Here is a 72,089-nt window from a genome sequence, read left to right on the forward strand (position 1 = left end):
CTCTGGGTAACCTCAGGGCAGAGACTGTCAAGGAGTAGAGTGTGTGTTGGGAAATGATCTAGAAATGGACTTGCGTAAGCTTCCTACTTGTCTGTATAATCTGCCTGAATAACCTTTTATCTGCTGCGTTTTATCATACTCAGGCATGATCTTCATTAAACCCAGAACCCCCTTAAGTGCTAAAGCCTTTTCCGTTTTAGTATATTGATAGCTTTCAGGCTCCTCATTGCCACACTCACTGCCACTGTGTAATAATATATTAGGTTGATTCTTAAACATGGAGTGCATCAGAAGACCCGTTCACAAATTGGTCCATGCATGAGAAAATGAAAACAAGCATGCCTGAAGTGCTTAGTAGAGCCAATGCATAATAGATGTCCAATAGTGGAAGCAACAGCAAATAGTCACGGTAATGTGTTAGAAAACTTCTTCTTTATTAAGAAAATTTTCAGGTCTGGGAATGTAGCTCAGTGGAAAAGTATAGAACTGTTACTGTGAGATCGTGGTTTCAATCCTTTGCCTGGGGAACAAATTCACATTTGTCAATTGTATTACTATATATTGATTTTTAATATCATATATTAAAAATTCTAAATAAAACTACTAAAATCATATTTTCTGCTAAACAAACCATATGAGGGTAATAAACACTCCTATATCAGCAAAACCAATAATCCTGAAATACTTGTTTGATATGACATATTTAAATGGAAAAATATTAGCTTAGATTCTAAGCATGGAAAGAACCCTCAGTGAAAATCAGAACCCAGATAGGGCAAAAGAAGAGCCATAAATTTCATATTCAGAAAGAGAAAGGCTTAAGTTTTCTTGTTCTGGTGCAAGTTACAATTTCTCTGCTTCCCTTTGTGGATGTTCAGAAATAGTTGCCAGCAATTCTGAAAATTAATGGCTTGTTTCAGTTCCCCTTGGACATATTATATCTGCACATTTCCAAAAGCTCCTACAGATTTACTTTGTCTGGGTGATAGCCTTTCTCCATATTCCTGACTTATAATTCTGTCAATAATGTAGAGAACTCTCAGTGCTGGTCAGTACCATAAGCAGGAATGGTATGCTTTTCCCCCATAGGGAAGGTCAGTCTATATTTTGAATGGAAATGCTCTGAAAGTGATTAGGTTTGCTTTCAAAATTCCATGGTGCTTTGAGTTGTGCACAGAAGACTTACCAGGGAAAATAGTGCTTAGGAATGATAAAATTCTAAATTGTTATACTTTTCTTGACCCATGTCTTGTTCTTGGACGTCTACTTTTGTGTAGATGATTGTGTCCTGAGAATACAGTCCCCATAATATATATTATTTTCCTATGAACTATCCTCATATTTTGGAGTCAATCAAATGTTCCTCACCACCAGTGTTAAGGGAGAAAACTTTAATTCAGGGACAAGACATCCTGTTTTCCCAGTTTCTCACTATGTGAAGCAGTGTGTACTTGTCTCCAAAGAGTAGAGAACTGAACATGACTGGTGATAGAATAGCCTGACAAAGAGAGAGCAAAGGACATTTAGAATCTAGAAATCTCCATCCAGCCTGCATGTTATGTGCATGTTGTGGTGTGGAGGATTATAATTATAGTCAATCTTTTTGTTGAATTTAAGTCTCAGAGACAAGGTGACTGAAATCCTCTGATCTGCTAGCAATAGTGACCAGAACTTGTTACTGGACTTTCTACCCTGCTTATTCTACTAGACTGGTTTTCTATCAATGCCATTTCATCCCACCAGGTGAATCCCAGAGAATCATAATTCATTATGATCTTTGCCTCCTCTGATTTCTTTCAAACATAAAAATTATTACAGTGTTTCTTCTCCTTGGTGATTTCAGATTATACTAGAAAGCTTAGGCTTATCAAGGTTTTAGGTTTCAACTATCTTTCTTAACTTGATAGATATTTTGTTCTTTCAATAGAAGTGCACTTCCCTCTGATCCATTTGCAGAAGTCTCCTTTGATTTTCTTTGTCCCACTTTCTTTGAGTCAATTTGTGTTGCTATTTGCACCACTGACAAAAATATAGTGAGCTATTTATATATATGTATGTCTGAAGAGTATATGTCATCTGCCTGCAGTAAGGCCAGAAGTGGACATGGTGTCTTTGGTAAGTCTGTCCTTGTACATGACTACATGTTATTCTCTGCCTAATACCAACTTGGACCTCTTTTCCATCAGACATCTCTATGCTCATGTTCATAGGGTGGAAGCAGAAACAGCAATAAGGAATTACTGGGCTGTAGACCCACAAAATTAGCCCCACTACTTATCAAAAGTACTAAATTAATGCTTTTGAAGCATTCTTTTGAAGAAATGGATAGGTACATAGTTCCCTTTGGATTTTTACAATAATCCTAAGAGTCATGAGATTCATAGGTTACCAAGTCTGGAAGATTTCAGAATTAGATTTTTATTTGTTTTTGTTTGTAATTTTTATATGTTAGTTACAAGCATAAGTCTTATTTATGCTTTCTTCCCTGAAATATACACCTTTACTGAACTTCTTAATGTCTGCAATGTTTAAAGAAAAAGCAGACTAATTGAATAAATAATCACTAATATTTGGTCAAGCACTCTGTAATAATGGGACTATGATACAGATGATATAAAGTTTCCCATATAGAACACCCACTTCAAAATAGCTGTCTGTGAGTATTTTATGGGAAAAAGTTTTCCAGTGGTGCTCAGGAATCACTCAACAATGCTTGGAGGACCATATTCAGTTCCAAAATTTATATTTTTATTTATTTCTTCATGTTTTGGGCATACCCAAAGTTGCTCATAGCTTACTCTGGCTGTAAGCTCAGGGATCACTCCTATTGGGTTTAGGGGACCATATGGAGTGCTGAAGATTGAACCTGGGCTGGCATTATGCAAAGCAAATACCCTACCAGATGGACTATCACTTCTGCCCCATGGTTCCAGGATTTAAACTTGGCCAGTTGTTAGCAAGACAAGTGCCTTAGTCCTTTGTAGTATCTCTCCAGTCCCAGAGTATGTTTTATCTTAAATGCAAATTACCTAAATTCATTCTATTTCTTGAACAACAATGAATGTACCATTTATCTATATTTTTGCAGCACTCCAGATGACCTACATAGTAGAATTTAAAAACTCAAAACTGTAGACATCATTAGGAAGAGATGGAGAGGTTTCTAAATTTCAGAACAGATAATCTCAGTCTTGAGAAGCCTGAGTTCTGTCATAGAGATAAACTTATTTTCCAGATGTAATACAATAGAGTTACTAATAACTAATAATAATGGCTCTGATTAAACAATAACTACCTGAAACCAGGTGTACTTGACTTTAAGATGGAGAAGAGAGAAGTCTCCTAAAGAACTTGGAATTAAGAAAACAACAGGAATTAAGAAATTAAGAAGGAGGAAGGAGAATAAAAGTAACCTATCTTCTTGATAAATATCGTGGAAGAAATTTTTACCCTTGTGATTTCTACCTTTACAGCCCTAGTTCCAGGAAAGTTACTTTTACTTAAGTAAGTACTTTTCAGGCAGTATATCATGTCCTCAGGGCCCCTCCTACACACAAAGTGACCGAAGAATTCCTGGGTTAGAAGGAGACTATTTTGAGAGTAAAACAGGGGCATTAGTAACAAATGCACTAGACCAGAATCATTATTTGGGGCTGTCCTCAGCTAATTAGGACAACATAGCCTGTTTAACTATAACTCTTGTTTCAAAAATGCAAATTTGTTCCAACATGATTGATAAATTAGGGAACAATTTGAGCATAACATGAATTTCATGTTTGCCTAGGCATGACTTCATCTGCACAAATACTAAGCAATTCTAAAACTGTGCCTTAAATTGAATCATGTGAGGACCAAATAACAAGGACCCAATAACCAGATTGCTACACCCCACCCCAATCTGACTAGATGTTAAACATCTTTCAATTCATTTCATGCAACGTCCCTGATGCTAATAACCCCAATAAGTAGTCCTTCAATGTTTCTTCTCATTTTTTTTCTCACCCTCCCCTCCACTCTATTTCTTTTCTTTTTCTCTGTGTACTCTGGGACCAAGAGTAGGCAATCTTTTCTTTAAAGCCATTTCATTTCATCAACCATTGTTCTGGATCCTTCTTGTTCTGGATTATTTCATTTAATATGAATGATATCTTTCAGGAGCTAGAGTAATAGCAGAGTGAGTAGGGAATTTTCCTTGAATATGGCATATCTGGCTTCAATACCTAGCATTCCATATCAGACCCATTTATCAGACAGCCACTCCTACAACTCACCTTTTTATGGTAAACTATTCATTCTAGGTTTCTGCTTCTCCACAATTTATCAGGCATAGTGCCTTGTTTCCGATTTTACTTAGTTGCTTGCTTTTTGTTCTAAAGGTATCACTAAAAAGGTTTGGAAGTGTTGCATTTCATAAACCTTGGTTTACATTGTGATTTTACTCATAATTGTGATTTTTCACAATAAATATCTCTTGTTGTACACATTTTTCCCGAATAGAACTTCCTTTTTTATCTTTTTAGTTTTGGGGTCAAACCTGATGACAACACTCAGGGATTACTCCTGGCTATGCACTCAGAAATCTCTCCTGGCTTGGGGACGCCAGGGAATCGAACAGCTGGCCATCCTAGGTCAGCCACATGCAAGGCTGTGCCACCACTCCTGCTCCCTCAAATAGTACTTCTATCTCTTGTTCACAGTCTGAAAAATCTAGAGAACAGAGATTATAGGAAAGAGGCTCCAGGTAAGCAGGTCACTCACGATGTCCATGGATTCACACAGAGAGCCCAGTTTCCTCAGGGCCCAAATGACCCTGTAAAAGAGTGACATGCACATGATTTATGTTCCTTTCTTCCCTGAAGCACATGATGAGAATAATTTCAACTGTATTGAAAATGGGACTGCGAACAGCAGATCTCACTGCTGGACCATTTTAGGTTTGGATGTGGCCCCCCAGGAAATGTTTTGCAGTGTTACTCTCAAGAAAGGGACTTGTAGTGGCAACTCTATACAAGCACATGTTTCCTAAATGGATGGTGAAGATTTGTCAAATTGATGACACCTCATCTGCAGTAGTTGTGAATAGCTTACAGACCCAGCTCACCCCTTATTTTAAGCAGAAACTCAATCTGTATATATTGCTACAGCGTGCAATGAAATTGTTCTAAAGTTGTCAAACCTTTGCAGGGGTTCAGAGAAGCAGAGAAGCTCTAGGTCTCTCCCCCAGGAAGTTGCCTTAAGTGCAGGTTGTTGACTAGAGATATGCATACATGATGCAGTTCTGATACCTCCAGAAAAATTATCAGGGAAGCAAGTTCCTGTTCCTGGAAGCTGTAGTAAGAGAACAAAGCAACTGAACTTTCCTACTTACATTCAGACCTCTCTTTCACTCTGGCACTTTTTAGATGCATTTGTTTTCTTTTATTTTCCTTTACTTTCTTTTTTTTTTTTTATTTTTTAATATTTTACTAAATTACTATTGTAGAATTTTAAAAAATTACGACAGTTTTCCACAGGCGGGTTACTGAGATAATCTACAACAGGGGTCTCAAACTCAATTTACCTGGGAGCCGCAGGAGGCAATGTCGAGGTGAGGCAGGGCCGCATAAGGGACTTCACAAAAAAAGTCCTCAAACGTCATTATTAACAGTTTTAATTATTTCTTCTGAACATGATAGAACATTGAGTGAATATCATGAACAGTACTTCTGAACATGGCATCTTTTGCCTATTCCTTGCTGCCAGAGACTTGACAGTGCTTCTTCTCACAAATTTGAACCACATTTGGCTTTAGAGAGGAAGCAGTTGAGACCCTCAGTATGGCTTGAAGATAATCATCATTAAGTCTAGACCTGTACTTTGACTTATGGAAGTTTAATGTGGAGAATAACTTTTCACACAAATATGTACTCCCAAAAAGGCACATGGTGCGCTTAAACATTTGGAAAAGCTCAGGGAAGCTGGGGCGCAATTCTCTCAAAAATTGTCCATGCATGTCTGCTTTTCACTAATCTCCCTGAAGTTGGCTTTGAGATCAGAGTTGCATTACAGGTCAATGAGCTCCATTTGAAGCATAGGTGGGGCATCTTGTACATCAAAGGAAAAGGGGTCTACAAAAATTTGGAAAGTGGCTCTGTGCTTTTTGATGTCTGCAAATTTGTGATCAAATTCCTTCTCTAGTTTAAAAATAGTATCAACATATTTCTCACCACTGAATGGTATGCCTGCATCCACAAGTTCCTTGCATGCTGAGAAATGGCAAAGGTTTGTCTGAGAGAACTGGAATTTCCATAACATAAGTTTTGTGGGAAATGCTCTCACGTTCTCATGAGCAGCACTGATAAGCTGCCCCAGGCCTTGTAACATCTTGTTTAGTACATTCAGCTTATGTGTGATGTCAACAAGAAAAGCTAAGTCCACGAGCCATTTGTGATCACTCAACTCAGAAACAGCATTCCCATCCTCCATGAAGGCTTTCACTTCTTCTCTCAACTCAAAAAATCTTTTCAGGACATTTCCCCTGCTGAACCAATGTACCTCGGTGGAATAGAGCACATCTCCATATTCTGACTCCATTTCCTCTAAAAAAGCATGGAACCTCCTGCACTTTAAGCCCCTGGATCTGATTTGGTTGATGCATTTCACAACAACAGACATCACATTGTCACATGGCAGGCACTTACTGCAAAGGGCCTGCTGATGGATAATGCAATGAAGAGCAATGGCCTTCTCTTCACCCTCTTCTTCAAGTTTTTTTGAACAAGTATCACCAGTCCATTTTTCCTCCCTGTCATCGAAGGCGCTCCCTCAGTTATTATTCCAACAAACCTCTTCCATGGCAAACCTGCATTCTCAATGGCATCCCACAGATGCCAAAATATCTCATTAGCAGTGGTCTGGCCATGCACTGAATTATTGTGAGCAGCTCCTCTGTCAATTCAAAATTGCAATCAACACCACGGACATAAATTGTGAGCTGTGCAGTGTCTGTTATATCTGTGCCCTCGTCAAGAGCAATTGAGTATGCATCAACACATTTGGCTTTCTCACACAGTTGATGATAAATGTTACTTGACATGTCAGAAATGCGCAATGCCACAGTGTTGGCAGAAAGGATGATTTTGCTAAACTGACCTTTTTTTTCCAGACAGATAATACTTGCAGCCTGTAACATGCATTTTTTAACAAACTCTCCTGTGAATGGTTTCCCTGCCTTAGCAATCATCTCACTAACCATATAACTAGCTTCAACTGATGCAACATTCTCTTTGGTTGCTTTCTTAAAGAAATCTTGTTGCCTCATGAGACATGCTTTAAGACTGGCAACCTGCTTGGCTCTCTCATTTCCTTGATATTTTGCACATTCCTCAGCATGTTTAGTTGAATAATGGCATTTCAAGTTGTATTCCTTGTGCACTGCAACTTGAGCAAATAAGACATGTGGGGATCCCACTGTGCTCAACAAAGAAATACTGTGTCTCCCATTTTCCTGAAATTATCTGTTCTTGTCATCAATCTTTCTCTTCACTGCAGGCTTTGATAAAGTCATGATGAAGGTATGACAAAATCTCATTCTGTAATAAACCTCTCTCCCTTCTCTCCCTTATGCCTCCAATAATGCAAGGGAAAGCGGGCAGCAGAAATGACGTCTGCACTAGGTGCAAAGTATTCGCGATTATTCACTTACCGAATATTTGCAATAAAAAATTGCATTAGTAAGAAAAAAATCGCAAAAATTGCATTAAACATTTGCATACCCCGAACTGCTCAGGGTATGCAAATGTTTAATGCGATTTTTTTCTTACTAATGCGATTTTTATTGCGATCATTTGGTACTGCGATATTTGAAGGCCGGCCGCCGGCCACAAAATGTTGTACCGAGGGCCCCAAACGGCCCGCAGGCCTCGAGTTTGAGTTACTGAAATAATCTACAAGTTTTCCAGATTTCCTTCTGCAGATTATTACAATAAGCTGCAAGTCACCTGCTGTTTGGCTGCTGCTCAGCTACAAAAGCCTGGGACTGCAAGGCTTCCAGGGGCCTGTAGGGCCTAGGTACAACATAGATCCAAGAGCCCACCCAGTGACACCAACTTTTAGAGAATGCCCACCCAGTACTGACAGAGAAGTGGGGTATAGAAGCCGAAAGAGAGGCGGGGGGAGAGAGAGAGAGAGAGAGAGAGAGAGAGAGAGAGAGAGAGAGAGAGAGAGAGAGAGAGAGAGAGAGAGAGAGAGAGAGACCAAGTATCCTTTTTATTCCTTTCAGAGTCTGAGAACTTCACCAGCCAGAGTTGGCAGAGAAAGGCCCTGGTTCAAGAAAGAGAGATAGAGGGATAGATACAAAGCAAAGCAGATAGCATCTCATCTCGCTGATGCTTTATCTCCAGTCCCCATAAGCCTGCAGGCTCTGCTCTGGTCTCAGTGTCCTGAGCCTAAGTGCAAGTTTTATTTTTTATACCTGGCATGACAGGGAGTTTGCCAAGTGGAGTGTCAGGTTCAGCTGTCATTTCAGTGTGGATATCGAAGAGGGCATGTCCAAGTCAATGGGGGTATCCACGTGGCGTGTCCAAGTCTTAGCTGCCATTTATGATCCACAAAGTTATTCAGAGTTAAATTTTAGATTACTCTATTCCAATCCCCACCCAGTGTCAACTTCCCTCCATCAATGTTCCCAAGTTTTCTCCCATACTTCCTTTCGCCCAGCCTGCCATTTTGATAGGTACCTTTTTAAGGTCCATTGTTAGAGTTGGAGTCTCATGATTTCAGTGTTGTTGACTCTGTGGTTTGGATTTTTATCTCTATTATTCCTTAATAGCACTTAAGTCCCTTTGATCCAGTTTCCCTGTTTTTTTCTCATTTTTTCCTTCTCACCTTCCCTTCCACTCTATTTCTTTCTTTTTTCTCCCTGTACTCTGGGACCAAGAGTAGGCATCTTCTCTTTAAAACATTTCATTTCATCATCCAGTTGTTCTAAATATTACAACTAAGTGCTCTTTTTTCTTGTTCTAATTACTTTATTTAAAATTAATGATATATTTCAGGGGCTAGAGTGATAGTAGAGTGAGTAGGGCATTTGTCTTGTATATGGCAGATCTGGGTTCAATGCCTAGCATCCTATATCAGACCCGTTTATTTTTCTCTTTCTCTCCTCACTCTGGCTAAATTTGCTAGCATTTTTACAGTGGCATCAAGAAGAATATCACTCCATTTATCTACAAGAATTTCTAGTGAATTTTTAATGGCTTCCTTACTGAGAAGCTTCCTGCATAATCAGAGGAAAGGAAGGGAAGCTTGGTATAGAGAGAGAGAAAAGGGAGAAGGAAGCAATGTCAGAGTCTAGAGGAAGCAAAGGGTCAAACACCTTGCTGATCACTTTCCATCATTATCAGAACTATGTGGGTTCTTACTACCATCACCTTGTTCCAGTTTAGAATAGTTCACAGAGAAGGAGAGCAGAGCAGCAGAAGGGAGAGACCAATAGGCAGACTTTCAAATTGTCATGATGGCATCCCTTCTCAGAGGCCTGCTGGGAAGAAGATATAGTTTGGGTGGGGTAGAGCTGGGTGATCAGTGGATTCTCTCTGTCCCCCAGGGCCCACAAGGCTCACACTCAGGGTCCAGGAGAATATCTGAGTCATTCATCTGAGACATCATCCTTCATCTTCCTGTCATTAGGGGAACGTGTTATCGCTCTTTCTATGCCATTTGATAGAAAAGTCAGCATTCTAATGACAGAAAGAGGCACAAGTTCATCTCTCCCTGGAAGAAGTAGGGAGTCCAGGCCTGACTGGTTATCCTGGGGGTCAGAAAGACATTCTTCTGTCTCCCTGCTTGCCAAGGCACGTGATGTGGAGGCCCAAAGGACAGCAGCTTGAATCCACCTTTTATCATTTCATTTGTGTTCTGGGTGGCAGGATGAAGCAGGAAGGAGAAGTAGGGTCTTTATCCCTGAGACAAGGACCTTTACAAAACTCTTCTGTTAATATCTCATTAACCCAAATCCCATCACCTGGACATGCCTCAACGCACAGATGCTGAGTAAAGAGGCCTTTTTACTTAGAGGAAAAATCTGTTTCTTCGCTGAGAAGCTGGATTTCTTTTTATCACTAGAGGGAAAGTGAAAATTGCAGTAGGGAAGCACCAATGTGCTGCTCTGCTATAAAGGTGCTGAAGTGGCTCTACAGATGAGCAAATATACATTGAGGAAAAGACAATTTTTTAATATCTTTATTTAAACACCAGGATTACAAACATGACTGTAGTTGGGTTTCAGTCATAAAAAGAACACCCTCCTCACTAGTGCAACACTTCTACCAGGCCCCCCATTTCCCTCCTCCCCCATCCTCTACCTGTATTCCAGAAAGGCTTTTTACTTCTCTCACTCAATAACATTGTCCTGGTAGATGTTAGTGTATTATTTCTCTAACTGAACTCACCCTCTCTTTGTGGTGAGCTCATATTGTGATCCGGTCCTTCCAGCCCACATCTCTGGGCATTAGTACAATAATGTCTTTTATTTTTCTTAAAGTCCATAGATAAGTAAGACTATTCTGTGCGTGTCTCTTTCCCTCTGACTTATTTCACTCAGCATAATAGTTTCCACGTCCATCCATGTATCAGAAAATTTCATGACTTTATCTCTCCTGATGGCTGCATACTATTTCATTGTGTATATGTACCACAATTTCTTTAGTCATTCATATATTGAAGGGCATCTTGGTTGTTTTCAGAGTCTGACTATTATAAATAGTGCTGTGATAAATATAGGAGTGAGGAAGGGATTTTTGTATTGCTTTTTGTGTTCCTAGGGTATATCTCAAGGAGTGGTATAGCTGGATCATATAGGAGCTCAATTTCCAGTTTTTTGAGGGATATCCATATTGTTTTCCATAAGGGTTGGACTAGACAGCTTTCCCACCAGCAGTGAATGAGACTTGACTATTCAGAGAATGTTCCCCAGACATACAATCAATTAATCTTTGATAAAGGGGCAAGAAATGAAGGCTGGAGTGATAGCACAGTGGTAGGACATTTGCCTTGCACACAGCTGACCCAGGATGGACCGTGGTTAGATCTCCTGCATCTCATATGATCTCCCAAGCCAGGACCGATTTCTGAGCTCATAGCCAGTAGTAACCCCTGGGAGTTACTGGGTGTGGCCCAAAATCCCCCCAAAAAAGGGAGGGCAAGAAATGCAAAATGGAGCAAGAAAAGCCTTTTCAACATGTGGTGTTGTGACAACTGGACAGCCACTTGCAAAATAAAAAGGGGGGCGGGGACCTCAAACCTCCATCTAACACCATGCACAAAGATCAGATGCAAATGGATTAAAGTTTTGGATATCAGATCCCAAACCATAAGGTATATAGAACAACATGTAGGTAATATTCTCCAGGAAATTGAGACTAAAGGCATCTTCAAGGAGGAAACAGCACTCTCCATACAAGTGAAACAGGGATAAACACTTGGGACTATATTAAGCTGAGAAGCTTCTTCACCTCAAAGGAAATAGAGCCTAAGATACAAAAGCCACCCACAGAATGGGAGAAACTATTCACCCAATACCCATCAGACAAGTAGCTAACATCTAAGATATATAAGTTACTGATAGAACTTAACAAGAGGGGCCGTAGCAATGGCGCAAGTGGTAAGGCGCCTGTCTTGCCCCCATTAGCATAGGAAGGACCACGGTTCTATCCTCCAGCATCCCACTTGGTCCCCCAAGTCAGGAGTGAATTTTAGAGCATAGCCAGGAGTAACCCCTGAGTGTCACCAGGTGTGGCCGAAAAAAAAAAAAAACTTAATAAGAAAAAAAAAATCTAACTTTATCCAAAAAAAAATAGGTAAAAAAAAAACGAACAGACAATTTCTCAAAGAAAAAATACAAATGACCAAAAGGCACATTAAAAAAATGTTTCACTTCACTACTCATCAGGGAAATACAAATCTAAACAAGAATGAGGTACCATCTCATGCCACAGAGACTTCCACACCTCACAAAGAACAAGAACAATCAGCGCTGGTGGAGATGTGGGGAGAAAGGAATTCTCATTCACTGCTGGAGCTTTGTCAAGTGTCATTCTAAGTCAACTGCCTGTTTAGGATTCACTTTTGTACGAGAACAATGAGTCAAGAGATACTGATAATCCTATAAATAAATGTCCAGTAAGGTGCCCTTAATAAAACACAATGTTATATAGACAAGAGGTTCTAATGGTAGAAAGGGGTGTATTTTAATTCCATTCCTGCCTCTAGGCAGCTATGTGACCTTGACAAAGTCACTCTCTTTGGAAATCAACTCACAACTCTCAGTTCTGAAATAGGAATACTAAAAGCTACCTAAAGAGTTTTTATGGGACTGAACTGGGATCACACAGGTCAAACATGACACAGTTTATTAGATATTAAAGACATAGTGTCATGTAGCTAAAAATGATAGTTCTTGTGAAATGACTGGTCACTCATATACTTACTGGCATTCATCCGAGTACTAGCTGAGCTACTCATGAGGGGGCCAGAGTGTCTCCGGGTACTTAGCTCCTCAGCAGGTATTCCTTTGGTTACAGGTTGATTGATGCTTTGCTAGTTTCACTCTCATCATCTCCTTAGATCTCACTTTAGCAGGAAGCAGCCAGTCTACTAGGTTCTGTGCTTACTTGCATTCTACTTTTAGTCATTATCTTGAAATCCTGTTTCATCATTAGGAATATCAACACAGATCACTGTGGCAGGGTAAATGCATTCCAGTCAGATTCCAGGCACCATGTAAGACTAAACCCATGAAGTCTCATTCCCATCATACTGCTGTGCCTGCCTGCCTTAAGCACACCTAACTCTATAACACTATCCAGAAACTACCTCTCTATTAGCCCTTCTTTACCACACTAACCTGAACACATCCCTGAGCATATCTACCTCGTCACACTGCCCAAACATAACCGTAACCACACTCAACTCCATCACTGTTCAGACACAACCTCTGTAAACCAACCTCCATCCAACTGACAGTCATATACTCCATGCATGCCTTTTTTTCACACCATCAATAATACCTGCCTGGAACAGCCACCTCTATCATACTGCCCAGACTCTATCTCCAGTGTTAACAAATTCCATCCCACTTGTAGTCAGATACTCACACATGTATCTTTCATAGTAAGAGACACATCTTCCTGCATACAACCACATCCACAGTAATGCCCAGCTCTGCTCTCCTGAGCAAGTCCACTGACAAAACACAAACTTCTCAACCTGCAGCCTAGAAGGTTTCCTCCCTTCACTAGCTCATTCCACATGCCTCTTGACAGCACCCAATATCTTCTAACCAGAGATACAATCTGATGGCGTGTTTTCCTCAAACACAACTTTCAGAGTACCTGCTTTGCTCTCACCTTACTCAGAAATTAAAGTTTCATACATGTTTTTATTGATCTCCAGCAGGAGGGCCTCTTGATTAGCAGGAAACCTTGCTTTGGCTTTTGTAACCATGTTTCAATTTCATTTTTTTATCTGCAGATTGAATACTTCATGCTTTCTTCTAGCACTTCCTGTTTCTCTAGGGTAGAGTCTTTCTACCTCCCACCTACCCAGCTCTAAGGCATATCTTCTAAGGGAGGAAAGTTCTTATCCGCTGAAAAAATTGGAGTGAAAGATGCTCTTATGTGTGTTATCTTTCTTGAGTGAAGATGGTACTGCCACTGGCCCACTGCATAACAAATCCACTTTGAAACCAGCTTGTAGACCTCCTTGGATATCATTTTCACTGAGGCAGCTCTGCAATATGGGAGGGTGTGAGTGTAGATCTCCCAGTTCTCCCAAGGGGACACTAACACAAGGAAGAATGTGAAACTCTGCTAGACAATTGAATTGAGCATCCATTGTATGCTTGTCTATCCCAGAGAATGCTACAGCCGGCCCCCAGCACAAAGACTACAAAGAAATACTCTACTAGCCATTCTAAAATCTCCCAGAAGACAACCCAGTACTTCAGAGAAGTAGAACATTTCTGAGAATGAAGGGTAGCAGCACTGCAATCAAGTTCTAAATCCTGGAATATACACATTGTGTATTTAATACTTCAAAATGCTTTGTCTAGCAAGGTCTCCATCTGGCCTCTCTGGGTAAAGGTCAGATACCTGCTCTGACCTTTCATTCTTAGGTGGTAGCTCTTGGTCAAAGTCAAACACCTTCCCTAGCTTTGATTCTACTTTGAAGTTCTAGGTCAAGGTCAGATGGCTGCCATGACTTTCTAATCTTACTGGAATTGCTCTACTTTAGTCATTTACCTGTCCTGAGTCTCTATTCTTTTCTAGACAGAATAGGGAACCTCATGGTTGGTAGAAGTTATCTGAACTTACTTACAGGTAAGAATTATCAGGCCTTATTAGTCAGATGATTTGGAAGACAATTAGCCAGCATAGTCTCCCTTTAATTTTTGAGACTTTTGAGACTATTTTATATCAAAAGCCTCCTCCTTTTCTACTTCATAGAAGAGACTATGGATACTGTTGACAGGACACAAAAATAAAATCTCAGGTTAAGGGGTCATAGGTATTTCAAGCCTTCTGCTTCTTGCAATTTGAAAATGAATGAACAATTACCATCTTTGCTAAGCAAAGATGCTTCTTCAAAGATGCTTCTCTTCTCCAAGAGATGAGAATACCTCCCAGAGTAACAGGCTTAAAAAGACAGCCATAGGGGCCTGGAGAGATAGCACAGTGGTGTTTGCCTTGCAAGCAGACGATCCAGGACCAAAGGTGGTTGGTTCGAATCCCAGTGTCCCATATGGTCCCCCGTGCCTGCCAGGAGCTATTTCTGAGTAGACAGCCAGCAATGCCGGGTGTGGCCCAAAAACCAAAAAAAAAAAAAAAGACAGCCATATATAATTAAAAAATGGACAACTACTTCAGTATTTACCCCCCAAAAAAGAATTCTATCAAAACTAGATAAAATAAAAAATAATAATAATAAAATGATTATTTAGTATTTTTTGCTACTTTTTCTTTCTTCTTTTCTCTTCTTCCTCCTTGCACCTTGTCATATTTCCTATTTCAAGACCATGGCAACTATGTGGTGCATACTTTTATGGCTGCAGTGCTCACTGAATATCTTATTTGATTCCTCTTTTCGAACTGCTGTGGTGTTTCACCTTCTTCTTTTCCCCATCGTCTCTCAAGCCAAGGACGAGAGCCTCTAGAATGACTCCGCTCATAGTCGGTTGTAGTGGATTTTTACCCCATTATATTACCTTTCTCTTCCTCAAACAAATCCACATAACTTGATCTTTCTAGCCCCACCTCCCAACTAGAGGGGGAAATAATGGAGGCACCAAGACCAAACAGGTATAAGCCCACTAAGTAATTAACTAGACACAGAGGGGACCACGCATTCTGGCAGCCCCTGGGGGGAAGAGTGGAGAATATGGGAGGCAGAATGGGAGCTGTTGTGGGAGGACAATTCGGTGGTGGGAATTCCCCTGATTCAATGTAAATATGTACCTGGAATATTACTGTGAACGATATGTAAACCACTACAATTAAAATAAAAATTATGTTAAAAAAAAAAAAGACAGCCATAAACCAAGAGACAAAGTAGATTCGGAACATTTGTCATGCATGCAGCTGACCTGGTTTTTACCCCTCACCTCATATCCCTAAACACTAAGCCAGAAGCCAGTAGTAAGCAACAAGCACTGCCAGAAATGGATTCAAAATAAAACAATTAAAAAAGCACATTGCCAAAATTTAAGAGAAACCTGTCCAAAACATGCAGTTAAAAATCAAGCTATTGCCTCAGTGGATTAAGATAATTGTATAGGCTATTCGGGTGCTCAGAATGCTTCCCTCTGCCTCTGCAATTATGAGAGGTATATGCTTCTGACTTTGCGCTGTATGTTTATAAATGCGGTGGGAAAGGCAGCGATAGCACTTCTCTAGGATTAAAAGAGTAAATATACAATTTACAGGTTAAGACAGTACTGCAGGGAGGAAGTACTTGCTAAGCCTTCGGAGTAGTTCTTATTCCCATAAAGGCATCCACAGTTAAGTCAGAGGCACTTCATTATTTCATGGGGCTTTTTTGGTTATTGGTACTACTCTGCACAGCCATGAAAATGGGTCAGGGTTTCTCCATATTCAGACAGTGCACTACACAGTCCAGATAGAGAAGCACAGTTTGGCAACACAATCAGACCAGAGTCATTATCCTATGGTTCAGGTTGCTGGAAGATGGATGTCTCGAACCTCAAAACCGAAGGCCCTTTGAAGAGGAAAATCTAAGGCCTTTTGGACTGAGAAATAGGCTGAACCCTATTGGGGAAGGATTCCCAGGCATTTTAGATGAGAACAGGGGATTTGTTTTTAGTGTTGTAAGGCCATAAGGACAAGAGGAAAGAGAATTGAAGATGTGTATGATTCAAAGGTACCAGAGATTTTCCTTTAAAGCCTTTACTACTTGTGCTAGTTGATTGTAAAAGAAAATTAATACCTATGAGGTGTTAAAACCATTTTTATTTGTGCCTCTTTCACATGCTCTGTGTAAAGTCTTAGCTCCCAGAGACCAATTCCCAAGGCACCTCACACACATCAGTCCCCAGAATCCTACTTACTGCTCTGCTTTAAAGGGACAACAGCACCTGCAGAAACAGAGGTCAGGCTTTTCCCCTTTCTGTGCTAAGAAGGTGCTGGCTCCCAATCTCTTCCCCATTAGCTGTCTATGCAATCATTGCAGCTGCAGCCCTCACCAGGGCAGGGGGTTGCTGTTGTCTCTCCAGAAAAAGAACATAGTTGCCACCCATAGCAAATTAAAATGAAGTGCAAAGCCATTTCCGGGTCAGTTAAGCACAGTGGGTCACAAGCTTTCCATTGCTCTCAGAGTGCAAGGAGACATTTCTCAGCTGGTATATTCTGGGCGTGTGAATTGCTCAGTGAGGATGAAACACCAGCATTTGTGTTTGCACTTTACAAGCACTTTATAATGTATTTCAGAACACAGATTGCAATAAGGGAGGTGTAGAGTAATCCCAGAAAAATCGTTTCAGAAAGAAGAAACATGAAGTGCATGACCTTTATCCTAGTTGTCATGAGTTAGTTGCCTGCTTCTCAGACCTTGATATGCACCAAAAAACTCCAGGGGATCTGGTTAAAATGCAAATTTTGACTGAGTAAGTAGAGGTATAGGCAGTGAGTCTGCATTTCTTATTACCTCCTAGGATTCCACTTCACCCAAGAACCAAATCCAATGTCCAAATTGAAAAAAACTAGAAAATAGCTGGATATTGGAAGGCATGATTGATCAAATTTAGGACCAGAGACCATGGCAGGACTGTGTCATTAAGCAGAACTGCCCATTTAGTGAGGATGCAATTTTCCATGATATGATATGTTACCCATTCTTGAATTAAAGGCAAACCTTTAATTCAAAGACAGTGGTGTGGGTAGAAAAACGGTGATTGACACACTAATAAAAGAACACTAAATTGCCTAAGGTGGCTCTGATATTGAGCATTGTATGGTGAATCTTTTATTGTTTGAAGTTCCTCCCAGATGTGCTCAAGTGTTATTCCTGGCTCTCAAATCAGGGATCACTCCTGGTGGGGTTTGGAGGACCTTATGAGATAAATTGAATGTGAGTTAAACAATTATAAGACTAATGCCATATAAGTTATACTATATTTCTGGCCCAAGGTATATGTCAAACTTAATTATTAACAAAATTTATTCATCATGATCCCTAAATAAAAATAAAAATTTAAAGTTAAATATAGTATTATAAATGGCTATGCTCTAATTCTATAACATCTATATGATTCATCATATGTCAAATATGGGGAGCAAAGCTAGGATAGAAGAGAAGAGGAAGCTATTCCTCCTTTCGAGAATTCTAGGTTCAAGCAAATCTCACTCTAGAGGTGAAGACATAATATCTAGATCTAGAACTAGACCAGACACATATTGTTATAAATAATTGAGATTAATTTTTCTAGGCTACTTAAACTGGGCTTCTGACTTGAATATTGGAAGGCTGTGTAATATCTAAGAGTTTCCAACAAAACCAGGCACTGCTTTGGCTGGGACATAAAATCTGAGATGTCGATACTAAATAATTTTCCAAGGATGGGGAAGATAAAAGATGAAGTTCATCCTGAATCTGTCCCTCAACCCATTCAATACTTCAACTCTATCCTGTAGCTCTACCAAAATTGACATGAAAGTAAAAGTTACATTAATGAAAAGAAAACAAAACTTACAAAAGTTGACTGCTTGCTCAGGATCTTTCTGCTTAGAGATACAGAATAATCTTTATGATGAGGGTTCTGAACTTGAACTCTGGTATACAGTTCTTCCACTAATTCCTGGGACTCTGTAAGTTTGCAGAGGAACACTGCAGAGACGATCTTATAGGAAGAGAGCCCCATTCGTTGATGAGGAATTCATATGGGGGACTTGTGGGAGGAATGTCAAGGGAGGTAGATAAAGTCACACTTTCATTAAAACAGAAATTCTTTTATTTGATTTCTTGAAATTATGATTATAAAATAAAGCAATTATAAGTATAGTGAAAATGAGGCATATTCCCAGTGTCAGAAAAGATTAGAGTTTAAAAGGTATTTTTTCACTTTATTTCCTGGCAGATTTAACTTTAATCTAATTCCTCTTGTGTTTTTGAAAAACACACAACTTCCTGAATTTGGCAATAGCTATCTGCCACAAAATGAATAAGTTCACACAGGAGACAACTAATTAGAATTCATGTCTCTGCTTGTTGAGGGTAACACCACTGCTGCCACCTCCTCTTTCATTCCCTCTCCTTTCCAAGATTGGAGATAATATACAGTTAATGAAACTTGAAAGAGCTGTAGAAGATGGAAGAGATATGTGTGACTGTGGTTCTTTACCGTGGTCATGTATGAAAATACCACAAACTAAATGCCTAGATGTCACTGAGTGTATTTTTTACAATATTGGTGACCACAGTTTTAAATGAAGTTGTGACAATCCATGATCCATTGATTCAAAGGATAATCTTATTATAGATGGATGGTCTTCTAAGTGTTCAGCAAAAGATGACTGGATAATGAAATTAAGGTATACATATAAAATGGAATGCTTTTGTATTATAAAAAAAAGTCAAAAAGTATGCAATTTGCTGCTGCATGGATGGATTAGAAGAGTATCATGAGCATGCTGTGTGAAGTAAGTCAGTATGAAAAGAATAGACATTTAATGGTCTTGTGGAATATTAAAAAATATAGTGACAGAATCATAAATGGCCAGTGAAGAATGTCTGAGAACTGGCTTACAAAACTGACCTTTCCAAATGGTGGGACAAGAAGGGATAAGCTGAGATTGGGGAAAAACTTTGGTGTGGGGTGTGATATTGGAATATTGTATGTATGAAACACTATCAGTAATAATATTATAAATCTTGTTGCCTAAATTTTGAGTCAAATGAAAAAATAAAAGCCACATATGTAAAAGTCATAAACTGAGATGAGTGATAGTACAGTGAGGCTGATCTTAATTCAACTCCTGCCACCCCATTTAAGATCCCCCTGCCATGGCCAAGAGTTATTCCTGAGAATAGATCAGGAGGAAGCCATGAGCACAACTGAGTGTGGCAAAAACAAAACCAAACAGAATGAAGTAATAATTTTCAAGGTATTTAAAAACATGACATTTAAGGAAGTAAGAAAGGACCAGGATTCTACCTGTGCAGTCAATATTTATATGACCACTTAGCAAAAGCCATTGTGCAAATTCAGGAGAAAGTCCCAAGATAATTCAATCCTATAGACATCTTGGACTTCAAAGCTCCAGAAGTAGCAAAGAAGCATTAACTAATGTTTAAAACATAACCCAAATCCTTGAAATTCGTAATGGCAGCCTGAGTTGACTAAGATATCTCTGCCAGCATTAGGTGGCCCCAGGTAGACTGAACTTTTGGCTGCAGCATTCCAATTTCTACCTCCATACTAATATAGAAACTTATTCTGCCTCTTATAAAAAAACTTATAAGAAAGCTTCTTATAAGAAAACTGTGTTTAGGACACAGCCATGGCTTTAAATGGCCTTATATGTCAATGCACTGACATTGATTTGTTCACTCTCCTTTGTGATTGGTGAAGTTAATGGAGAAGCTTCTCCTAGTCAACTATTAGCTACTAATTTCACTGTTATTTGCAAACTGTCCTGCTCAAGACTTTCTTCTGGTTACCTTCTTTTCCTGCACAATCACTTGGAGCAATATAAATTTGATTTATTGAATGAAAACAAACTTTGTTTGTGATCTAAACCACTGCAAAAAAGTTAAGTGTCTTTCATCTCTAACTTCTAGTTTGTTTACTGCATAGAAATAGGCAGGAACTATTTCCCATATAGATCAATTACTCTAAGATCCCTGACCTTACATGAGCATTATTTTCTTTAATTAATAAATTCAAAGTGTTTTGAGGGCAGGGTCATAATACCTCTTCTCAGGTTTTCTCATATACACATTAGTCTGCCCTATCTATATCACAATCAGGAGCCAGACCACAAATACACTTTTTGTGACCAAGCTCATGTACTTTCTCTGATTAACAGTCATTTCTACTAGCTATATTGCTCATCACTTGGCTTATGGCGCTGGCCTACTACAGTGTGCATTCTTATACTATCCTCTTTCCTACAACTTCTCTCATTCTCAAATACTTCCTGTAAGCAAAAACACTCTAAACTGTAGAAGGACAAAATCTACAAGCACAAGGGAAATTGTATTGCAGAGAAGATATCCTCTTGTTCATTAATGCCTTTTTAATACCAGCATTGTTTTTTTTTGTTTGTAGTGGGGTGAGGGTGTTGGGCCACAATTATGTATACTCAGGGACTTCTCCTACCTTTGTGCTCAGAGATCACTGACACCTGGTGGGACTCAAGACCTTATACGGTACCAGGGATTGAACCCAGGTTAACTATTCCCAGAAATTTTGTGAATGGTCCTTAGGTCCCATAGATATAGGGATACTGGTTATGGACCCTTAAAAATCATCTCCATATTGAGAGGTTTACATATTGATCTTGGTTCCAAGAGCTGGACTCTGAACCACTTTGTACCTGGAACTATTCAGCCTGCTTGATATCCTATCTGTGTTTCTATAATTAAGAAAGGTGTACTAAAGAGATAGCACAGAAAATAAGGCATCTGCCTTATGTGCAGCTGACTTAATTCAATCTTTAGAACCTCCTATAATTCCCCCGCCCCTCTTTAGTGAAGATCCAGGAGTAAGTCCTGAGAATAGCTGGGTGTGAATCAAAACAAAAATTAAAATAATAATAATAAATAAAAATAAATTAAAAAGCAAATATAATTAAAAAATGGTTTAGTATGGTCAGTTGAGAAGAACCTGAGCCCAGCTGGCTCTGTGAGTTGAGAAATCTTACATTAAGATTGCTGGATTTTGGACTGTGAAAAATTGTGAGTGCTGCCTGTGTGTGTCTGTCTACTATCCTGTTGCATGAACCTCTTGGGAGTGGGCCAAAAAGAGGCTCCAGAAAACTCGCTCTCCCAGAGGCCCCTTCTAGGGTGGAATGCCAAGGAACTACTCCATAACGTGAAAACTGGCTATAAACAGTACTTTGCAGAAGTCAGGTCCCCTGTTTGTGACATCAGGCTGGGAAAATCTACAAAACTACCCCTGCCCAGTGGGGCCAGATGTGAAAAATTGTGAGTGCTAGCTGTGTGTGTATGTCTACTGTCCTGTCGTGTGAACCTCTTGGGAGTGGAGTGAAAAGAGGCTCCAGAAGAGCACTTTGGCTCTGCTTTGCTACGCGGCCATGCGCTCTTTCTAAGGAAAGAACACCATCGCAACAAGAAGAAAAAATCACAATTCTGCCAGAAAAAAAAAAAAGAATCATTGGAGTCACAGAGACCCAGAAAGAAAATTTCCAGGAAGAATCAATGGTCAAGAACATCATTAAAGAGAAACTTCCAGAGCTAAAGAATATATGTGAACAAATCCTGCATACTCAAAGAGTATCAACCAAAAGAGACCCCAGAAAAAATACCTCAAGACACATCCTAGTCACAATGATGAATCCCACAGATAGAGACAGAATTCTGAAAAACAGGAAGATCAAAAAGGGAAATTACATTCAAGGGAGCATCCATGAGATTTACAGCAGACCTGTCACCAGAAACACTCAAGGCCAGAAAGCAGTGGTGGGATATTGTGAATGAAATGAATACTTTACATAGAATACTGTACCCAGCAAAACTCACTTTCTGGTTTAACGGAAGAATACATGGTTTCACAGACAAAAAAAAAAAAAAAAAAAAAAGCTCAGAAACTTTACAGACTCAAAACCAGTCTTAAGAGAAAAACTGAAAGACCTAATTTAAGACAAGACTAACCAAAAGACACACCAAATTTCGATATAAAGATGGCATTAAATCCCAGGACAATTCTTTCTCTCAACGTCAACAGACTAAATGCACCAGTTAAGAGACACAGAGTGGCTAAATGGATCAAAAAACTCAATCCAACATTCTGATGCCTACAAGAAACACACCTGAATAGTCAGAACAAACATAGACTCAAAATAAAAGGCTGGAGAAAAATTATCCAAGCAAACAACACCCATAGAAAAGCTCAGATAATCCAAACTTTATACTCAGGAAGGTTGTAAGGGAAAAAGATGGACATTTTATATTAATCAAGGGGTATGTAGAGCAGGAAGCAATCACTCTCCTAAACATATATGCACCAAATAAGGGTCCAGCAAAATATTTAAGACAATTGTTGACAAACCTGAAAAATAATATCAATAACAACACAATAATTGTGGGGGAACTCAACACAGCTTTGTCAACACTGGATAGGTCAACCAGACTGAAACCCAACAAGAATATACTAGACCTGAAAAGAGAAATGGAAGAAAGAGGCCTAGTGGATATATATAGGACAATCCATCCCCAGAAAACTGGATACACATTCTTCTCCAATGTCCATGGGACATTCTCCAGGATAGACTACATGCTGGCACATAAAACATACCTCCATAAGATCAAGAGGATAGAAATTTTGCAGGCTACCTTCGCTGACCACAAGGCTCTGAAATTATTTGTGAAGTCCAAAGGGACACCGAAGAAAAACTTTAACACCTGGAAGTTAAACAGCCTCATACTGAATAACCAGTGGGTCCGAGATGAAATCAAGGAGGAAATCAAAAGGTTCCTGGAAACAAATGACAATAAAGACACAAACTATCAGAACTTATGGGACACAGCATAAGCAGTACGGAGAGGAAAATTTATAGTTTTGCAAGCACACATCAGGAAGGAAGAAGGGGCTTACCTGAGTAGCTTAATGACACAGCTAATAGAACTAGAAAGTACTCAACAAAAGGACCCAAAAATAAGGAGACAGAAGGAAATAACAAAGTAGAGAGCAGAAATCAACAAAGTGGAAACCCAAAAAAAACAAACCAAATGATCAATGAAAGCAGAAGTTGATTCTTTGAAAAATAAACAAGATTGATAGACCATAAGCAAAACTAACAAAAAAAAAAGAGAGAGAAACTTGATAAGGAGAGATCACTACTGATATGGCAGAGATTCAAAGGGTAATCAGAAGCTACTTTGAGAAACTCTACGCCACTAAATATGAGAACCTGGAAGAAATGGATAAATTCTGGACTCATAATCTTCCACGGTTGAAGGAAGAGAATGTAGCATATCTAAACACACCCATCACTATTGATGAAATTAAAACGATAATCAAATGTCTGCCCAAAAACAAAAGCCCAGGCCCAGATGGATTCACTAATGAATTCTTTCAAACTTTCCAAGAAGAACTACTACCAATCCTGGCAAGAATCATGAAATTGAACAAACAAAAACACTTCCAGATAGCTTTTATGAAGCCAACATCACCTTGATACCTAAACCAGACAGAGATGCTACAAAAAAAGAAAATTACAGACCAATATCGCTGATGAATACAGATGCAAAGATCCTCAACAATATCTTGACAAATAGGATTCAATGCCTCATTAAGAAGATCATCCACTATGATCAAGTAGGTTTCACCCCGGAATGCAAGGATGGTTTAACATCCATAAATCTATCAACATCATAGACACCATCAACAACAAGAAAAATAAAAATCACATGATCATATCAATAGATGCAGAGAAAGCATTTGATAAGGTCCAACACCCATTCTTGATCAAAACTCTCAGCAAGATGGGAATGGAATGAACCTTTCTCAATATAGTTAAGGCCATTTACCACAAGCCAGTGGCATATATTGTCCTCAATGGAGAAAAACTAAAAGCCTTCCCTCTAAATTCTGGCACAAGACAAGGCAGTCCTCTCTCACCACTCCTATTCAACATAGCACTGGAAGTACTCGCTATAGCGATTAGGCAAGAAAAATATATCAAGGGAATCCAGATAGGAAAGGAAGAAATCAAGCTCTCACTGTTTGCAGATGACATGATACTCTACTTAGAAAACCCTAAAGATTCTACCAAAAAGCTTCTAGAAACAATAGACTCATATAGCAAGGTGGCAGGCTACAAAATTAACACAAAAAATCAATGTCCTTTCTATACACCAATAGTAATAAGGAAGAAATGGACATTAAGAAAACAACCCCATTCACAATAGTGCCACACAAACTCAAATATCTTGGAATCAATTTGACTAAAAATGTGATGGACCTATACAAAGAAACTATAAAACTCTGCTCCAAGAAATAAGAGAGGACACACGGAAATGGAAACACATACCCTGCTCATGGATTGGCAGGATTAACGTCATCAAAATAGCAATACTCCCCAAGGCATTATAAAGATTTAATGCAATCCCCCTAAAGATACCCATGACATTCTTCAAAGAAGTGGATCAGGCACTTTTGAAATTTATTTGGATCAATAAACACCCTAGAATAGCTAAAGCAATTATTGGGAAAAAGAATATGGGAGGAATTACTTTCCCCAACTTTAAACTTTACTACAAAGCAATAGTTATCAAAACCGCATGGTATTGGAATAAGGACAGGCCCTCAGATCTGTGGAATAGGCTTGAATACTCAGAAAATGTTCCCCAGACATAAAATCACCTAATTTTTGACAAAGGAGCAAGAAATTCTAAATGGAGCAAAGCAAGCCTCTTCAACAAGTGGTGTTGGCACAACTGGCTAGCCACTTGCAAAAAATCGAACATAGCCCCCCAGCTAACATCATGTACGAAGGTAAAATCCAAATGGATTAAAGACCTCAATATCAGACCCAAAACCATAAGATATATAGAACAACACATAGGCAAAACACTCCAGGACATTGAGACTACAGGCATATTCAAGGAGGAAACTGTATTCTCCAAGCAAGTGAAAGATGAGATTAACAGATGGAAATATATTAAGCTGAGAAGCTTCTGCACCTCAAAGGAAATAGCGCCCAGAATACAAGAGCCACCCACTGAGTGGGAGAAACTATTCACGTAATACCCAACAGATAAGGGGCTAATCTCCAAAATATACAAGGCACTGACAGAAATTTACAAGAAAAAAAAAACATCTAATCCCATCAAAAAATGGGGAGAAGAAATGGACAGACACTTTGACAAAGAAGAAATACAAATAGCCAAAATACACATGAAAAAATGTTCCACATCACTAATCATCAGTGAGATGCAAATCAAAATAACTATGAGGTACCACCTCACACCACAGAGAATGGCACATCAGAAAGAATGAGAATAAACAGTGTTGACGGGGATGTAGAGAGAAAGGAACTCTTATCCAGTGCTGGTGGGAATGCCGTCTAGTTCAACCTTTATGGAAAGCGACATGGAGATTTGTCCAAAAACTGGAAATTGAGCTCCCATACAATCCAGCTATACCACTCCTAAGAATATACCCTAGAAACACAAAAATATAATACAAAAATCCCTTCCTTACACATATTCATTGCAGCACTTTTTACCATACCAAGACTCTGGAAACAACCAAGATGCCCTTCAACAGACGAATGGCTAAAGAAACTGTGTTACATATACACAATGGAATATTATGCAGCTGTCAGGAGGGATAAAGTCATGAAATTTTCCTATACATGGATGTACACGGAATCTAATTATGCTGAGTGAAATAAGTCAGAGAGAGAGAGAGAGAAAAAAAACGCAGAATGGTCTCACTCATCTATGGGTTTTAAGAAAAATTAAATACATTCTTGCAATAATAATTTTCAGACACAAAAGAGAAAAGAGCTGGAATTTGCAGCTCACCTCAGGAAGCTCACCATAAAGAGTGATGAGTTTAGTTAGAGAAATAACTACTTTTTGAACTGTCCTAATAATGAGAATGTATGAGGGAAATGGAAAGCCTATCTAGAGTACAGGTGGGGGTCGGGTGGGGAGGAGGGAGATTTGAGACATTGGTGACGGGAATGTTGCACTGGTGATGGGTGGTGTTCTTTACATGACTGAAACCCAAACACAATCATGTTTGTAGTCAAGGTGTTTAAATAAAATATAAAAAAAAGATTGCTGGATTTTTGCATGATGAGAGGCCTCCAGTTACAAGTAATTCTCTCTGATTGATGTTGGGAATTTTCATTAGTCAAGTACTCAGATTGATGCTTCATCACAAGGTATCCCTTTCACTACTGCATAGCAGTATATGGAGTAGAAACTTATCTTAAAGAGACTGGAAGCAAAATAGATCCTATACATGTGATCTCATCAGTCCTATAACAACCACAGTTGATCACATGATACTGAAGCATAATCAGTTGTGTTTCCCAAAAAAAGGTATATTCAAGTCTTAATACCCCTATGGATGAGTGAACCCATGTTGTAAATAGAGCCTTTTGGATCTACTTTAACTAAATAATACTGGGTAAAAGTGAACCCTACTCTAGTGACTTGTTAATTTACAGATGAAAATACTTGGGAAATGGGCACACAGAGACAAGGCCATAAGAAGACCCAGGAAGACAACTGTCTGATAAATGGTAGAGATAAATTGATATGGCCAAAAGCCAAGGAGTAGCAAGGATTTCTGCCTTCGACCTGGTGATGGAAGAGGTAGGAAGGATCCTTGTCTAGAGCCTTCAAAGAGAAGACCTGACAAGTTCATTATTTTGGATTCTGATTTCCAAAAAAGCAAAATAAATGTATTCTTTGTCACCCGATTTGAGTAATTTATTACAGCAACACTAGGAGACTAATGTCAACAGATAAAGGAAACAGCAGTCATGCTCAGAGTTCCAAATGTGTACAGGTGGTACATGGCAGGGCTCTGTTTGCCTCCTGACTCTCTAATCTTCACAATTATGTAGTGACTATGCCACACACTTTAGTGTTGGCTTCTTTTTATAAATCTATTGCTTTCTTTAACTCCATAAGTACCTATTTTGGAGAAATCCATGCTAAACACACAGGAATGTTCAGTCCCCAAATTTGACATATTTAAACATGAATCATATTATCTATATATCTGATGTCAGTGAAGATTAATGAGCAGACATACATGAAGATTATCACATAGGACCTAGCTTGGAGAAAATATTGTGTGCATGTTAATCTTATTTTGCTTTATTGTTTCCAATGTACTGGGAGAATATTTAAACTATTTACTCTAGCTCCTTCATGAAGGTCATCTACTGTATTAGGGGGTCCCTTTTCTCTCGTTAACTTGTAAAATGGATATTGGAGAGGTTACCTACCTGCCGATCGTCCAGAGATAGTGGTGAGAGTAGAGGAATAACACAGTGCTCCGAAATGCCTCCACCTCCTTATTTCTCTTCCCTCTAAGAATCTGGGGTGTTCCTAGGAAACAATGAATGAAAGAATGAAACAATACTAGATAGTGCTGTGCTGAAAATAGAGGTAAGGAAACAGCATTATTTTATGTTCCTCAAGGCCTAGTCCCAGGAAGTTTCTAAATGAGGGAATTGTTGACTGTTCCTTTTTCTATAGATCATTAAATGAAGGCTTAGTTCATAATTTTAAATTTAACCTAGGGGAGGTTCTGTCATTTTGTGAATAATTGCTCATATTTGTTTCTATTTTTACTTAGTTTCTGAGATAATGAAGTACAGTCCCCAGTCAGAAGCAAAGGACTATCTTTTTGGTGATAGTGGTGGTGATGGTGGTTGAGTCCTGCACACATGGCCATATTGTAGTTGGATATGAATAACACTTCGCTGAGCTTTGAGCCAGTCTCCACCAGTCTTGAAAACCCTCAGAATTGTGCAAGGTCTATACAGATGGACTTCTACATCCCAGGGGACATTGATCCAGTACCCTATGACTATTAGAACCATCCTATTCCATGATATAGAGGAGTATTTCTCAAGTGGAACAATACGATCTTTATAGACTTTTAGGGTATTTCGATGGGTCTGTAGATAAGTATAGTATAATTTAGGGGTCATGGCATGGGACTAGGGGACAAATGATAGGACCAGAGGTAAGAGGAAAAAAAAAAAGATAGAAAGGGATCCTCAGCTGGAAGAAAGTTGAAAAGCATTGCTCGAGAACCCAGAGCAATGTCTGCCTCTCAGATGCAAAGAGACAGTCTCTTCCCACCTCTCTGAGTACTTTGAGTCTTCCTGTCTCCAACAAAGGAGTTCCACAAGACCCTGAGTCCAGAGCTGCTGCATGGTATGAGCCGAAGGCACTGCCCTATGAGTTCACCAAGAGTCCCTTCTGTCAGTCATACATCATGGACCACTGTCTTGTTGGGAATTACAGCATCATTTCCAGACTAGAACTGTCCCACATAGAGCAGAGGAAGCAAAACAAAGCTGCAGTAGTTTTTCATTTTAGAAAAGGATTAGGCTACAGCATCACCTGGAGCCTAATCAGGCCCCTGAGGCACGTAGTTAGGGCATATCTGCTAGTGATTGCTGCTAATTGCTGCCCCTTCCTCACCCATCTCTGTTAGCAGCTCACCTCTCTCTCCCACCTCCCAAATCAGGATGTCAATATGAAAACATCTATACTCCTAACTATCCCTAACCACCAGTGGAGAGTGGGCAGGAGACACACACAAAAGGGAACATAAATCACATGCTTAGTTGCATATCACATTCATTGATGTAAACAAATGTACATACAGGCAAAACATAGAAAAAGAGAACTTTATAGATACACTAGTACTCATGTATACATGGTACATATAAATACATATACATACACAAATACAGACATATATTGCCATACAAATATGCTTGCAAGCATAGGTACAAATGGAGATGCACACTGACACATAAAGACAAACACATATTTACATAAAGACACATAATGACAAACATATTATAATGTATACTGGCATACTTATACAAACACACACAGCTGGGTGCACACATAAACACACACTCAAACACAGTATAATTGCTCTTTGTGGTAAGACATGCTTTGGGATTCCAGGTCTTACCTTGCATTATCAAACCTGAGATCTATCTCTGGTACCTCATATTGTCACCCAAGTTTACCAGGACTTATCCCTTAGAAAGACCCTGTAATGAAAAGGAGATTGGGTCCAGATGTGCACAGAGCATGATCATGTAACACACAGAAATTGATTGCCCACATGCCTGGAAAAGAGAACCAATAGTACGACTTGTACTGCATCTAGAGCTCATGTAAAAACAGAACGAAGCTGTTGGCATCCTAGGCTCCAGTATTGTTCTTGCTTCAGAGTTGCCAAAGATAAGGGAATTTACCCTCATGCTGGGCCCTGTTAGGAGTCTCATCCCACAGAGCTGAAGAAGGGCTTCTTCTTGGAAATAGATATAATCAGGGAAATCAATGCTTTCAAAGCTAACAACATATATGAGGAGAATATTGATTCTGAAATTGGGGCTCAGTAACAGAAGACCACACTAGACAATGTCTAGGTGTGGCTTGCCCACTGTGATTTTTTGTTTTGTTTTGTTTTGTTTTGTGGGAAGGGCCACGCCCGGTGATACTCAGGAGTTACTCCTGTCTATGTGCTCAGAAATTGGTCCTGACTTGGGGGACCATATGGGATGCCGGGGGATCGAACCGAGGTCCATCCTGGGTCAGCCATGTTCAATGCACTGTGCCATCGCTCTTGCCCCTGACATCTTGACTTTTAATTTACCTCTGATCAACTGAAATTTTCCACATCTCCTTGTGATCCTAGCCCTGATTTCCCACCATATCGAGTCCCTTATTGGGGCTGAGCCCAGAAAGCCGGCCTGCAAATGTGTTCCTTCTTGGGTTGGAGTAATGGGAATTGGGATATTCTCTCCAACCCAAGAGCTTCTGAAACTGCTCCCAGGAGGGAAAGGAGTGACAGCAAGGAAGCTTCTCAAGGAGTTCTCGTGGAACCAGATAATGAAACTGCCACATTTTAACTGCTATATTAAATATATATACAGATATATATTGCTTTAATTGTTTATTGTTCATTGTTTATTTCAGCATTACAGTTATTTTTTACATTTTCTTTACCTTCTTCCAATAATATAGTAAAGTGTTTTGGGAGGTGGCACCCGGTTTTCTTGGGCAAATAAATAAGTCTGGGGTACACGTAAGGCAGAACTTCCCTCCAATTTGCAGCTTATAAATAAATTGGCTTTATTCTTCTTTGTATGAGGCTAAGTATTTGTCATTTATAACACTTGGTAATTAGTCTATGGTGTATGGGGAGAGAAGAATGTGAGGACACTACAGTGGGGAATGGAGAGCTGTGGAGTGTAGACAATAAGGATTAAGACAACTAATCCCAGGTCCCAGTGCCTCAGCTTCCCATTGGCTAGTCATGACCAGGTATCAGAGTCAGATCCATCTGGGAGTAAACATTCAAGTCTCAAACCTTCAGGGTCAGAAAAGAATTCTGACCTAACCACAAAGGTGAAGTAGAAAAGAAGAACTGAAGAATTTCCGGCATCAGTCACTGACACCAGGTAGCCAGACAGTAAGGGTCTCATTCCCTGAATAGACATTAATGATTGCAATGAGCACTCTGCATTGAACTGTTCAAATATGCATTTGGTCTATCTGCCTTTTCCTGGCCTCAAAGTCATCAGTGCAGATACCATGTACCCAGTGTGCTTGTCAATACTGTAGTTGTAAGCTGTAATGTTCAGATACAGGCATATGGGGGTTAGCAGGACAGGGGAGTGGGACTGTGTAGGTCTTATACCCAGTGTGATGGTCATCATTGTGATTGTAAGCTGGGTGACTCAGGCTGCTCTTCAGTGTAAGTGTGAATTGAACTGTACAGAAGCATTTACCAGCTACAGTCCTCATCTTGCCAGTGTGAGCTGCACCAGCCATGCAGGCAAAAGGCCCAGGGCCTGGTCCAGTCTAAGTTTCTCCTTGTGCTTACTTGAATCTGCTGCACCAATGCTTCTAAAGCCTACATGGTCATCACATATGAAGGTCAAGTTCTTGGCTGAGTCTACAGTGAGTTCTGAGAATTGCTGCAAGTTTGTCTGAAAGAGTATAATGGTCTTTCATATGGTGCCTTTCTATTACTTAAAAAAAAATCCCAGGAGAAATAATTTCCTGTAATATGTGCTTGCTTTTACTCATGTGACTCTATTGGGAAGTATCTTAATGTAATCAATGTTTTTTGAATGGCTTTTTATTGGGAAGGGGACCTTCCAAATAGTGCTCAGGGCACTGTGGGACTACTTCCCGGTGATTTTCAGCCAATAAGGCCATTCAGTTGATGTGAAAGCCCAAGAATGAAGTGCTGCTCAGACTCTGCTGTGCTGAGGAACACAACATTGGAGTCATCTCAACAGAGATCAGGGCTGTTGAATGACTTTAGTCTTGCCCTTCTTTCTTCCTAAAGCCAGTTCTGACTGCCCACCATATTGTTATCTGTTAAAAGCCATGCAAGTGAAAGGCAAGGTTGGAGAGCAGGTGAGATCAGAAATTCTGTGCATTCTATTTTATGTGTATGTGTTTTTGCCTGAGCACCACTGGAAACACAGAACCAATAGTAAATATTTTGTTTTCAAAACAATTAGTGGTGTAAAAACAATTGTTGTATGCCCAAGGTGAAGTGACATCATACTGTATGAGAAATGGCTGTGAGTTTGACAAAGAAAAAGGAATGAAAGGCTACTTATGAAAATGAAGAAATAACAATAGTCAGAGACAGGTAGGGGCTATTTTTTTAATCCCAACTAGAATAGAACCCAGAACCCTTTTGGTTTTTAGAAGAACACTCAGCCCTGTGTATCCTTACCTACAGCCTACCTGTATTCAACCCCATGCTCAACTGTGTGTGTGGAGAAAAATCACCCAGCATGGCACTAACGTCAAATGGTCTGTATTTCCCAGTAAGTATGGCAAAAACTGGCAATTCAGAGAGAAGACAAGAATTCCCAATATCCACTCTACAATAAGATCAGATGAAAAATCACCATGTTTACTTACAATAAATGCAAGGGAAATATAAAAATGGACTAGCAGAGTATGTACAATCATTCCCATTGGAAAGAAAAGATGGTATCTCTGAGGATGACTTGGACATTGAGATGGTGGTAGGGATCTTGAATGAGGGGACCTCATTTTCTGGTCACATCCAGAAATGATTCAGTGGGTCAACCCAAGTATAGTCTTGTGTGGCCAGAGATTTATGGGACTGGATATAATCACCAGCTGAAGGAACACATGCCACCAGGAGGGCAGCCAGGAGAGACAGGTTAATGGCAAGATAATGATGGCTGTGAGGAGTGCCTGAGGTTTGATGTTGATGAGCATAGGTAGGACATTATGTCCACAACATTTTACAGAGGTCCTCAGGATTCCAAAGCTTGCAACTAGGCATCTAGGAAAAAAACTGTACATCCTGGTGGCTGACCATCTCTGGGAATTTGAATAGTCAGGGGGCAAGATCTAAGGTGTGCACCAGAAATAAAAATCTGTGAGAGGTAACCAGAGTGATAGTATATAGGAAAAGGTACTTGTCTGGTGCCTGGATGGCCTGTATTCAATCCCTGGCACCACATATGGTCCTCTAGGCACTTCCTGGAGTGTTCCCTAAGCAGAGAGCAGGAGTAAGCCAGGAGAACACTTGTATGTTTCTCTTCAAAAAATAAGAAGGAAGGAGGGAGGGAAGAAGAAAAGGAAGGAAGAAAAGAAGAAAGGAGGGAAGGAAGGAGGAAAGGAAGAAGGGAGAAAGTAAAGGAAGGAAGGAGAGAGGGAAGAGGTGGAAAGGAAGGAGGGAAGGAAGGATGAAGGGAAGGAAGGATGAAGGGAAGAAAGGAGAGAGAAAATAAAGGAAGGGGGAAGTAAGGAAGGAACAGTGGAAGGGGAAAGGGAAGGAGGGAAGGAAGGATGGAAAGAGGTAAGGAGGATGGAAAGGAAAAAGAAAGGAAAGAAAGAAGGGAAGGAGGAAGGGAGGGAGGCAAGGAAGGAGGGATAGAGTGAAGAAATATAATAGAGAAAGAAAGAGAAGAAAGAAAAAAGAGAAAAAAAGAAAGAGAAGAAAGAGAAAGAAGATAAAAGAAGGAAAAAAGGAAGAAAAAATAACTAAAGAAAGAATAAAGAAAGAAAAAAGAATGAATGTATGAAAGAAAAAAGAAAGAGAAGAAAGAAAGAAGAAAGAAAGAGAAAAGAAAGAGAAAATAAAGAAAGAAAAAGAAAAGAAAGAATGTATAAAGAAAAAAGAAAGAAAGAAAGAAATGGATGAATGAAAGAAATAGAAAGAAAGAACTAAAGAGAAAAAAGAAAGAAGACAAGGAAGAAAGAAGAAAGAAAAGAAAGAAAGAGAAAGAGATAAAGAGAAAGAAGGAAAGAAAGAAAAAGAAAGGGAAAGAAAAAGAGAAAGAAAGAAAAATGAATGAATGAAAGGAATAGAACTAAAGAGAAAAAAGAAAGAAGACAAAGAAGAAAGAAAGAAAAGAAAGAAAAAGAGATAGAAAGAAGGAAAGAAAGAAAGAAAGAAGAAAGAAAGAAAGAAAGAAGAAATGAAAGAAAGAAAGAAAGAAAGACAGACGAAAGAAAGAAAGAAAGAAAGAAAGAAAGAAAGAAAGAAAGAAAGAAAGAAAGAAAGAAAGAAAGAAAAGAAAGAAAGAAAGAAAGAAAGAAAGAAAGAAAGACAGAAAGAAAGAAAGAAAGAAAGAAAGAAAGAAAGAAAGAAAGAAAGAAAGAAAGAAAGAAAGAAAGAAAGAAAGAAAGAAAGAAAGAAAGAAAGAAAGAAAGAAAGAAAGAAAGAAAAAAGGAAAGAAAAAAAGAAAGAAAAAAAGAAAGAAAAAAAGAAAGAAAGAAAGAAAGAAAAATAACATGAGCTATTATTGGGACAATGAATAGCCAGAACTAAGAATTTAGCAGCATCTTCTTTTGGCCTCCTCTTAGGCCTGGTCCAACAGAAAGTAGTTCTTTTCTTTTAATATCATTATTTAAGCACCATGATTACAAACATGTTTGTAGTTGGGTTTGTAGTTTGTAGCCATAAAAAGAACACCCCTTCACCAGTGCCCCTATTCTTCCTCCTCCCCACTCCCCCCTGCCTATATTAGAGACGGACATTCTACTTCTCTCACTTATTAATGTCATGATAGTTGTTAGTATAGTTATTTCTTTAACTGCACTCACCAGTCTTTGTGGTGATCTTCATATCTAGAGCTGGTCCTTCTAGCCCTCAACTCTATTGTCTCTGGGCATTATAATAATAATGTCTTTTATTTTTCTTAAAACCATAAATTAATGAGACTATTCTATATCTATCTCTTTCCTTCTGACTTATTTTACTCAGCATAATGATTTCTCTATCCATCCATGTATAAGAAAATTTCATGACTGAAGGCTGCATAATATTCCATTGTGTATATGTACCACAGTTTCTTTAGCCATTCATTTGTTGTCAGGCATCTTGGTTGTTTCCAGATTCTGGTTATTGTAAATAGCACAGCAATGAATATAGGTGTGCATTAGGGCTTTTTGTGTTGTATTTTGTGTTACTAGTGTATATTTCTTGGAGTGGTGTAGCTGGATCATATGGGAGCTCAATTTCCAGTTTTTTGAGGGATCTCCATATTGTTTTCCATAAGGGCTGGACTAGCTAGCATTTCAACCAGCAGTAAATGAGAGTTCCTTTCTCCCCACATCCCTGCCAGCACAGATTGCTTTTGTTTTTTTGTGATGTGTGCCAGTCTCTGTGGCATGAGATGATACCTCATTGTTGTTTTGATTTGCATTTCCCTGATGAGTAGTGATGTGGATCATTTTTTCATATGCCTTTTGGCCATTTGTATTTCTTCTTTGATGAAGTGCCTGTTCATTTCTTCTCCCCAGTTTTTGATAGGGTTAGATGTTTTTTTTCTTGTTAAGTTCTGTCAGTAACTTGTATATCTTAGATATTAGCTCCTTATCTGATGGGTATTGAGTGAATAGTTTCTTCCAATTTGTGAGTGGCTTTTGTATCCTTGTCACTATAGAAATTAGTTCATAACTCACGAAGTTTCAATGTAAAATTGTGATTGTGTCTGGGGACTCAATTCTATAGCCCTTCAGGCTTCAGAGAGTAAAGGCATGCCCTAAATTAAGGAGAGTTTGTTTTGCTTGTGTTACAATCTGAATATATGAGGCTGACAGGATATGTTGGGGAACCCACAGAATGTGAACAGAACCCTAGTAGTTTGAGTGATATGTCCCTCATTTTCTTTCATATGATGGGCTCATAATGTCTCATGGAAATGAGAGTCAACATATTGCAGAACCAACATGGTACAATGACCAAAGAACAAAGAGGAACACTTTGGGGATGTATGAGAGTGCAAGAGAGCTGTATACCTGTCTAGACTATGGCTATAGCTGTTGCTCTTTCTTAGTAAACTGAACATTAAGCTGTATTGCACACTGTCCTCTCTCAAACACCCCTTTCCCACACACATACCATTTCTTCAGTGCTAGGCTAGTAGTTCTGAAAAGGGAGAAAGGTAGAGCACAGATTCATTACTAGCTTAGAAGGTCAAGAAGATCCAGAGCAGAGGGAAATTGTAGACTGCATCATCACAATGGCCTTCTGAGATACTGAGATGAAAAGTTTTCATCAGAGAATCTGAGTTGGGGTGAAATCATTAAAGTGGGTAGTTGAAAGAGCTCTCTAGGGAAGCAGAAGTTTGGAGTTTTCCTGGTCTCACTAACCCACACTGACTGAGAAATTGCTTTCCTGGGACAGGAAGACAGTGCTTAGTGAATGGGCTTGGCCTTTGCAGAATCAGGCAGCTGTACTGTTGGAGATGAGGTCCCTGAGGCAGGGTTGCTGCCTCCAGCAGGCATGGGGTAGTTCAATCCAGGCCCTGTACTCTTAGTCTAGAGGCCAGTTAATCAAGAAAATTTGAAATTGTGGTCATGATATCACCACCGGAATATTCTAGGGACCAGTAGACAGAAAACAGTGCAATTAATAGGAACTTTACAGGAAAGAGCATTAGGAATCAGATATGGTCTCATAGTCCTGAGTGCTGTGGCTGTTATGTCTCTCAAGTGGGTTTCTGGCCATGAGCATGAATGCCAGGATGTGTGTGGAAGTTCTAACTGCACACGTGGGGCAAGACCTCCTCTGAACGGGGAGAATCAGAGTCTTGGCAGTGAGCTGCACTGAGGCAGGTGTTCAGTTCAGAAAATAGCATTCAGCTATGGGACGTATTCCAAAGGCATCCCTGGTAGAGGGAGCGCTGCCCTAGGGACTTGCAGATAGAATTACCCATCTCCACACCCCCAACTTGCTGGTAAATTTCATGTTAGAACTGGAAATGGAGGATTGGCACCACACAATGTATTCAGACATGGGAGCTGCTGCCTGAGCCCTTTAGAGAGATACTTGTTTCAGTGGGTTTTGATTTCCCAGTGATGTGTCACTTAGAGGCCACCAGAGCCAGTGAGCCAGTGATCCCAGGTGAAGCACTACTACAGTGTCAGTCTCCATATGCAGGTCAATGTGTGACCTGGCTGTGCCTGAAGCAGATATTGCAGTGTTTTTCTGCCCCAGCACCAGGAAAAGTAGGTCAGATTATGGCCTTCACTCAGAGCAGGACCATGAGTACTCCCTGTGTGCTTTAATCCTCACCATAGCCTGACTGTGATAAGAAACAGCCCCCTCAAGGACATTGCATGGAAGGCAGGACCCTCAATGGGACTTCCCAGAGATCACTGTGATGGGTGGATCCCCAGATGGTGCCTAGGGCAGTTCATAACTTGTAAGGCTGTCAGTCCCATGGGCCACTGCGGAAGCTCCCACCATAGGGACTTCAACACACACCTGCTGTAAAACACTTTTCTTTCCCTTGCTGGGTCCAAATTCACCTCTGGAAGGGCTACCAGTGTCTTATTTTAATCAGAGTTCTCAGAAAAAAAAGTGCGAGTAGAGTGATTCCTGAAGAGAATACCACATTGCCTTTTCTTTATGCTGTCCTGGAAGGTGAACAGGATCTAGAATTCACGAAAGGCATTCCAGTGTAAGAAAAATCATTTGGGCCCGGAGAGATAGCACAGTGGCGTTTGCCTTGCAAGCAGCTGATCCAGGACCAAAGGTGGTTGGTTGGAATCCCAGTGTCCCATATGGTCCCCCGTGCCTGCCAGGAGCTATTTCTGAGCAGACAGCCAGGAGTAACCCCTGAGCACGGCCGGGTGTGGCCCAAAAACCAAAAAAGAAAAAAGAAAAAAAAAGAAAAAAAAAGAAAAATCATTTGTCATTTGGTCTCTAGGCTAGAAAAAAATGTGAAGGCATAAAGATCCCAAGAAGAGTGGGAGCAACATAAATACTTCTCAGAAAAAAAGAAAATAGTTTAAAGCAGTGTCTTTCACTGGCATGGACAGAATGGCAAATAGATAACATTAACAGGGCAGCTGTGTGTGGGGAGGGCAATATATGACATATGCCACCCACCTCTTCCATCTGTTCAAGATAGTGCAGCTTCTAGGGATTGGGAAGGTGAGAACAGAGGCACAGAGCCAAAAAAAGCTGTAGAGCCCTTGGCTGGAGAACCCATAGGGATGCTCTTTATCTCTCCCATTTCTCCTAATAGAATTTCTTGATCACATCCTATCTGAAAACCTGGGATTCTGACAATTCAGAATTGTCTCTGCCAATATAAGGAGACAGTCACATCCACATCCTGCCAGCACTGGCCACCAATCCACTCTGGAGTACTATCTTATTTCTTTTTATTTATTTATTTTTGGGTGGCCACACCCGGTGGCACTCAGGGGTTACTCTTCGCCATGTGCTCAGAAATCGCTCCTGGCTTGGGGGACCATATGGGACACCAGGGGATCGAACCTCGGTCTGTCCTATGTTAGCGCATGCAAGGCAAACACCCTACCGCTTCTGACACTGCTCCAGCCCCGAGTACTCTCTTGTTTCTACAATAAAGACACAGACCTAGCAACTCTTCCCTCAGGATATTTCTTTTCTATGTCATCTATACATTAACCAGAAATCCAGAGTGCTTTTCAACCTCCTCTACTTCCAGCGTCTGCCACCTACTAGTCCAGGATCTCCTTTTAATAGATCCAGCACATTTTTTTTTACCAGTGTCCAGGTTTAGAAACATCCCTAGCAAAATCACCACATTCAGGTGCTTCTTCATTAATGCCCACCAATGACCCTGAGCCACTGGGTAATGGAATGAATGGACCCCCAGAAGAAAAGAGGTCCCAAAATCAGAAAAGGAAGTATCCTATCTCTTATACATCATGGGGATACAACCCTCTGAAGTGGATAATGCATAGAAAAAGGTGCCCCCAATGGAGCAAACCCTTCCCACAAGGCAGGAGGACTCAGAGTCACATGGTGGATTTTTGAGGATTCATGGTTTTCCCTGTAGCATCTGCAAATGGGGATTCAGAAACCACATAACTCTCTAGTGTAAAGCAGGTTCCCTAGAGGTCATGGGAGGTTTTGTCCTTTCTTACAGACTTTGTTTTGTGTTCTTTAATCTGGAGTAAAATCAGCACTACAAAGGCCTTTTTCTTCCTCCTATGTCCCACAGCCTCTTCCTCCTCTTTGCTCCCTTTTCTTGACCCCAGTGTCCACACATGCGCCTTCTGTACCTTATCTCTGTAAAGGTTGCCAATGGCTGATGTTGCAAGAAGCACTGGGCTTCTAGAATTTTACTCCTAGGAAGTATCCATCACACAATGTGCTGTGGAGGGAATTAATAGTTACTACCTAGGTTTCCTCATATCAGGACTATAAACACTGAATTAGAAAAGAAAACTCCATGTCCTCCAAGAAGTTGAGGGTGACCTCTAAACCAGAGTGTCAGATCTCAGGCCACCAGGGTTTCTTCTCTTCTGCACAGGGAATGGAGGGTGAGGGAGTCCACAATGATGGGCAGAAAATTAGATTAACTCTATCTTCACTCCATTGTACAATAATGACTTTCTTTCTGAATTACTCATCCTTCCTTTGAAATGGCAGAATCAGTAATAACTACAAAAGCCTTAAATGGCCCGCTTCTATGAGTGGAGATGAGAGTTCATTTGAAAATGCTTCTAAATAATCTAATTGATAGCAATTTCCATGAAAGAAAAGGAAGCATACACCCCAAACACACAAACACACAATATATAACACACACAAAACACAACCCACTGCATGCACGCATCCACATATTCAGCACACATCCATACATTCATATCTTGCATACATTCATATCTTGCAGAAACATCCCACTTCACAAATTTCCTTTCTTAAACAATGAAATTTTTACCTTTCTAATTTCAAAGATCCCTAATCAAATCTCAGGCACTGAACACATTAATTAACATAAAACAACCATTTCTCTCTGAATCTCAAGGACAGAATCTGGCCAGTGTTTTCAAGCTCCCCTACTCTTCACCTCATGAAAGTCTATATGCCTCTGATAGTCTTGGTAATTTCTTAGAGAGAGTAAATCCAGTGGGGAAAACGGAGATTCCCCTCATTCTCAGCAGAACCCAGACAGCTCTGAATCCAGACAAATACCTAATGTAAGGAGGCCTGTCATGACCAAGGTAGCTCATGGGGCTAGTCCTGTCACCAGCAGAACCAGAGGGAGCATTCTTTGCAGCAGGCAAAGCAGGCACAGGAACGGGATGGCCAAACCCTGGCTCTGCATGGAAATTTGCCTACAGCAAGGAGAGTAGCAGATATAGAACCCTGAATAGTGTTTCCCTTGGCAAGGAATCCAGACATTGAAAGTAAAATTTGGAAAAGCCTGAAACCCTGTTGAAGTGATTAAAGGAATATATATCAAGGGTATCTAATGAGACTGGAAGGGGCAGATGGGTATGTTGCCAACATAAAGAAAGGGATGGAATGATGACTTCGGTAAATGACTGGAGGTTAGCTAACCAGATTCCTCCTAGCTAGGAGCAACAGTGTCAGCTGCTGACTGTATCAGTGTGAGAGCTCATGAAGATCATATCTAACAATGCCCTCTGGGCTCAGAACTCTAGCCATACAGACACTCACTACACTCCTTCACCTGGCATTAGGTACCACTGTGTCTCAAGGCCTCATATTCCCTGCTCGTGGCACAGTACAGAATCAAAGACCCTAAATTTATCATCTTCTAGCCTCGTTAAGCACCTGTTTGACAAGCAGGAGTCGATTGAAGGATAGTTGTTTCTCCTTCACTTTCTTCTTTCTTTTTTAATAATATCTTTATTAAAGCACCAAGATTACAAACATGTTTATAGTTGGGTTTTAGTCATAAAAAGAACACATGCCCCTTTCACCAGTGCAACCTTCCCACTACCTATGATCCCCATATCCCTACTCCCCCCACCCCCAGCCTGTATTTGAGACAGGCATTCTACTTCTCTGACACATTAACATTGTTATGATAGTTCTCAACATAGTTAGAGAAATCTAACTGCACTCATCACTCTTTGTGGTATGCTTCATATCGTGAGGCAGTCCTTCCAGACCTCAGCTCTATTATCTCTGATGACCACAACCCTGAGAGAGATGTGGAGAGATTTACCTTCAAGAGACATTCCATTCTGAAAAGAAAAAATTCTTCAAAAAGCAAAGCAGAAAATTTTTCTATACTGAAATAGTTTTGATTTTTCTATGCAATTATAGCATCTCTGATGCACAGCCCAAAAATGAAACATTGCAGGAAAACAGGACAGGACAATGAAGTCCTGCAGGGAAGGGCTCAAGTCCATCAGAGCCGCCAGTAAGTCTGCTCTTACTCATATCTTCAAGGCTTCCTGGACATGACTGCATTTGCTGCTATTACTGTGTACACAGGCTAGCAACATTCCATGGTTTGCTGCACTGCTAGTGCATGAGAGCAATTGCTATATTTCAAAAACAGAAAATTCATGAAAATTTCATGAACCAGTTGATATCACATTGGTTTCCTGAAATTAGTATGAGTATTTACACTACAGAAATCGGCAAATGCAAAAATTTAGGAATTTTCCTCCCTGTAGCCAGTAGAGCATTTAGTAACACACCACTTGCTATACCCATTAATCAGTGAATAGTAATTGTCTATTAAGCACCATTTTTTTTTATGGAGCACTGGTCATAGCACTGGTCAGACTGATTCTGAAGGTCAGTCATTGAGAAGAGTTTTTCTTTTTAAGAAAGTCACACATTAATTTCAAAACCTTAAAACTATGTGCCAGGAAGTGTCCAGATGCTGATGTGTTCAGATGCTGATGTGTTGTGCTGATTAGTCTTCAGACTAATAACAAAACACAACAGTCTGGGAACCAATAAACAGCAAACATGCATTTCTCTCAGTCCTTGGCAGTTGGAAGCAGGAGATCAGGATGCTTTGTGGTCACAGGAGACACTATTCTAGAATATTTTACTTCCCATTTCCTCCTTCTATAGTGAACTCTCATGGTTCTCAATTTTCAGGCCCTCTACCCACACCCTCCACTGCACACATATACATATGCATACACACAATCACTACCTCCTATGATGAAGTTTTTACATAAGGTTAGGTTTGAGCAAGTATACTAGAGGCATGCAAACATTCAGTCCACAGAGCTGGATATTTTGAAATTGTCAATCTCTTGGAAACCCTTCTCTAGACTCTATGTGTGTCCCGTACACACCATTCCAGAAACCTCACCTTCTCTATCAGTTGGAAAGCATGCATTAGAGGGTTATGCATTGTTAAAATGTCTGTTTTCTCCTTAGAACTGAGGGCATGCACAATTTCATTGGTGGTGCATTGATGAGCAGCCTCAGAAAACAGCTCTGTGAGCAATCTTTATATGTTATGAGGTACTGTGGTCTAAGTATTTTTCATGCTTTTCCAAACCTACAGCTCAACCCTGAGGGAGGCTCCTGACAACTACAGATGGCACCAAAATTCATAGTGTGAGTTTTATTGTTGGATCTTTGAAAGAAGCTCTGAAAACATTACAGCATTTAAGAAATTTCTTGTTCAATAAGTAAGTGAAAATTAAATATGCAAAAATGAGAGATAATATTTATATATGTGCTTATTCAACATTCAACTGTCCAGTAGTTAATATATGTCATCCTACTTACAGAATGAAAGAGATGATGAGGGCTGGAAGGACCAGCCCATGATATAAAGCATACCACAAAGAGTACAGCTAGAGAAATAACTACACTAACAACTATCATGATAATGGTAGTGAGTGAGAGAAATAGATTGCCTGTCTTGAATACAGGCAGGAAGGAGATGGAGGATATGGGTTATGGGAAGCTTTCATTGGTGAAAGCGGGGTGTTCTTTTGCATAACTAAAACCCAAGTACAAACATGTTTGTAAACATGGTGCTTAAGTAACTACATTATAAAAATAAATTAATAAATAAAATATCCAGAAGAATAAAAAAAGAATTATAGAGAAGGAAAGGGAATTATGGAAAGGAAAGGAAATGGGAAAAGGAATAGGAGGAAAGAAAAGAAAGGAAGGTAAAAGGAGGAAATATTGTGTTTTTCTGTATAAGACAGAATAGAGATTATGAAGAACTTCCTTGCTTAATTTTTTTCTTTTGAATAAACATTGAAAGTGAGGTTGGAAAGATAGTACAGTCCTAAAATGATTGTCTTTTGTGAAGCTGGCTGGGATTTAACCCTGACAGCACACTGTACCCTAACACTGCCAGGGATTTCTCCTGAACACACTGCCAGGGATAGTCTCACAAACTTACTCACTAAATGAAGTGAATAAATAAGTAGAAAAGTAATTCTATATTTGAAAACAGTTTTCCCTCAGTTCAAACAGAGTGAAATATTAAACTCTGTGTACAAAAGTAATAAATATGCTCTTTCTTCCTGCCCCACTCTCTCTCCCCCCCCCCCTCTCTCTCTCACACGCACACACAAACACACACAATTGACTAAAATAAAATAAAGCAGTCAATAAATTAAAAATAGTGCAAAATTTCCAAAATATTTCCCAAAACACCCAAGTATGATGTTAACACTATCCCAAACCACACCATCAAAGAGAAAAATAATCAAAATGATGGACTCAACATTTTTTGCTTCAGTGTGTCCTGGAAAGAAAGGGTATGAAGGACTGGTTGAGCACTGAATTAGCTTACCAGCATTAATTCTTTTAACCTTTTCTCATAATCTAGAAAAAAAACAGAATAGAAATATGGGGAAATTGCATATATGAGAAAGTTAAACATTTTCAGAAACAATGCTCAAAGCAACCCCTTAGCCTAGAATTTTAGTTATTATTATCACCAAATGTAAGTTTAGGAAATGAAGAATTGAACATTTCTTAAGATAGACACTGAAGAAAACATTGTATTGTTTGTTGACCATTTTTCATTGAGGCACCATGATTTAGTATATTGCTAGTGATTGAGCTTCAAGTAAAGATTTTTTTGTTTTGTTTTGTTTTGTTTGTTGGTTTGTCTGAGGCTACACCCTCTGATGCTCAGGAGTTACTCCTGACTATGCGCTCAGAAATCGCTCCTGGCTGGGGGGGGGACTATATGGAACACTGGGGGATCAAACTGAGGTCTATCCTGAGCAGCTTCATGCAAGCTGTGCTATGGCTATATATGTGCTTGGCTATATCCCCAAGTAAGGATATTTCTTTTTGTTTGTTTGTTTGTTTGTTGTTTTTGTTTTTGGGTCACAACCGGCATCGCTCAGGGGTTACTCCTGGCTCTATGCTCAGAAATCGCTCCTGGCAGGCTCGGGGGACCATATGGGATGCTGGGATTTGAACAGATGACCTTCTGCATGAAAGACAAACGCCTTACCTCCATGCTATCTCTCTGGCCCCAAGTAAGGATATTTCAATGCCACACCTACCAACAAATATCCTCTACCGATGCCCAAGGTCCCTTCCCACTAGTCCTTCTTCCAGTTAATAAACTTAGTTCTGTGGGCCTTGAGATTGGCAGATTAGCAGTGTCGCGCGCGCTCGTGTGTGTGTGTGTGTGTGTGTGTGTGTGTGTGTGTGTGTGTGTGTGTGTGTGTGTGTGTGTAAAGACCACACTGAGGATTCTCTGTAGTTATAGGGAGCTCATCAGCTAGTTCACAATTAAAGACAGAAATTCATGATGCAAAAACGGTCATATCAGACCCCATGCCCAAAATGCACTTTTTAAAGTTAGATTTGAATTTTTGCCTTTCCCATCTAGCTTTTTTTTTTTTTTTTCTACCTGAAAACTCTGAATCCATAGTATGGTTTGAAGCATTTCACTAAACTTAGTTGCTAGCACTTCCATTGTTCTTTTTTTGCAAGACTCAGACCTAATTTCTCAGATTACAAGGCACTGCTTTTTTAGTTTGTTTGTTTGTTTGTTTTGGGCCACGCTGGGTGATGCTCAGGGGTTACTCCTGGCTATGTGCTCAAAAATCGTTCCTGGCTTGGGGGACCATATGGTGATGCTCAGGGGTTACTGCTAGCTATGTGCTCAAAAATCGCTCCTGGCTTGGGGGATTATATGGGACGCTGGGGGATCTAACCGCTGTCCTTCCGAGGCTACTGGCAAGGCAGACACCCTACTGCTCCAGCCCCTTACAGGGCACTACTTTTTAATGTCCAAGGTAAAAGTCAGAAATTACTGTATAATGTTAGTTTCATATTCAGAATTTTGACCAATCTAGAATAGACATATGAGCTTTTTTCTTTTATGTAATAAATTAATGGGTAACTTATTTTAACAATAGCTAGAAATAATTATATTATAAATTACTAGTCTCTGAATTGCTGTATATTTACAAACATGCATTCATCAATAATTTGTTTTTTAAAATATTTGTATTTCAGTAAAAATCTTCCAAACACTAAAATATTTTCTTTAAAATTAGAAAAATTCCTCAAGATTTAGAATAAGAGATCTTTAACACACAATTATAACATTATGATCAATCCACTATGTAAACATATACATGAATATATATATGCATGTATACTCAACATATCTCATGTAAGCATTTAGTAGTTATTGCTCACACATGCATATATATATATGCACATAAAATCCATTCTAATCAGAGTTCTGTTTGATTGGGTGTCCTGTTAGTCCATGTTCCACCTTTTGCCTACTTCAGCACTCATCTTTGTAGTCTGCATTATTTCTTTGTCACTGACATGTCCATCTATTTCGATCCTTGCCACACCCCAGTATTGCATCTCAAATTATAGTTGTTTATATTACACAACTAGAACAAAATATGTATTATAAGTTTAGAATTTAATTATAAAACTTTAAGGAGAAAATTTTTGTGGGAAATGATAGGTATACATAACACCAAGACATGAGACAAATTTCAATTTCTTAAACTTTATAAAAATTAAATATAGAAACAAGAGAACTAGCTCAAGCTATAAAGTACATACCAATGCTCTCGGTTCTAACCTGACACCCTATACCCCATCTCTTTCACAAGCCATGCAGACGGAGCTCTGATGAAAACAATCTCTAGGTCCACAGTCATGTCAGCTGTGGCCATGTAACTATTTTTAATAAAAATTATCTTCTCTGCAAAAGAACCTAATTGGCAGATACTAAAAGTAAACCTTAGACTTGAAGAAAATATTTTTAATTTACAAAACCAGTAATCAACTTGTATCTAGGATACAAAATCAACAGAAACAAATCAACAATTGATTAGCAAATAGGAAAAAAAATTACTTGGAGAAACATTTTCCGAAGAAGAATGCATATTATGGCAAATAAACACATAGGAAGGTGTTCACAACTTTATTCATTAGGAGTGGGCAAGTTAAAAGCATGCTGAGCTATCTCTACAACTCAAATAAAATGATAGAAATTAAAAGTGCTATCGAGGATGCAGAACAACTCCTACATTGTCAATGAAACCACAATTGGATAGTCATGGTGGAAATAGGTTCTTTTCACATGAACTATAACATCTTATATGTAAGATGAGAATATTCCAGTATTCACACACTTGAGTCTAAAATCTAGAAAAGTATAAATCTCATGATAATACACACACAAAATTGTAAGTAAAAGTTTATAATAGCTGTGATTGTGATCACAATTGTGATTAATAATTTAATTGTGATCATGATCATCAAAACCTAAGAACAAAAATTGAACAACCCAAACCAAGAATTATTCTCCAGCAGCGAGGTAGATACAAGCTCTGTCCCTCATTGTTAAGTCTAGGCTGTACTCTGCAAGAGAGCTTTCACCTCACAACCAGTCTCACAGGATCTCCCACTCTACAATTACATCTATAGAATCTTCTCCAAATAACAAAGCATCCCTAATGAAGAGCCAGCCTGTGGTTGCCAAGGTTGAAGCTCAACTTTAGTGTCACCATTTTTTGTGCCACACCCGTTTGATGCTCAGGAGTTACTCCTGGTTATGTGCTCAGAAATTCGCTCCTGGCTTGGGGGGACCATATGGGATGTCGTGGGGATCAAACCACTGCCCACCCTAAACTAGAGCTTACAAAGCAGACGCCTTACCTCTAGCACCACCGCTCTGGCCCCTAGAGTCCCCATTTTATATTCATGTGACTATAGTGATTTTCCTAATTTCATCTTGCAAGTTCCACCGCCCGCCTTTTTTCTCAATTTTTAAAACTTCTTCAGAGTTTAAGATATACTGAAAGCATAAATATTTAGGACATTTTGATTTAAATTACTTTTCCTCAAATTTATTTATGAAATACTGCTCTAGAAACAATATTAACTATGATTATGAAACAATAGTTGGTAGGCAAATATTGTCTACCTTTCAACTTTCATTATCATCTTAAATGACTAAAGAATTTAGAAGTGAAAAGGAATCAATTGCTGCTGCTGAAAACTTTTAAAGCTATGGCCAGCAGAGCCACATTAAGAATAATCCAGAGGATCTATAGTGTTAGCATAGCTGTGGGGTAATTGTCTTGCATACTTCCCACCTAAGAAGGAGCCAGGTTCTATCCCCAGAATCCTATGTGGTTCCCTGAGCCTGCCAGGAGCATTTATAAGTTCAGTACCAGGAATAATTCCTGAGCACAGCCATATGTGGCCCCAAAACAAAAACAAACAATAAAAAAATTAACCCAGAATGTGAGAGATACTCAATATGTCCTGAGTTCTTATAACACCCCAGCAGATTGTTGCCCACTGGCTTACATGGCACCTCTCCCTCATGGTGATGGCAAGTCCCACATTGACCTAAAAATAGACTGGGTATGACCTGGATTTAGGATTTTTCCAAGCTCTTCAGTTGGGACAGTAGCAGAAAGATTGGGAATAACTGAGTCAGGCAACAACATTATTACACCTATATTATACACTGGATAACTGAAATTCATTAACACATAGGGAAGTCCTGGGTCTCAAAAGAGTAAATCTCAGAGATGAAATCCATCATGCTCTCTAACTTAGTCCCTAACAAGATCTTATCTTGAATAATCAGGAAAAAGAAAGTGGTGTTCCTAACACCTATGTAAGCAAACTGAGTATCATTACTATTAGCATCAGTTGTATTTACTAGCTGTTACTTGTATATCTACTAAAAGATACTGTTTAGACCAACTGGTAATTTGACATGTAAAAAAATTATCTTCTCTTTAATTGAATTATGGGCATTTTTTTATTTTTATAATTTATTTGGTTTTATAATTCTTTTAACCTAAAATTATATTTCTAGAAACAGAAGGATAAAAGTTTAAAGATAAATTTCAGAATAAGTCTGTCCTGAAAAAGGACAGTCAATTCAAAGAGGGAAGTAAGAATTGGCAGAAATTGATACCTCCAGCAAAGCTAGAGAGAATCTTTCAATACCTTGGGCACAATCTCTACAGGCAGAGAAAAAAATCTGCCTGGCATCATTCAGACTGATGTAAAGAGAAAAAAATTACAGCTTTCTGGGGGTTATGCATTTTCCAATGGAATAAGGCAGCAGTAATATCAGAGGTCATGCATCTCATCATTTCTTCATCTTAACACTTTCTCTTCCTTGATAGCACAGGGAGGGAAACTTTAAAAAAATTAAATTCAAAAAAAATTAAATTCACAGAGATGAATGAGCAGCGGAGTGAGAGGTGTATAGGTAATTGTGGGCATAGAGTACAAACCATCACCTGCATGAAGGGGATGCTCCTAGGTAGGGTGCTACCCCAACATCCAAAGCAAACACATCCATCTTTTTTGTGCTAAGAGTACATGGATGGAAGATAAAACTGAATGTAATATCCAATTCCTCTAAAAGCTACTATCTACTATTATTTAGTGCAGACTTGAACTTCATAGGTAACATACATAAAAAACAAGAATGGCCATAGCTATCTTGATCTTCTTCAATGTTAGGTTACTTCTCTTGGTCCTCTGCAGTGTAATTCTTTTGAGCTATTACTTGGTGTTCTTACACTTTAAAATAGTTTAATTGTGTAAGTAGGCTCAATAGACTTTAACTTCTAGAAAATGCATGTATGTCTGTACACATGGACACACATGCTATATGTATGGCTGTATCTATAACTATATACATGATAAATTTAGTTCTATTTTTTCTATTTGGTTTTGTGAAGCAGATATGTACTTCATCCAATTTGAATTTTTTCCATGGCTATTCATGTGTTTAACAAGAAGTATGTTGACATTTACCTTTTGCAAAAATTAGCACTGCACTTTAATATAGTAGTTTCTGAACTTGTTACCCCTTTACACCACCCTTTTAATTTTTCCACTCTTAATATTATTTGGGATTGGCCACTGATATTAATCATTAATTTAGTCTTCATATAAACATTTGTTGGCCTACTTAGCTAACTACAACAGTGCTCTTGGTGATCTCTAAACAAGTTGAACTCAAATATTATGTTTTTATGGTCCTTTGTAGTTCTCAGAATTTGAGTGGTTATCTTGCTTGTAATACTAACTCTCTATAATAGGGAAGGGGCTGCAACTTTTTATAGGATTTTATCACCTTTCTAATTGTTTGTTTGGTATATGGTTTTAAATCAATCCTAAAAATCCTATGAATTTACTCTTTACATGATGCTCAAGAATCATTCACAGCAGTGCTCAGGAAATCAAGTTGTGTACCAAGGATGAAATCTAGAATTTTTACATAAAAACATGTGCTCTAGATCATTGAGCCATCTCTCTGGAGTCTATAACCTTGCACTGGAGCAAACTCAAAGATGAAAAGAGAAAATTAGAGTGCAAAATATTTGCTCAATCTTTTTTCCTCTGGATATAAAACCTGCCCAATCAAGTATGACAGAATTTTAGAAGAGATGGTCAAAACCCAGTAAACAGGAAGAAGAGGGCACATAGAACAAAAGGGATATAACAACCTGAATGAAATCAAAAGGTAAGCACAATTTTCCATGGATCTATATGTCAGTGTGTGCCTATGTGTTTGCATTTATGTGTATGTGTTATTTCTTTATGTTTGTATATGTGGATATCTGAATGTCTTGTTAAATATCTCTGTACACCAATGAGTAACTGAATATGTGAGTGTGTGTGCATGTTCAAATGTGCGTCTGATGCATCTGAATTATGTGAATTTATGTGTATAATTGTGTATATACCAGCAGGTCATGTATGAATGTGTATATACAATACAGATGATAATCAGTTTCACGATTCCTGAATCCAAACCTTGATTCACTTAAGATGCTGCAGGATAAAGGTCCACATGTCTACCTGCCAATTGTTGTGATGACACAACATTGATTATCAATCAGTGAAAAGGAAGGAATCCTGTTTAAGAAACCGTCACCTACTGTGGAAGGCTTCCTGATTCTTTCTTTCTCATAAATAAAATATTCACCTGAATTTGACAGGGAAAATAAAGACAATGAAAATATAAGCTCCTAGCACAGATAACACCTACACACAAATGTTCATATCCTCAATATGTTTTTATTTCCAACTATGTTCCCTCATTTAAAAATATGTCTTTGAAGGAGTATCTTTATTATTTGAGCACCACTGAATTTTAATTTTTTGAAGGCACAGGAAAAGACATCCTGAAAAAGCAGCCATGTATGATACATTGTTGGAGAGTGGCAATCATCTGTGGAGAAAAGAAGCTCTTGGTTATAGTTTCAAAGTTATGTCCAATCAGCTTCTCTGGTCTAGAAGAGGTTTCTGTATTAAAGATTCATGGAATCTTTCATTTTTGCAGTATCCAATTGCCTTGCCTTCCTGGGGAAATCCCAGGACCTCCCCTTGAGGACACTGTGAGATCCTAATTTAAGATTAAGGTCTGCCCACATCAATAGCCAAAGATCTCTGAAAGGATTATCCTCTATGATTTTACTTTGTCCTGTGTTTAGGGCTGATGACTTTTCTTACATCGAACCTGAAAGTTTAAACTATCCCAGGTTCATCTATGGTGGTAAAGCACACTTGTAGGATGGCTGCCTTTTCTCTCAGTCCATGTTAATGAGAAAGGTCTAGGGAAGTTTGCCTCAGCAGATTTAATTTTGACTTTCTTACATTACCACAAATAAATTTTCATTCCTAATAGAGATATGGCCATTTTGTTGTTTTAATAATTTAGCTCTGAGATGATTTATGGTTCACATGTTAATTATAAATACATACATTACCATTTTTATAGCAATTTGGATATGGATCAGCAGAGAGGGAACCCATGCCCTATTGTTTCCATTTATCACTTTGTTCAGTCTTGAGTGTTTATAAAAGAAGAAATTGTTTGAAATACCAAAGATTAACCCAAACATTTCTCCAAGTGCCTTTGATTTCATCAAATGAACAGAATGTCAAGCTTCCATCTAAGTTTGTGTCTGGTTAATAACCTTAATTAAGTCTTTCTGATTTCTCTCCAAAATGCTATGGAAACGTAAGAACAAGGGCATAATGACATAAATGTTGTAAATTAATTATTAATATTAATCTAACTCCCATAGACTAAGGGGACATCCTAATGATTAAAACCAATGAGCATTTACTGAGAAAAATAAAACTTCAAGTATTAACAAAGCCATTTTCTTTTTTAGAGCCATTTACACTCCTTCTCCTTCCCCAGGACATTTCTGTTCCCCAAATTCTGTGACTTCAAATTGACACTCAAAGGATCCTGTCCCAGTGACTCTTCCTGAAACTGTCCCCATCTCCATCTTCCTCTGCGTCCACACCTGTCTTTTTCTCACACATTTAATGGAGCTTAAATCTAGGCTATGCCACTTCCTAGTGACACAATCTTATGTTTGTGGCTCCAACCATGAGGGCAACATTTTCAAGGAGTTGAATTCTGGCTATCCCCAGGACTGGGGACCATTGGTGGAAAAAAAAAGACAAAATTTAAAACCTACCAGTACCTGGAATCCATCGAAATAAATTATGCTGAAGAAAGACCTAAGGGTCTATGATCACCTACCACTTTCCCAGGACGCTCAGTGATAGTTTGGGAGATGTGTGAAAAAGTTAAGAAGGAAGAATCTGAAAAAAGATGCTGAGGGTTATAATGTGGAGACACATGAGAGGCATGAGGTGATGTACTGGGAAGATAATTCTTGAGGGGTAAAAAGTAAAAATAAATTCAGAGATACATGTTCTCTTTTTCTGTGTCTTTCTCTCTCCTCAAAAACTTTTAAGAATATCACATCATATTATTACTTTGTTCTAAATCAAAGCAACTGTTCCCACAATGTGGCTATAAAAAATAGGCAGCTACTGAAAATCCTATGCTGGATCTGGAGAGAGATCCCTGAAATTTCCAAGAAGAAAACCCTAAAGCCAGGAGCACAGTTTTCACTGCAGTTTCCAACAGGAAAACTCTAATGCCCTGAGTATGAGAATCAGCTGGACACTGCAGGTTATACACCAGTCCCTGTAAAAGTCCTTCCAGCTCTGTGTTTTCTCATAGTCCAATATTTAGAGCACAAATAACTGATTTACTTTGAAGGGAAAAATATGGGATTCTATGTAATGATACAGCAATTCATCTCTCAAATGCTCAGGACTTTTCCTTCTAGGTACATGTCTATGAGGGCTACGTTTGCAACCAGAACACAGATAGTAGAAACTTGAAAGGTAGTCTAAAGTCTAGAAGGTTAAGTCAAAGAAAAACTTTGACTTAACGAAAGTAACAAATTCAAAGAGGAACTTTCTATTTATTATGCTCCTTTAAACTGGGCTTCTTTGACCTTACCCCATTTGTAAGGGCCAAAATTCAACTTTGAAAACAATCACAATAAAATGTTTTTAAAAAAAATGTAAAAACTCTATGTGAACTCTAGGCAAAGTCAGCACCATGCTTAGAATAAACCTAAATAGCCTTGTGGAGAGTAGCATCCGGAAGAATCCTCCAGAAAGCAGGTATTAATGTAAAGGAGCAGCTCATGGCTAAGTGCATGTGTTTAAAAGAGAAACTCCAGACCCAGACTAACTGTCCTGAAGTGATGTACCCTTGCCTCATGCTCATATCCTTCTGGGGTATCCTGTGCTTAAAACGCCCAACATCTAGCTTCCTTATAATCAGAAAATCAGATAATGTGCATTGAATGAGTGAGAAATTTGGATCACATATTTATGCAGTTCTATGAAATGATTATAGCCTTGCACAATAGAAAAAGCCTGTGTGTGAAACTGGTTTTTCGTTTGTTTGTTTTGTTTTGTTTTTGAACCTCACCTGTGTACCCTGCAGTGTTCAGGGCTTACTCCTGGCTGTGATCAAGGGTCACTTCTGACAGACTGTGGGTGCCAAATGAGATACAAAGGATGGAATGCAGGTCAGCTACATGTAAGGCCGGGGCCCTGCCTGTTGTATACATCTCCAGCCCCAAGATGGGTTTTAATTGTACACATTATCTGTACAAACTGTCAGTTTTTTGACCACGCACAGTACTTACTCTCAGGACTGAATCTGTGAGCATTACTAGGAAGGTTCTTTGTAAAATTGCTTTATAACAGCACCTACAATGTGTCAAGTACCTGGTGGTACATACAAGATATTCCACCAGCCAGAAAGTATTTCTCCTATCATCTTTTTCAATGTATTTATGTTACAACTAAAACAACAATGCATTTGAAACTGCAGTTTTGAGTGACAGTCATTATAACTGCAGTCATAAAATTGATGAAAATGTTTAGTTTGATAAACACAGTGATTTCATGTAGCTGAGCTGCTCCCTGGCCCATTGGCCACATCACCTGCCCTAGATATCAGCACTAAAAGGTTTACTACAGATTTGTTTCACAGAGTTACTCAATACCTATAGAATGCTTTCTTGATGCTGAGAGACAGCTAGCTTAGTACAGCATTCATGTGATCATGCTGAAATCAGGCAAAAAAGCACAAAGGTGAAAAATAGGGCAAATTATTCCCTCTCAACTAAAGAGCAGAGATGCCCTGTCTGTGTCTACACTTGGAGAAAGGATGGCATTGTGGGGAAGTACTTATCCATCCATTTGGAAGGAGCAAAGCTTATTATTCCTCCAACTAAATGTGAGGTTTCCAGTTTGGGCAACATTCTCCCTGGACCTTACATTTCTAATCTGAAGAGGAAAATCAAAGCAGTCTGGTTGTTTGTGTCATTGCCTCCAGTTTCAGAAGGAAACATGCAAACTGGGGGTGTGGGGTGTGGTAATGAAGAGCATTCACATGAAAGGCTACCAGAGGAACTAGACTCAGAGGAGCTCGTTAGCTCTCCCCAAATTTCTGAAGAATCTGTCATGTGATATAGAAGCCAACCTTGCTGTGTGTAGCCTCAGAGACCAGATCTAAGTAAAAAGGTGTAATAATAAATTCCAATTTTTCAAAGATATGTGTGGAAAAATATATATTAGTGACTGGTTAGTGAGTGTCTTAGTGCTTATATCTACTCCACAACAGAATGGTCTCTAAATGGAAGTAATCTCTAGGAGAAGGGTATTTTATGATATCGCATGATCATATGATGAGGATTTGGACATTAAATAAGGTCATTGCCAGAGACCAGCCCTGGGTGAATGGCAGGAGTGCCATGAGAATTATGAAAACAAGACAGACATAAGAGAGAAAAGTATGGGGTCAAGGGGCTCCCAGCCTTGTGGACTAAAAAATCTTGACTATCCTCCACATGCAATATTTGTTTATTGTTCAGGGACAATGGACATGGAGGGATGGAAGAAACCTATCTAATGCTAATCAAGACTAAGTGGGTCTTTACATCTCAAAGAGGGAGGAATGAGAAGAAGAAGCTAATGCAAAGTCTCTGGGAAAAGTGGCAAGACTAAAGGGTGAATACGGAACCCCCACCAGCTGGGCATTCCTGATAGGTTTCTGCATTTCAGTAATTTAGAAATTAAAAGCACTTTGATCACCTTGTATTTCCCTCCCGAACTATCACCTCACTAGTTAAACTTATTTATTTCTTGAATATGACTTTGAGGCCAATTTTCAGGGACATAATGACCTTGAGGGCATTTTCAGGGACAAATTGATGGTCCTATAAAACACTGTTTGGGGGCTAAAAAAAAATAAAACACTGTTTTAGTGCCAAAGGGGCCATTCACCAAGGCTTTGACATGGTAGTGCCTAAGGCATGGTACTGTTGGGACCTGAATTCTGAATAAGGATGGACGCCATTTTGTAAAAGCCACATGGCAAGCTTCTTCTTTAGGTTCTGAGCAGGGAGAAACACTATTTTGTAAGGACCACATGTTGTGAGCCTATTTCCATAGACCCCGCTTCAATCTACCTGGCTGTACCAGGTAGCCTATCAGGGAAGGACAAGGGAATAGTAGGAAGCTACCTCCAGTGGTCTGCAACCTGCTGCTTGCGAGCCACATGTGGCTCTTCACACTTTTAATTTGTCTCTTCTGTGTGCTGGGCAGCTGCTCCAGGACTCTGCTCCTAGCCTCTGTCAGTGCGTGCCCTGTGTGGCTCTCAAAATAAATTTCAATCGTGGTTTTGGCGAGATTTGTCTCAGTTGAAAAAAAGGTTGTCGACCACTGCCCTAGACAAGAGCCAATTATTTTAAAGATCATCAGAAAGTTGGAACCTCCTTTATCCCTTCCCTATATAATCCTCAGCATGACCTTGGGCGGGGCTCATCTCCTTCAGGGGATGGCCCCTGGCTGGACAGGCTGGGGAGTCTTGTTGGCAGAAGGTTAAAGTGTTAAAAACTTTATTCCAGTTGTGTGGTCTCGTCCTTCTACTCTGGAACCCTACAGTACAACATGGCTATTTCCATCACTCACCTTTCTCTACCCTGGATTTAATCCCATTATTTTAGTGAGTCAGTAATATTGTAGACCTCTCATTCTATGTATTTATGAGCTCATTGAAAACACTTTGCTAAAATATTACATTTGATAGGCCCATCTTTATATTTAACCAATAAAACACAACTTAATAAAACTTACTGAAGCCAATGGGACAAAAATATTTTCCCAGTAAATACATAAATGCAAATAGATAGAGCCTCTGATATAGGTCTGTCACCTGCAATTTCATGTGAAATTGTTAACTGCATTCACTGAGCAAGCATTGTGATATCATTTAAGCAGATGTACTCTCATGGCTTGTATTTCCTTTAAATGTTTTTCAGGACACTTTATCCAGAGAATAACTGATATTCCAAAACTACTTTTGTTGGTAGATATATGAGGGTTCATTTTAGGTGGACTGGTTTAGATAAAAAATGAAGGTTCATTTTTGGTTTGGGGTCATGCTCAACTCTGCTTAGGCTTTATTCCTGGTTTTGCATTCAGGTATCACTCCTGACAGGGATCAAAGAGACTTATAGAATGCTGTGGGTAGATATATGGTTGGGTAGAAAGAGCAGGACCCTACCAGCTGTATTATCTTTGAACTCCTGATAGGGTTCAAAGAGCCATATAGAATGCTGGAATTAGATAACTGGTTGGGTACAAAGGGAAGGACCCTACCTGCTGTTTATCTCTGCAATCCATTATCAGGATTATTCAGTCAAAAAAAAGGTTGCTCGGAAGTTAGGATTCTAAGCCAAACATTAATCAGAACTGTAAATTTGATTTGATTTAGTATTGTTTCTTTCACTCCTATAACATGAAAGCACCCATATTTGTTTTTTATTTCCCTGTTTATGCTGTCTTCTTCCCTGACACCAGCTTTCAGCCTCCATATTGCCCCCTCTAATACAGGAATTAAAGGAAGTGAAAATGATAAAGAAAGGAGGACACTTTATGGTAGAGTCACTCCTGTTGATACTTGACCAACTAAACTAGTTCACTTATAGGACCCAAAAATGTGGTGATTCTAGCTCTGTAATACCACAGATGGAGCTTGGAGGGCCTCCAGAACTTTTATCTTGGATTTAGAATTAGGATAGATGGAATGGGTGGGTTGCATGGTACTAGGAAAGACTGTATTGCATTTGCCCTAAGCCCAGTACTATCTCATCCACCACTTGAAAGCACGTACATTAAACTTGTTTTATTGCAAGATTACTTCATACTCATCCTGGCAGATGTGGAAACAAATTATTTCTCCTGTAGACACATTTGAATAAAGCTTTGCTGACATCTCTTGTAGATATTTCTACCTGATAGGAATACCTGGGTTGCTCTGGTTTTGAGTCCTTCCTAATAAGTTATGTCAAAGCTCCACCTTTTTGTGCTGGAATCTTCTGTCCTCCAAAAATACCTACTTGTGATAGCCATCCATCACCTATCAAAGCTACATCTGAACCCTCTCAGTTCTTACTGCAAGAGTTACTAGTAACATTCCAGCTTTCTCAACACAGCTGAGGAGCCTGCCCTCAAATCTGAGTAGGCCTCAAGAGAGTCTTCTGAATTGAAAGAGAAACATGTCTGCTCCCTGAGAAGGTCCCTCACTGGGACTAGCAACACAGCAATGCATTAATTCAAACCTGTTTTACGCCCCCATCTCAGAAATTTTATGTTTTGATAAGGCAGTAAGTTCAGAGCATTGTTTTTTTATTTATTTCGTAATCTACTTGCAGAGTTTGTATAGTACTGGCCTCGGTGTGGGATAGCTAACATCTTGATGTTTCCCATGACATCAAGGCAGGAAAATTTCCATTTTCACATCCCACTTTACTTCCAAGGCATAATCTTCCATGAAATGGATTTAACACAACAGAGAATGCATTCAATAGCAACCTGCCTGGGGAGTTTAATTATCTCCATTTACATACATATATAAAATCTCAGACTCAGGTCTGCTCCAGGCCACGCAGGTCACGGGGTAGAACTGAGACTCACTCCCAAGACCTCAATACTAGACTCATTACTCTCTTTGTGCACTCGACCAGGGCTCCAAGCTGAGCTAGCCCATGGGTACTGGAGGGTTTAATGAAACATAGACCTATCAGTTCTGTCCTCTTAGAATCAGATCAGGTTTAATGGAACCTGAGGTGTATACCTTGTCGTATTTCCAAGTGAAACTTCTAGAATTGATTTGAGAACCTGATCTGAGCACCCTTTATTTTAACTAATGTACCTTCCATAGATCAATGTTTACCTCTCAATCTTGACCTCCAAGGACTTATAAAACAGTTCTCCCTATCCCAGTATAGTCTCACAAACCTGCAAGCCAGGTTGGTCTTTCTCTGGATGAGGCTGGCTGATCTACAAGAACAAGTCCCAGGGGTGTGTGATAGCACAGCTGACTGTAGGTTGTTAATTGCTCTCTGTGGTGATGAAAAGCTTGTTAAGATTTCTCAAAGGGGGAGATGAGCTGAGACTTGTGGTTACAAAGGTCACAATAGAAATAGGATACCTAGCCTATCCAAACAAGTAAACGTTGATCTCAGGAAGATGCACCAGGCCCAAAAACTTCACCAGCTTTGCAAGTTGATGACAATGTAATGTAATTTCACTAAATATAATGGTCTACTTTAACAGACCTTTAAAACATACACAAGAGACTCATATTTTCAGTTTTTGCCCACTGGCTGTTAGATTTAAGGGTCAAAGAAATAGACTGGAAGAGAAAAATTAAATAAGTAAAAAAATAAAGCACAAGGTAATTTGATTTTCGAAAACTGTGAGTATTCGTTTGGAATAAACCAATTTGTAAAGCTGGAAGTGACAAGCTAGAATTAAATGCACTTCCCTTTTATTACTGTTTCTCTACACCCTCATCAGCCAATTATACTCTCAAATCATTTAGCAGAAGGATCATCTTTACTCTCCTTTAAAGTAGATAAATTCTTCTTTAAAATCCATTTTAATATGATTGACAGCTAATTTCCATTTTTGTTTGTTATGTTTCCTAAGTTTTCTCTATAAGTAGCTCTCCATTTGGAATCTGAGCATCCGGACAGAGGACACGGTGCTCTGATTGTATATGAATAACATGAATATTGAGAAATACCACTCTATTTCTAAAATCTGGTTCAAATTCTAGACCTTCTCATTCAATAATGTTTTCTACATTTGTGAATGTCACAAACAAGCTATGCATTCTGTCTTTGAGGTCATACATAATTGAAGACAAAAAAATCAAAAGCCAAAGCTGGCTGACGGTTTATCTCCTGGCCCTGGTATTGACCACTTGGGCAAGGCTTATTTTATAGATAAACATATATAATGGTCCTGACAGCTTTCATTTCTTGTTTCCATCAAAGCAATCTGAACTAATTCTAAAAGTAAAAATTCATTTGGGTTAAATAGGCATTACACTTCTACTCTTTATTTTAACCATTCTATGATTCTGCTCAAATACCAAGAGCAACATTTAGCACCAGGTCGAATAAATTTATACAGTTCTCCAGCTTACTGGTGTTTACTTTCCTGGATATGGTTTATACATCTCTGACTATGCCAATTTCCTAATTTTCTTGTTGGGAGAACCCCTTCATAGTGGGAATTACAGTTTTGTAAGTAATTCATGCATGTCCCTAAACTCTAGGGTCTACAGTGTATCCCCACAGTTTTATAGGTGAAAACACACACTGCTATGGGCCCAGCCTTCAATAGGATGCCCCCAGTCAGCAAAGGATCTCCAATCACAGTTGCCTTTGAACCCCTCTTATAACCTTTTAAAATATAAAATTCAGCCTCCACAGCCTTGATATCTGAGAAATGACAATACAATTTTATGTTTAATACATATGATATGACTATACCACCAAAGTGCATTTATCCCTCTATTACTGTGCCTAAGTCCTTTCTCTTCTATTCCTTATTTTTATAGGTTATCTTTGTCTTTTTTTCTGGTACTCTGGGTCACACCTGGTGGTACTCAGGGTTTAAGCACATTTCTACTCCCAGGAATTACACTTGGTAAGGTTTGGGGACTATATGGGGTACCAGGGGCCTGATGTGTGCAAGGCTAGCACCTTACCCACTATTATTTCTTTTCTTTTCTTTTCTTTTTTTTTTTTTTTTTTTTTTTTTGTGGTTTTTGGGTCACACCCGGCAGTGCTCAGGGTTATTCCTGGCTCCAGGCTCAGAAATTGCTCCTGGCAGGCACAGGGGACCATATGGGGCGCAGGGATTCGAACCTATGACCTCCTGCATGAAAGGCAAATGCCTTACCTCCATGCTATCTCTCCGGCCCCTCCCACTATTATTTCTACACCCCCACCCACTCTTTATTTACCTTGCCCCTATGACCTATTCAGTAAACTCAACTCTCTTGATAGAGTCTAAGCATTTACTGCATTAAGCATTTTAAATTTCTTTGATTTGCTTCTATATTTTATGTATTAAGTGAAATAATCTAATATTTACTTTTTTTATTACTTCATTGAAAATAAGGCCATCTAGTTTTAACCAACTTGTAGCTAAATGCATTTTTCTCTTTATACAGTTTAATATGTTTCATTATATGTACATTATATAAATTAGGTGTGTGCCTCAATTGTTTCCTCTACTCATTTATTGTTAGGCATTTAGGTTATTTCCAGATCTTGACTATTGTAAATAGCATTGCAAAGAATATATTTGTAATATAATTTTTACAATTTGTTTTTTGTGTTCTTGGATAGTCTTGGTCTGTCAATTTATTTAACCCTTATGGGTTTCTCTTTGATATCTGAGAGGACAATAGATAAATAGCAGCAATAATCTACATATTGTACTCTCATTTTTCTGACTTTGTGTTATCTGTCACCCAAAATAGATCTACCTGTCCACTCTTCTAACATAATGGTTCTATTTTCTGACTCCCATGGCACTATTCAATTTTCAATTTATGTTTCTAATGAAGGAATGGGTAATAATACCTCCAAAGGACTCCACCATTTAACAATTTTCTGGAGACTGAATCCCTTGATTAAAGAATTATCCCCTATACAGAACTTTTAGCTGTGATGATTAACCAGTTACAGACAGAATTTGAAAGATTCTAAACTCATTTCAAGCTCTTGGTCTAACTCAGTGACAAGAGATAATATACAAAAATCCAATCAATGTGCACAAGTTTTATAACCCAGAAGATTTTATAGGATAATGTTGACAAAGTTTTTATCTTTCAAGTTAAGCATAATGTAATGATCAAGGCTCTTAACTGAGGAAATGGTGAAACTTTTCTGTGTAGTTAAGGTACTATAGACTAATGTCTTGGTAATGGACTTGACATCACATCATACTATCTACAACTTTTAAAGTAGTAAGGAAAAGCATGATATGCAAATCTATGTACATATTTATATGGATAAAGATAATCAAGGAATAATATTGAATTTGAGGTTTTTGCATTCACATTTTCAGGAAATATTCTGCATGAGCAAAAAAAATACAATATGTTAGTTGACAAAATAATTAAGCAAACAATGGAGGACCAAAAAAAGTAGGAAAAAATTGGGGACAGAGGCAATTAATTTGACTAGAAGGATTATGTTATAGGTAAGCTTCAGGCTACATGTAGATAGCAAATATCCTTTAAATAACTCAAAGTTAGCATGGGTTGGAATGTGTGTTTTTGGACTTACTCCAATACGGATTTTTCTTTTGCATTTTAAAAACATTTTATGACCACAATGTCTCAAATAACTGAGACATAAAAAGCAAAAAGCACATTGAGTCTGAGGTTTGTCTTGAAGGTTGGGGTTTAACTCAGAATAAAGCATCCAGAATCAAAACATCTCCCTAGGGAACCACGATCTGATTACTTCCTTAGAGACCAGGCAGGGAGCTTTGCAAGGAAAGCAATAGGGACAAACACGCAGAAATAGAAATCTCAGCTTTGAAAAAATCCTTATATTTATGCAGAACGATCTACCAAGATGGGGGCAGGAGTACTAGTTTGATCATTGAGTGTGCAGCTACTCCAAGATATACCCACATCCTACAAGTCTATCCAGCTTGATGCCGACACTGAATCTTTACTCACTCTTATCTCACACTATGATGTTGCCCACCTGGCTCTGTAGTCTTAGAGCCAACAACTCTCTCCCATTTCTTTAAATATTTTAATAGAGGTAAAATAGGTTGACCAGGCTTTAAGTACTGCTGTTTTAAGGGTAGAAGGGTACAATTTTACCATACCACACCCACATCATAACTAATATCCACTACCATAGTCCATTGGATTTTCTCAATTTATAATACACCCACACACTCACACACACCCCCACCCCACCCCCCACACACACACCTGACTGGCCTAAATTCTGTGGTCAAAGTCTATTGGGATTGCTCTAAATGAGATTGTTCCCATTAAACATTGTTCGTTATCTTGCTTTGTTTATTTATGTACAAACTATAAGTAAGATCATCTGGTATTTTTATTTCTGCTTTAATTTGATATTAACATGAATACATCCAGTTTCATTATTTTGTATTAAAAAGCGAGATTTAGAGTTTAGTAGTATAACATTAGTTACCTACCTATCTATTGATCTAATAATTCATTCATCTATCATTGAACTCTTGAATACTTGGGTTTTCAGAATTTGTTTTTTTGAAAACAGTACAGCAAATAATTTGTACATCTACCATTATAGGTGTGCATATGCAATTGTTAATTATTAGGTGTTTGCACTTAAATGACTGAAATTAGAATTTGTAGATGATATGGTAATTTGTATTTAAATTTACATTATTTATTTATTATATTTTCTTTTTTGTAATAATTTCTTTATTTAAACACTGTGGTTACAAAAGTGTTCTTAGTTGGATACCACCCTTCACCTCACCATTGTAAATTTTCTCACCACCAATGTTCCCCATTTCCCTCCTCCCACACCCCTGCTTGTCTTAGGGGCAGACATTCTATTTATCTCTCCCACTATTATTATCATAGTAGTTTTTACTGCAATTATTTCTCTAACTGCACTCAATCACTCTTTGTGGTAAGCTTCATATCATGGTCTGGTCCTTCTGACCCACATCTCTATTGTATCAGGTATTATTACCATACAGTCTTTTATTTTTCATAAATCTCACAGATGACTAAGACTATTCTGTGTCTATCTCTCTCTCTGACTCATTTTACTCAACATGATAGTCTCCATAGCCATTTACTTATAGGCAAATGTCATGACTTCATTTTTTTCCCTAACAGCTGCTCAGTATTCCATCTGTAGATGTACCACAATTTCTTTAGCCATTCATCTGTTGTTCAGGCATCTAGATTGTTTCCAGATTTTGGCGATTGTAAATAATGCTGAATGAACATAGGAGAACAGAGGGCATTTTTGTATTGTGTTTTTGAGTTCTTAGAGTATATATAGGAGTGGTATTGCTGGATCAAATGGGAGCTCAATTTCCAGTTTTTTGAGAAATCTCTATAATCTAGTCCATAAAGGCTGAACTAGACAGCATGTCCACCAGCAGTGAATGAGAGTTTCTTTCTCTCCACATCCCTGCCAGCACTGATTGTTCTTCTTTGTTATGTGTGCCAATCTCTGTGGCATAGATGGTACCTCATTGTTGTTTTGATTTGTCTCCCTGATAATTAGTGATGTGGAGCATATGTGCTTTTTGGCCATTTGTATTTCTTCGTTGAGGAAGTATCTGTTCATTTCTTCTCCCCATTTTTGATGGGATTAGATATTTCTTTTTTTGTTAAGTTCTGTCAGTACCTTGTATCTTAGATATGCAAGGGTATTGGGTAAATAGTTTCTCCCATTCCATAGTTTACCTTTGTACCCTAGTTGCTGTTTCCTTTGATATGCAGAAACTTCTCAGTTTAACAGTTTAATGTAGTCCCATTTGTTTATCTCTGCTTCCACTTCTTTGGGCAGTGGTGTTTCTTCATGAAAGATTTTTTTAGTTTCAATATCATGGAGTGTTTTGTCCATATTTTCTTCTATGTACCATATAGTTTCAGGTCTGATATCAAGGTCTTCAATCCATTTTGATTTAACCTTTGTGCATGGTGTTAGATAAAGGTTCTGAGTTCTCTATTTTGTTTGTGGCTGATCAATTGTCCCAAACACCACTTGTTAAAAAGTAGTAATTTTATTTTTAATTTTTAAAAAAATGTCTATGATTTGCCATATAATTGAACAAGTTTACATTCCTACCAATGTTATGTACAGATTCCTTTTAATCCACACCCACAACTTAATATATTTTTATATTTTTAGAGGCCATTCTCATTATTGTGGGAGTAATACCTATGCCAGTTTAATATTAATTTCTCTAATAATCAACATGAATTATGACCATTTTATATTTGTTGGTTTTCTGTGTAACTTCTTTGGATAAATGTCTTTTCAGCTCTTTTCTTTATATGTAAATATGTTTGATTCTTTGCTTTTGAGTTTTGTGAGTGCTTTATTTATCTTGGATAATTGCTCTTTGTCAAATATATGGTATGCAAATATTTTCTTCCATTCAGCAGGATGTCCTTTTGTCTTACTGATGTTTATTTTATTGTACAGAAGTTTTAATTGATGTAATCACATTTATGTATTTTTGCTACCATTTTTCCAATAAAAAGAGTCACAGAATATATCACTATTGCATATAGAATATTTTACCTGTTTTTAAAAATGTATCTTATGATTTTGACCTAATTTTTAAGTTTCTAACTTCATTTTATTTATCTTAGTGCAAGGCACACAATAGAGGTTCAATTTTATTATTGTGAATTTAGTTAGCTAGTTTTTCCAACACCATTTGTTAAAGAGTTTTCTTTCACTTTTTAGGTTCTTTGTTACTTAGTAATAAATTAGAAAACTATGTAGGAAAGTTTGCTTCTAGACTTTCAATTATATTCCAGTTTTCCAAAATACCTGCTATTATTTCAACACCATAGTGTAGTGTACCTAATCTTAGAGTAAAAGTTTGAGCTTTTCACTATTAAATATGATATTAGTTGTGAGTTTATTGTATATGAACTTTACTACTATCCCAACACCACAGAAGTATGTCTCATATATTTAGTTTATTGAGAATTTTAGCACAAAATATATTGAATATTATAATATCTTTTTTGATATATTAATATAATTATATAACTTTTACCTTTTCTCTTGATGTATGTTACATTCAACATAGAATTTTTATATGTTGAACTATCTTTGCAGCTGGGGTAGAATGTGCTGCTGTGTCATAATATGAGGACCAATTTATTACCTTCATTACCATAGATGCCACCTGCTAATATAAATCAGGTTCTAGTATTTGTCAGAAACTTTGCATGCATGATTATAAACTGCACAATAATTACACAGGGAGACAGAAATTTTAACTCAATTCAAGAACAATCCTTTTAAGTAAGGTCTCATTACCCATCTGAGAACTATTCTCTGATTGTTGAGAATCAGTAAACAAATCCATTTTGAGAATAGAAATATTTACATGTTACACATATCTAGGGTTCCCCCCAAAATAAAATGAATTCTGGGTGGGCAATTTAAATTAAATCAGAATGCCTTGAAGCTATTTTATGTTTCATTGATTCTAAGTTGGAATGTATCCCATAAGTACACCAGGAATAGCTATCTTAGAAAGTTGGCTCTCAAAGAAGTAATGCATCATATTTGTTCAGCACTTTGTATGGTATGTAAAGTTTGATAGGATAAATTGAGCATATTATAGTCAACTAGCTCAGTTATTAGAAAGTCCTAAAATGCCTTCCTCTCACTAACAAACTCCCATCCTCAACCCAAAGTCTATGTTGCCTACTGAAGCCCTTCTCAGGGTTAGATTGTGTCTTCTCATTTCATTTCTGAAGAAACTGACTGTCAAAACATATTAAAGACAGTGGGAGACCTTGTACATCCTTCTCAGACACTAGTCTCTTTCTTAGTTTAATGCACAGTAACAACAGTTCCTTCCAGGGATGATTTTACAACTGGCCCTTGAGCAGGGACCTGAAAACCCAAGACCACCCCCAATGATGGTGAGTGAATGACTTGACGCTCTGATGGATAATCACTATGATGGTCCCCTTCAAGCTGGAATGAATATTCCATTCCTTTCACTGGAACATTGGTGAACATGGCTCCTGTTCTGACTGGCTTTATGTTGCTCTGGTCTCTCTACCTGCATTTCACACTCTGGACTGTATGTGCCAGGCTCTCTAGAGATTCTCCTGCATACATGCCACAAGATGAATAATTCTCAATCTAAAGGGTTTCCAGGGCTGATAATTTATCTTTTACTACTGTCACTAAACCAGAGAGATCCCCATCTCCCAAAGATGATGATCTATCTACCATCTCTGCAGTGCCAAGTCCTGGCCACTGTCAAATGGTTCAATGTCTGGTATGGTTAAAGATTTATCAACAGAAATGACACCAAAGAAGATGTTTTTGTACACTGGACTGCTCTAAAAAGATTAAATCCCAGGAAGTTTCTGTGTAGTAGTGGAGATGGGGAGACAGTGGAGTTTGATGTTGTGGAAGGAGAAGGATGAACAAAAGCTGCTGATATTTCTGGACCTGGTGGAATACTAGTGAAACTTAGCTGATGTGCTCCCAATCGACATAGGTTCTGCTAATTCATACCCATCCTCACTCAACTGCCCCACCACCTATGGTGGCAGAGGCCCCTTAAGGTGGAATAAAAGCAGACAGTGAAGGGGAAAGAGTTGAAGACTCTGGGCAGTATCCCAGACTATGACGTCTACCGTCTTTCCCCTATCAAAGGTGCTTTTCGCTAGGACCTCAGACCTTCATCCTTCAGCAGCTTCTGGAGGAGACCCCAGAGCCTAACACAGAAGGTGAAGATGAAGTATCCAAGCTCAGCAGAAAACTAATTTAGGAGAAGCTGCTTTCAAAATCTCCTGCACCTGGGTTACGTACAAAAAAAAAAATCAACTTTCTTCTATGCTAATAATCTCTTGACCCTATTAGTATTGGTCTCTATATTGCTGGCTAAACTATGTTTTATCTGCATGGATCTTAATAGTCACTGTTTATTTCTATGTTGCAATGCAAACAGAAAAATTTTTATCTAACTTTAATGCTTTAATATTAGTTTGCACAGTTCCAGAGAAATGCATAATGTTAGATTTTTAAAAGTTCTCAGATATCCTAGAGAATGTTTTACAAATGTTCATTGCATTAAAAATTAAGCCATACTCATGAAAAAATATTTCTCAGCTATCCTAGTGAATGATCTCAATTGCTAGGATGTTTTATTGTGTATTATTACGTAGCAACTTATTCTCAAATTATGTCTGCAAAATGTTCTAATCTCTGTCCATAGAAGTTGATAGAAAAGGAACTTGGATACTATAGACTCTTATTAACAGTGTTCATTATAAGAATGTTTAGCAACTTATTTTCAAACCACATATGTGTATCTGCAGAAAGATTTTAATGTTTATGTTCAGAGAAGTTCATGAAAAAAATTATGATATGTATGAGATATGGAAAAGGCTTATTATTTTGAGAATGATGTATACAGTTTAAACTTTGATGCTATTACATCTAACTTTTACTGTGCCATGCAAAATAACAACCACTTTTGTAAGTTCTGATTTGGGGTTCCTGCCTCTTGCAGATAACAATAGAGCATGATTTATGTACCCCTCTCAATTTTTTTGAACCAAGAGGGGGCAATTGTTAAAGTTATACCTTATTTTTCCTAAAAGAAAGATCATTCCAGGTTCCTTTGTATGTTTGTTAACAACTTGTATTTAATCCAAAATAGAAAAATTTTTACTTGTAAACCTGGGAGGAGCTAGCTCAGAATAGCCTGAGTTTACTGTCCTTACTGCTACAACCAGGGATGGTCTCTGTACTCAATAAAAACTGCAGTTCTGGCAGACAGCTGGCTCTGCATATGAAGTAGAATACTTCTACATTACCCGTGTTTCACCCTCAACCTGGTTTGGATTTTTTCATGCATGACCCTGATTTAGACTCGTTTAACTAGGGTTGGAGATACGGCACGTGGGGTGATTTTACAACTTCAGGCTCTGTCATGCAGCATTCCTGAAACAGAAGTGTACATTTTTAGAAGGGGGTATCCTGAGTTAACAACTCTGAGATGAAAAGTCACCATTTCACTTACAATTTAAAAGGGATCATTAATTTATATTTTGATGTGTTATCCCTCCAGGAAATTTTCTAGCATACATACTCTTGAGGGGGGGACAGATCCAATGGTTCTCAAGTATTATCCCCGGCTCTGCATTCGGAAATTTCTCCTAGAAGGCTAGGGAGACCATATGGAATGTTGAGGATTGATTCTGGGATAGCTGCATGCAAGGCCAAATACTCTACCTGCTGTGCTATTGCTCTAGCCCCTAGAATAGATACATTTTTATGACATGTTAGTGTACTATTAAAATTGATGGTAATTCTACTTTGGGGTAAGTTTCTGTGGATAGATTTCTTGTATCCATTTTAAGGAATTCGTCATCAATATCTCATGAAATTGACATATTCATAACTTAACCCTTATTGCTATCTATGCTCATTATTTTCTTCTTGAAGCTTCTCCTTGCTCTAATATATTATTCTATTGGTTTGATAACTAGTCATCTATTGAGTCTAGTGTTAGGAAATATGTCCTATAAATAGCCTAGATTCAAGTGACGCTTCTCATTCTCAATAAAAATGTGGAAAAGCAATCTTTTATGTTCTTTTGATTTCTTATTGCACACATACTTGATTTTTGATTCACAAGATAGAAATTGAAAATTACATAAATTAACTCATACCTAGATCTTAGAAAAAGCCTAAAATACAGAGCATATTCAATTTCTGATAGTTGTTGTTGTCATACAATCAGAAGGAGTACTAAAATACTTCCCCTACTACTTAGATAATTTTTATTAGGCATTATCATCATGCCCTTATATTAGATCCAAAGAAAACAGTATTTACATTAAATTCTTCAAAAATTAATTCTGTGCTATATCTTTTTGCTCAGTAACATCTTCCTAGGTCAAATATTGGCTCTTTTAATATTTTTATTTTCCTCCTACCCTTCCCTCTGGCCCTTCTTCTCCTTTTAAATCTTGTTTTTTAGTCAATTTTCCTGAGCTATTTGTATGATTTTTGCAAGGTATAGAATGCTCATTAATTTTGACTCAGCTTTGTTAAGGACTAATTCAAAATCACCTCTCCTGTCTGCACATAAAGATCAGATGGTCTGAAAATTGCTGTGTTCAGTTTCTAGTTCTGGCAGTCTTGTGCTTTGGTCTGATTAGTTAAAGTTAAAATCCATGGGTGACTAGAATCGCAAACATACATTGTTCCAGGGTAGTTTTTGCTCAAATTTGAATCAATATTTCCCATCAGTCACTGCTGTAGAACTGCTCCTGTCTATGCAGGGCCCTAGAACTACACTTTCTACCACTCAGTGAAACTTCCTTTAGTCTATAGCTACATTTTTAGGTTGTATTCCAGGCATAGGGAACCTCTAATCGCCCAATGGGCCCACAAAGGGGAAACTTCATGTTGATTATCAAAAGCATGGATATCTCTAAGAAGCCTCTAAGAAGCTGCTGGATGCTGTTGAGCAAAATATCAACAACCATGTTCTTCAGAAGACATAGATGTTGGGATGCAATGTCATAGCACCATTTTAAAGAACTTAACATACTATGTTACTGTGCCTTCTTCTGCCTTATAGTAAAAGCTATAGCAATGTGATGATGTAAGGAAATTCTAAAGCTGCAGTATTGTGACCATCTATGACAGTTGGTTTTTGTTTTGATTATATTCTTTTTCATAAAGGATAGCCAGATATTACTTCGAGCTGGAAACATTTAACTGGGACACATGCATGAGCCCCTGTGATTCTGTGCATTTAAATGAGAATACTTGCGGCGTGTGTGTGTGTGTGTGTGTGTGTGTGTGTGTGTGTGTGTGTGTGTTTGCTTTGTGCTTCTTTCCCCTCCCCAAAGAGAATGCCTTCAGGCTGATGACATTTTTTCTTATCATAGAATATTCTTAGGTTCCAGTGCTGCAGAGACTGTGACTGTATTCTCCCTTAGGCCAGACTGTCAAGATTGACTGGCTGCTGAGCCTCCCGCCCTGCCTGGCCTCTGCCTGCTGAGACCAAGACTCAGAGCCAGGCTGTCAGGTCTCTGCAGCCAACACAAGACCCTAGAGGCCATGTAGCACATGGAGCCTGTCCTACTCAGAAAGGCATAAGCCTCGGGGGCTGCTGCAACCCAAACAGAGACAGCCTCCAGCTGCTTCTTAGACAGGCAGAGGCTTGGCACAGCTGGGAGTTACCTGGAGGAGCTTAGCTGCTCACATGGTGTCAAGGTCAAACTGTCCTTCTGCTCCCCTCCACAAACTGGGGTATGTGCTGTGCTTACTAAGCTATGTTCCTGTAGGTTATTCTCTTTGGACTATGTGCTTGGTTTTTGCTCTAACTGGAGTGTAAGGATGAAAATTTGAGGATAGCAACACTAGAAATCTTAAAGTTATGTGAACTCCAATTTGTACCTGAGTATGATGGAAGATTGGAACAAGGTAATCAAAAATGTTATTAAGTGATGAGCATCATATTCTAAATTAACCAGAAATATAGGTGCAGCCCTGTGCCAGGTGTCAGGTGGTTTTATCTACATGAGATTTGGGATCTTACACAGGACCCTTACTCAGAAGCAGCTCATACTTGGTTTAACTTTATTCTTACTGTCTTAAAATTATCAATAATTTTGGAGAGTTCAGGAGCAATATCCAGTGGTGCAAAGGTATATTCATTGGTCTATATTAAAGAGTAGCCCTTGACAGTGCACTGTAAACAGTATGTTGTGCCAGGGATTAGACCAAGGATGTAGTTCAACCCCTGTACTATGTTTCTGTTTCCAGAATTATTCTTTCTGTTTGGTTGGTTTTTTTGGCTACACCTAGTGATGTTCAGGAGTTACTCCTGGTTATGCACTCAGAAATCGCTCCTGGCTTGGACAACCATATGGGACTCTGGGAGGTCAAATCGCACTTTGTCCAAGGTTAGCACTTGCAAAGCAGATGCCCTACCTCGTGTGTCACCACTCCAGCCCTGAATTAACTTTTTTAACAATAGGTCTTGCATTTTATTTTATTCTCCACAATGTATATGGCTTATCATGACATAATTTCTGCAGGAGCCTCAGAATCTCCTATATAAGGTAATGTTTTAGCTTGCATTGCCATTTAGATAGAAACTATAAAATTTTTTAAAATGGCATTTATTCTCTCAAATTTCTGGAAAGTGGGAAACATAGATCAAACTTCTGGAATTGATTGATTTGTTCTTGCAAGCAGGTATGTTCTAGCTATGTGATCATATGTGGAAGTGGAGAGCTGGACAAGAAAGAATGTGGCCCCACCCTCATTAATTCTCTTCCAAAAGTCCATCTCTAAGTATGACCACTTGTAGGGTTAGGAGTTAGAGTTAGAGTTAGCATATAAATTGAATATGTATGAATAATTCAATTCACAGTAGTTGAGACAATTAGAGTAAAATTTTTTCAACGGTTTTTAGCCACACAACCCTTTTATCAAAAAAAAAATCTGGGATCATATTGATAGAACAACTGGTAGGGCATTTGTCTTGCTTGCCACCTAGCTGGGTTCAATCCTCAGCATCCCATCTGGTCCCATGAGTCTGGCAGAAATGATTTCTGAGTGCAGAGCCAGAAATAACCTCTGAGCACCACCAGGTTTGCACCCCTAAACAATTGCAGAGGACTCAAATATATCAACATATTTCCTATAGGTTTATTTGTTCTTTTTGTTCCTTCTATGTCTCTTCCTTGCTCTTTCTTCAGACTGTATCTCTATAAAAATGGGTTTTTTTATTGAAAAGTGACTCTTTTATACTCTGTAGTTGGAAAGGAAAGGACACTGATAGATTGAGGTAGACATTGATGAAGGGATTGGTGTTGGAACATTGTATGCTTGAAACTTAATCATGAATAACTGGAATGAATTAAAACTTTAATGTTGTAATTTATGGCTATTCAATTTTAAAAATAAAATTAAAATACTGGGATACTGGAGTATCCCACTTGGTCCCCCAAGCCTACCAGGAGTATTGTGAATGCACAACCAGCATAACCTCTATGCATGATAAGTTGTGTCCTCCCAAAAAAAATTAATAAGACTAATAATAGAAAGTTTAAAAGTTATCCATCTGAAGGATTCTTTCTGCTCTCCATGTGACTTTTACTCATATCATCTGTAAAATGTAGGTAATATCAACTGTATTAATTTATATCAATGAGATTATTAATGAAAAATACTGAAATAGCCTCTAGTTATTGAAGAGAAAGCTTTCTGAGAGATAAGAGTTTTATATTGATACCATACTATTGATATCAATGTGCTTCAACTCTATTATCTCTCTTCCATTTCATAAAGAACTTATATATAAGGTTCAGAGATAATGATCAAAAGATAAAGTACACATTTACTGCTAC

Source organism: Suncus etruscus, chromosome 12, assembly GCF_024139225.1.
Source record: "Suncus etruscus isolate mSunEtr1 chromosome 12, mSunEtr1.pri.cur, whole genome shotgun sequence".
In the NCBI taxonomy this organism is placed as follows: Eukaryota; Metazoa; Chordata; class Mammalia; order Eulipotyphla; family Soricidae; genus Suncus; species Suncus etruscus.